At 38.3% G+C, this 72089-nt stretch overlaps 4 protein-coding genes across 9 annotated transcripts; 1 reads left to right on the top strand and 3 right to left on the bottom strand.

Annotated features, from left to right (window-relative positions):
• Positions 1-24931: 24931 nt before the first annotated feature.
• LOC136237888 (uncharacterized) lies at positions 24932-27602 on the top strand. 5 transcript variants are annotated; one of them, XR_010692628.1, is made up of 8 exons: positions 24932-25832; positions 25881-26043; positions 26170-26296; positions 26347-26614; positions 26675-26703; positions 26794-26886; positions 27332-27396; positions 27456-27602. XR_010692628.1 is itself a non-coding variant. In XM_066028140.1 (8 exons), the coding sequence occupies exons 3-8, from the start codon at positions 26253-26255 to the stop codon at positions 27529-27531; spliced, it is 372 nt and encodes a 123-aa protein (XP_065884212.1). In that variant the 5' UTR covers positions 24934-25832; positions 25881-26043; positions 26170-26252; the 3' UTR covers positions 27532-27602. The 5 variants fall into 5 exon arrangements, 4 of the variants coding, with proteins under 4 accessions (XP_065884212.1, XP_065884214.1, XP_065884211.1 ...); XM_066028140.1 differs by having other exon boundaries at positions 24934-25832; positions 26550-26614; XM_066028142.1 differs by having other exon boundaries at positions 24962-25832; positions 26550-26614; positions 26754-26886.
• Positions 27603-41550: 13948 nt separating this feature from the next.
• Positions 41551-47217, bottom strand: LOC136238883 (S-antigen protein-like). Its single transcript, XM_066029515.1, has 13 exons — positions 47103-47217; positions 46864-47000; positions 46745-46804; positions 46332-46605; positions 45783-46071; positions 45691-45727; positions 45503-45638; positions 44201-44471; positions 44115-44151; positions 42433-44059; positions 42046-42334; positions 41949-41985; positions 41551-41868 (listed from the first exon to the last, which is right to left on the bottom strand). Exons 4-13 carry the CDS (start codon positions 46477-46479, stop codon positions 41689-41691), a joined length of 3051 nt encoding a protein of 1016 aa, XP_065885587.1. The 5' UTR covers positions 46480-46605; positions 46745-46804; positions 46864-47000; positions 47103-47217; the 3' UTR covers positions 41551-41688.
• Positions 47218-52327: 5110 nt separating this feature from the next.
• On the bottom strand, positions 52328-57922 carry LOC136239072 (uncharacterized). Of its 2 annotated transcripts, none has more exons than XM_066029813.1 (11): positions 57787-57922; positions 56901-57055; positions 56189-56471; positions 55024-55133; positions 53478-53787; positions 53384-53420; positions 53158-53290; positions 52813-53095; positions 52723-52759; positions 52595-52663; positions 52328-52542 (listed from the first exon to the last, which is right to left on the bottom strand). In XM_066029813.1, the coding sequence occupies exons 2-11, from the start codon at positions 56980-56982 to the stop codon at positions 52537-52539; spliced, it is 1350 nt and encodes a 449-aa protein (XP_065885885.1). In that variant the 5' UTR covers positions 56983-57055; positions 57787-57922; the 3' UTR covers positions 52328-52536. The 2 variants fall into 2 exon arrangements, with proteins under 2 accessions (XP_065885885.1, XP_065885886.1); XM_066029814.1 differs by having other exon boundaries at positions 56901-57043; positions 57787-57846.
• Positions 57923-66302: 8380 nt separating this feature from the next.
• On the bottom strand, positions 66303-71882 carry LOC136237701 (uncharacterized). The gene has a single exon (XM_066027915.1). The coding sequence runs from the start codon at positions 71880-71882 to the stop codon at positions 66303-66305; it is 5580 nt and encodes a 1859-aa protein (XP_065883987.1).
• Positions 71883-72089: the final 207 nt, after the last annotated feature.

Below are 72089 nucleotides of genomic sequence, written 5' to 3'. Positions count from 1 at the left end.
GTTAGTCATTTTTGCACTTCAAGCAGCAGTCCGGCCATAGATAAACTCTTGAGCATCTATATGACTTGTAAATGTTAGCTAATTTTCTATTGACTGCTGGTTGAATTGAGTGTATGGTATTTGATATGTACAACAATACTCCATATGGAGGTCTGTACATTTTAAATATATAATTATTATTTATGCTGCCAAGGTCACGTATTGCATAAGATACACTAACTATTTCCTGCTGCAATTTCAGTTCATAGCTAAGTTAAAATTTCAGAGGGGTTTTCAGAACCCCAGGAAACTCCCCGAAATACACCCCCGTTTACTATGCAGATATTATTACACCAGCATTGTTTGCTTTCAGTTTTTTTGGTACATAAACTGTATGCTTACTATCAATCTGCTATACAATAGAATGTGAGAAAATTGTACTGGAGAAAAAATGAAGGAAGCAAGGATGTGTGCTTTGATAATTCACCATTTACGGTAGATAGAGAAGTTCTGCTGGATTGTCAGTATGGACCACAATATTGGAAGGAGAAGGAGAAAAAGAATAAGCAGCTACGCTTGCAAAGCTCAAGAAAAAAGGGATGTTGTGCTCATATTAAATTGCGGTATTACACAGTATATAAGGAATTTCAACTGTGTGACACTGTTACTTCTATGATGAATTCTAGACAGCTGCGAAATAAAAAGGAGAAAGCATTGAAGGACCTTAGAGGTCAAATAGTCGCTGGAAAAGTCAAAGGCGAAGAGTACTGTTATGTTTCTCTTCCTACATTAAAAGCTCATACTGATCACAGTTTCACAGAAGTATCTGGTTATAGCCAGAGAGTCCACCCCATTCTAATAACAAAGATAGCAGAGTTAGTTGCTGATGGAATCACAGATATACAGGAAATAAGAAAGATGCTAAGGAATTATGTGAAACACACAGTTTCTGCCCAACTAAACATAACACCCTGTCATACGGATAGATCATTTTATCCGATGGTATGTGACATTCGAAACCACGTATCCAAAGCTAAAAGAGCCCTGCAGTTGTCAATACTGGACCAAGAAAATCTGAAATTAAGAATTGAAGAATGGAAAAAGTCTTCTCCTTCTTCCAACCATTTTTTCAGGCCTTACATTAAAAAGTCTGGTGGGCAGGTTGATCAAGATGAATCAACAGGCAATGATAACATCCAGTCCAGCACAAGTTATGATGATGACCTTGATGATTGCTCCCAAACATTTTTGTGGGTACACCAAGAAAAGTGGCAACGAGATCTCCTAGTCAAATATGGCAATATCATAACGTTGATTGATGCCACTTACAAAACAACAAAATATGAAGTAGCTTTGTTTTTTCTATCTGTAAAAACTAATGTAGGCTATGTGGTGGTAGCTGAATTTGTTGTTTCCTCAGAATCAGCTGAAGAGATTGGAGAAGCAATTTCTATTTTGAAGAAGTGGAATCCTAAATGGAATCCAGCATATTTCATGAGTGATTTCTCAGATGCAGAGTATCTTGCAGTCAAAAATGTCTTTCCATCTACCCCAGTATATATTTGTGACTTTCACAGGGAGCAAGCGTGGGAGAGATGGACAAAGGACCATAAACATGGTCTTTCCAATGAAGAAAGGGAGAAGGTTCTTGACCTGCTACGTGAGTGTGCACATGCACCAGTGCCAAGTCAAGATGAAGAAGTACCGATAGACTACTATTACCAGTGTGCAGTGAAACGTCTAAAGGAGTCACGTGTATGGAAAGATCATACTGCTTTACAAGAGTGGCTCATTGGAACATGGCTGGGAATTCCTGAGGTAAGTTTTGAACATCCCCTTGTTGTTAGGGTAATTTATTGAAAATAACAATTGACTTGTTTACGCTCTATACAATGTCATGTATATAGTACATGTACTTTTAATGCAATTTCAGTCTACAATAGTAGTAGTCTGTATAACGCCTGATATTCTTTGTTAATTAATTGGTGTTATCTGCTTTTGTTACAGAGGTGGGCAAGAGTCTATCGTCAAACTTCTTTTCACGCAGCTGTTGAAACTAATAATGGTATAGAAGCTCAAAACAAAGTTTTGAAATATAGTTATTTGCCACACAGAAGAAACATTACACTTTCATGTCTAGTTGAGATACTGATTGACAGTTTTCTTCCAGATTCTCATGAGAAATACATATTTCAGAATTACAAAATGAGCTCCACTTACCGGTCATACAGTGATGATGTTCCAAAGTATCTGCATGGGCGGCCGCCAGCTTTGATCAAACACTGCTTAAATCGACTAGATAAAGCAAAGAGAAAATTTACTAAAGAATCTTTTCTAAGCTGTGACATTCAGAAAGGAAAGTTTAGTCTTGCTGGTGAAACAAGCACCCATCACATTGATTTTGGATTATCTGATGGTCAGCCTTCTTGTACGTGTGGTGACTGGTCTAAAACTCACTATCCTTGTAAGCACTTTTTTTGCGGTTTTTTTGTACCAGTCTGGTTGGAGGTGGGATTCACTGCCAGAAGCATATTTGAATAGTGCATATATGTGTACTGATACTCACGCACTGACAGAAGCAACAATGGTGAAAGGTATTATGCCTGATGCAGTGCCTATGCTGGAGAGTCAGACAGATCTAGATGCGGATGATTTCTGTGTGGAAATAGGGATTCCACCTAAGGAAGAAACTGGTGCCGGGTTACTGCCACACACGATCACAAAGAGTAGTCTTGAAGGCATCCCGAATGATGCGATGGCCTGCAGCTCAAATGATGCTACACCTACAATTAACACTGAAGTTAAGTCACAAGAATTAGAATTTTCCGATTTGAAGAAACGGGTATGCAACAGATTTGTAATTTAATGTATTGCACATACCATGCATTATTTACATTTTCTAGTTAGAGCAATGCTATATTAATATCTTTGTTAACTGCAGAAACCTCAAGAAGGGAAGCGGACACAACAACAAATAAGAATTGTTTTAAAGAAAGTTGAAACATTGTCTTTTAATATCATAGATAAGGATAAGCTTAAGGTTTTAAAAGGCAAATGTGATGAGCTGGAAGTATTGGCCAGAGATTTGGCACCCTCAACTGATGGCCTTATCTTAAGGCCTAGCTTATCCAGTACACTAACTGCACGCAGAGCAAAGCTTAAGTTTAAGTCTAGATTTTCGTCATTGACTACTATTCATTGTAAAAGAGGTAGAAAGAGGCAAGATTGGAGAATTAGAAACAGAGTTGGTGTGAAGGCAGCCAAATTGAGAAAGGTATATATACCTTATTGCTTGAGAGTATAATAGATAATGGATATTATACACAGGCATTGTTAGAAGATAACAGTTGCAGTGGCCCCAATGGAAAAGTAAGCATTTAATTTTTATATTTACTCTTAATGTGTTAATACATGCTTGGGGGGAAGACAAACCTCTAATATGACATCACCTGTTCAATTCGTAGCTATTATAGTATCAGAGATATCTTAATGATACAAGTACTACCCATGATATCAGTCATTGTGCGTCAGTTTAATGTGGCCATATTGTTCAAAACAAAATAATTAACAGGCATTATAACCAACACACATTTTGTGGGTTGGCAGTTTCAATAGATCTATGCTACCTATGTATAAAAGTAAATTTGACCTACTGTAAAGATTATATAGCTATTGTTGTGTAATTCGCTATGTATTTTACACTTTAATATCCTTTTATTCAGGATTGCGGAATTGATATCACTGAACCTTCAACATCTGGTGTTGACAACGCTATATCATCAACAGCAGCAACTGTACAGAGAGTGGAAAGAGCAGGTCTGATTATTGTATCCAATGATATTTAATATTAGTACTACACATGTACAATTTAGGCAAGAAGAGATCTTGGTGTAAATGTTCTGGATGTGTACAAGATGATTGCGGTGACTGTTGTAACTGCAAGGATATGAAACGGTTTGGTGGCCCAGGAAAGAAAAAGAAGAGATGCAAGCATCGTCAATGTTTAAACACTGGTACTTATCCAATGGTTAAATCCATGTACATGTGTCATCACTGTATGAATTTATAGGCAGGACATCACATCAAAAGTTACCAGCTGTAGTCATGCCTGGAGTACAACCAGCCAAGAAAACAGAAGTATTTATTTAATGTGTATTACTTGATAGCCACTTGATTAATTAAGAAATCAATTACCATAATAGTAGGAAGTGTTGTTTATGTATTATGCAAACTATTATTTTAAGTGATTTGTTAGAAGCAAGCATACTGTATGTAATACCATACGCAAGAAAATTTACTTTGACGTCAAAAAATTTGATGAATTCTGGCTTGTAAGGATTTGATGAAAAAAGGTGACGAATCACTTGGACCTGCTAAGCGCTTACATAATATGGCTGCCTTTTACATGCTTTTGCTTAGCACAAAGTGGAGAGGCACTTAATTGGTAAGCATTTTGACAAATTGCTGTGATTTGTCAAATCCATCAATGTTTTGATGTCAAAATTTCCTTGCATATAGTAATGCTGATACCAGCTTATTTGTTGTTGTAAATTAACTTTCTATTAAATAAAACTATCTGAATATATAGGGCTGAAAATATATGATCTGGCAACTAATGGATATTTATTTTTAGGTATCATGCACTTCCCTAGACCAGTTAGAGGATTCAACAGTATTAAATGTTGAAGGTATGTTGTATATAAACAAGGGAAAAAACACACACACACACTAACCACTGATACGATTACATTACAATAATTGTTGACACTTCATGTGATAACTTCACATGATAAATCAAATGAAGTTAAAATAATACTTGTATGAGGATGGATGCACTGTTAATTTACAATTAGTTTACTGGTTTATACAATTATTGTAGTGAGAGGCTATTATAGTGCAATCAGTATGCATGACTGTATGTAGTTGATTGATTGGTTTCTATAGAGGAGCTGCCACCTGAAAAAAGCATTGTCATCACGAAGATACCCCAAAGGTAATCACCATAATTTGGTTGATAGACAATATATAACCTCTCTGTTGAACGTAGGCTACTCCGAACAATGAAATGGTAGTACTGAATGAGATGAATCGTCTTGTTAAACCTATCATAGGCGATGGGAACTGCTTCTACCGCTCAGTGGCTCAAATTGTTTACGGTGATGAAATGTTACATGGAAAGATCAGGGAGTTGCTGGCTGATTTTATATCTAGGAACCGGACTCATTTTCAACCATACATTGATGGAGACATGGTTGAATACATAGCGAGAGTGCGGCTAACGAGGGTGTGGGGAACAGCTGTGGAGCTGTTAGCAGCAGCCTCACTTTTTGATATACCCGTGTATACATTAGTTCCTTACAAAGACACTTATCACTGGCTGTGCTACAAGCCCCTGGAGAATGCTAAGCTGATCTACCCAAAAGAGCCTCCTCCTTCACGGCTACATCACATAGATCACTTTGAACTCCTTAATGTGCATGGCTGTCATTATGATGTTATTGCTTCTGAAGATGGAGGAGTATACATGCTTGACAGACCCCTGCTTAGTAAAACTGAAGATTTCCTTAGCTTAGATTAATTGTACGTGCTGCATGCACAACACGTAGTGTGTAAATACTGTACCTGAATAAGACATCTTGTGCTGATGACAACTTTATTACATTATATTATTTCTCATGATGGTATAGACAATTCTGTTCTGGATATACAGCTGTGTACAGTATAGTTGAAGGTGTGCATGTGTTTGTGCAGTAATTATAAGGTATAATGATAAAGAGCTCTCTAATAGAACTGGAATGAGGGTTCGGAAGCTTTGTAACCTATAAGGCTTTGCAACCTTCAAAATCTGGTTTTAATGCCAAGTATGCCAATGCCGTGAATGCCAAGTAGACCAGACAGCTCAGCATATTATTAGCTTATTATAAAATTATTTCAAGGAGGAAAGTGGCTAACAATGAAATTTAGGCCTCCATGTACATGTGCATTGCTTACATGAAATAATTTAAGATTATACCAGCATTTGAACTCAAGCGTGACTAGTGATACAAGCATTCACAGTGACATAGATGGACATACACAAATAGACAAAAAAAAATTGGACTAGAATATTAACATTTAGGTGTTGACTGCTACAAAAAATCACTAACAAGATCATAATAACACAGGAAACTCTCCATACTCACACCATATAATATAGCTAAATGCAGCTGTTGTACTAGTCTGGGGGGACAGATTATGGGGGTACAACCGTAGCATCAGTGACAGCTCACACAGTGGGAAACAGAGTCAGACTCAATATGTCAATGCTATCAGGTAGGCTCCAGCCTGGTAGGCCCGGATGGTATACTTAATGATGGCACAGGACAAACTATAGACACAGTTAGTATCTCACCAGGGAATATAGCTAAGCTAGTGACTACTGGCCATGGACTGCCACTTCCAATTGAGTCCATCATAATATATACGAGATCATATATCCGATATACGGACTCGGATTTACTGTGAATAAGGCAACATTGCTCCACCGGAGTCCACCACGGGCTTCATGGCATACCAGACCAGGCGAATTATACCATGAACGTCTTCCCCGCCTGTACTGATAGAACCAGCAAACGTCTGCAAACTTCCTTCTGTATGATGTTAACCCTCCAGTGGTAAATTTGACGAAGTGATAGAGTCTAGGCTAATAAGCGCGTGTAAAACAACAATTATCTCACGTGCTGACATCAGGTTGGGTGAATAAATTGATTCCCAATTTTTAAAAGGCTGTGCCTATGGAGTCACGGCAATCACGTGAATAAAAAAACTTAGACAAAAAACCTAAGAAAACGAAAAAATTCAGCTAAAGCGAGGCTCGAACCCGGGACCTATCATACTCTAGCCCAACGTTCTACCACTATACCACTGTGGTGCTAGCTACCCCACTCCCTTAGTTTGTACCTTATACAGTATATGTCATTGATTTGATTTGATTTATATATTTAACCTCCAAGCAATCGGCTACATGCAGCCGTTCTTCCTTGCTTGGAGGGACACATTACAATACATAGATAATACACACAAAACTAAACAAAGTAAGGTATAACCGATACAAAGACAACCAAGGTAAACAACTTACAACACACACACACACACAAAAAACAAAAAAAAACATGCATATAGTTACAATCATATTAATGTTATCAAAGGAGTGAGTCACAGTGACATCCACATACTCATAAAATGGAGAATTAATTGGGTGACCTGCAGTTCGAATCCTGGGGTTGGAGGGATTTTTTCCTTACTTAGGCCCCTTTTCTGTTGCACCTTTTCAGTCAGTCAGTAAGTCATTAGGTCTAAGTCCCTGAAATTAGGTTAGGTAATCCTAAGGCTGCAGCATATGTTGCTGTCAGACCTTCAGTGCTGGTCACTGTAAAGTGCTAATAATAAAAATAATAATAAATAATAATATCATTCACGAAGAAGACTATCAAGACACACGGTAGTGTTTCGTGCGGCCCAAGAAGTACGAAAACGTCATTTTCACACCTTTGTATCTTGGTGATCACTTATCTGATTGGAACCAAATTTGCTATACAGTTGCCCGCCAGCCAGGGGAGTCTACATTCCAAATTTGAAGGAAATCGCTCCAGCCATTTCCGAGATACGAGCTGCCAAAGTTTCGTTTTTTCTTCTTCGTCTTTTCGCACACTTGCAAAAAGTGCTATAACAAGCAAACGCGTACTCCTATCGCCTAGAAATTTGGCGCACAGAAAGGGAGTCCAAAGGCTAATTCTAGCATCAAATTTGGTACAAATCCGATGAATGGTTCAGGAGTTATGACCGATTATTCGCGTAAAACAAGATCGATTTGTTGTCACGCCTACAGGGTAAACCGCTTCATGGAATGAGTTGAAAATTGCTATGTAGATGGAGTAACCATCGTAGGAGTGCCTTTTGGTGGTTTGAAAGGAATCGAGATAAAGACCATGGAGATATGACACAAAACCCAACCTGTGTCACAATTACGCGATCGATTTTTATGAATAAAAAAGTGTTAGTTTTCACGCCTACTATATATAGGCAAAACGCTTAGAGCAATGAGCTGAAAATCGGTGTATAGCTGGAATAATCTTCATAGAAAGTCCTTGCAGTAGTACAGAAGAATCGGGTTGCAAACCACTGAGTTATGATTCGAAAGCCAACTCCGTGTAGCAAATGCGAGATCGAGATACTCTAATAGAACAGTCACCCTATTAGAGCATTCGGCTAATTTATTTACTCCATTATAGAATTTTATTACATCACAAGTTATTCTGTAGGGAGTTCAGCTGCAAACAGTTAATCTTATAGACAGTTCAGCAAGAAGCAAGTCACCATGTGGAGAGTTAAGCAAATATATCACTATAGAGATTCAGAACATTACAAGTCACACTGAAGAAAGTTCAGTTATAAACAAGTCATGCACCCTGTAGAGAATTCAGCTACAATTAAGTCACTCTCTAGAGAATTCAGCTACACAGAATTCAGCTACACAGAATTCAGCTACACACAAGTCACTGTGGAGAGAGTTCAGCTACAAACAAAACACTTTGCAGTGTTCATGCAGCTACAGCAAATCAACCTTTAGAGCGATCAACAATGAACAAATCAACACAAATCTACCTGTAGAGAGATAAGCTAGAAACAAATCACCCTGTAGAGAGTTCAGCTACAAAAAATCACCCTGTAGAGACATCAGCTAGAAACTAGACACAATGTAAGGAGTTCAGCTACAAGCAAATCACCCTTTAGAGAGTTCAGCTACAAACAAATCAACCTGCAGAGAGATCAAATCACCTTATAGAGAGTTCAGCTACAAACAAATTGCCCTGTAGAGAGATTGGTTACAAACAAATCAACCTGCAGAGAGATCAGCTACACACAAATCAACTTGTAGAGAGATCAGCTACAAACAAATCACCCTGTGGAGATCAGCTAGAAACTAGACACAATGTAAGGAGTTCAGCTACAAGCAATCACCCTGTAGAGAGTTCAGCTAAAACAAATCAACCTGCAGAGAGATCAGCTACAAACAAATCACCTTATAGAGATTTCAGCTACAAACAAATTACCCTGTAGAGAGAATTACCCTGTAGAGAGATCGGCTACAAACAAATCAACCTGCAGAGAGATCAGCTACACACAGATCAACTTGTAGAGAGATCAGCTACAAACAAATCACCCTGTAGAGAGATCAGCTAGAAACTACACACAATGTAAGGAGTTCAGCTACAAATAAATCACCCTGTAGAGAGTTCAGCTAAAACAAATCAACCTGCAGAGAGATCAGCTACAAACAAATCATCTTATAGACAGTTCAGCTACAAACAAATTACCTTGTAGAGAGATCGGCTACAAACAAATCAACCTGCAGAGAGATCAGCTACACACAATTCAACTTGTAGAGAGATCAGCTACAAACAAATAACCCTGTAGAGAGATCAACTAGAAACTAGACACAATGTAAGGAGTTCAGTTACAAGCAAATCACCCTGTAGAGAGTTCAGCTACAAACAAACCAACCTGTAGAGCGATCAGCTAGAAACAAATCACCCTGAAGAGAGGTCAGCTACAAAAAATCACCCTGTAGAGATATCAGCTAGAAACAAATCACCCTGAAGAGAGGTCAGCTACAAAAATCACCTTGTAGAGAGATCAACTACAAACAAAACACTTTGCAGAGAGTTCAGCTACAAACAAATCAACCTTTAGAGCGATCAGCAACAAACAAATCAACCTGTAGAGAGATCATCTAGAAACAAATCAACCTGCAGAGAGATCAGCTACAAACAAATCAGCTTGTAGAGAGATCAGTTACACACAAATCAACCTGTAGAGAGATAAGCTAGAAACAAATCACCCTGTAGAGAGTTCAGCTAAAACAAATCAATCTGCAGAGAGATCAGCTACAAACAAATCACCTTATAGATAGTTCAACTACAAACAAATTACCTCGTAGAGAGATCGGCTACAAACAAATCACCCTGCAGATAGATCAGCTACACACAAATCAACTTGTGTAGAGATCAGCTACAAACAAACCACCCTGTAGAGAGATCAGCTACAAACTAGACACAATGTAAGGAGTTCAGCTACAAGCAAATTACCCTGTAGAGAGTTCATCTACAAACAAATCAACCTGTAGAGCAATCAGCTAGAAACAAATCATCCCGAAGAGAGGTCAGCTACAAAAAATCACCCTGTAGAGAGATCAGCTAGAAACAAATCATCCTGAAGAGAGGTCAGCTACAAAAAAAATCACCCTGTAGAGAGATCAGCTAGAAACAAATCACCCTGAAGAGAGGTCAGCTACAAACAAACACTTTGCAGAGAGTTCAGCTACAAACAAATCAACTTTTAGAGCGATCAGCAACAAACAAATCAACTTGTAGAGAAATCAGCTAGAAACAAATCAACCTGCAGAGAGATCAGCTACAAACAAATCAGCTTGTAGAGAGATCAGTTACACACAAATCAACCTGTAGAGAGATAAGACAGAAACAAATCACTCTGTAGAGAGTTCAGCTACAAGCAAAACACCCTGTAGAGAGTTCAGCAACAAAGAAACCACCATGTAGAGATCAGCTACACTCAAATCAACTTGTAGAGAGATTAGGTGCGAACAAATCACCCTGTAGAGAGATCAGCTAGAAACTAGACACAATGTAAGGAGTTCAGCTACAAGCAAATCATCCTTTAGTGAGTTCAGCTACAAACAAATCAACCTGCAGTGAGATCACCTACAAAAAAGCACCTTGTAGAGAGTTCAGCTACAAACAAATTACCCTGTAGAGAGATCAGCTACACACAAATCAACTTGTAGAAAGATCAGCTACACACAAATCAACTTGTATAGAGATCAGCTACAAACAAATTACCCTGTAGAGAGATCAACTAGAAACTAGACACAATGAAAGGAGTTCAGCTACAAGTAAATCACCCTGTAGAGAGTTCAGCTAAAACAAATCAACCTGCAGAGAGATCAGCTACAAACAAATTACCTTGTAGAGAGATGGGCTACAAACAAATCAACCTTCAGAGAGATCAGCTACACACAAATCAACTTGTAGAGAGATCAGCTACAAACAAATCACCCTGTAGAGAGATCAGCTAGAAACTAGACACAATGCAAGGAGTTCAGCTACAAGCAAATCACCCTTTAGTGAGTTTAGCTACAAAAAATCAACCTGCAGTGAGATCACCCACAAAAACGCACTTGTACAGAGTTCAGTTACAAACAAATTACCCTGTAGAGAGATCAGGTAGAAGAATTCACCTTGTAGATAGTTCAGCAACAAAGAAACCACCATGTAGAGAGTTCAGCTGCAAACAAATCACCCAGTAAAAAGATCAGCTAGAAGAAGTTACCTTGTAGAGAGTTCAGTTACAAAGAAACCATCATATAGAGAGTTCAGCTACAAAGACATTACCCCATAGAGAGTTCAGCTAGAAGAAGTCACCTTGTAAAGAGTTCAGCTACAAAGAAACCATCATGTACAGAGTTCAGCTACAAAGAAACCACCATGTAGACTGTTTAGCTGCAAAAAATCACCTGTAGAGAGTTCAGCTAGAAACAAATCACCCTGTAGAGAGATCAGCTAGAAGAGGTCACCTTGTAGAGAGTTCAGCTACAAAGAAACCACCACATAAAGAGTTCAGCTGCAAATAAATCACTTGTAGAGAGTTCAACTACAAATAAATCCCCCTGTAGAGGGATCAGCTAGAAGAAGTCACCTTGTAGAGAGTTCAGCTACAAAGAAACCATCATGCAAAGAGTTCAGTTACAAACAAATCACCCTGTAGAGAGATCAGCTAGAAGAAGTTACCTTGTAGATATATATAGTTCAGCTACAAACAATTCACCCTGTAGAAAGATCAGCTAGAAGAAGTCACCTTGTAGAGTGTTCAGTTACAAAGAAACCATCATTTAGAGAGTTCAGCTGCAAACAAATCACTCTGTAGAGAGTTCAGCTACAAAGAAACCGCCATGTAGAGAGTTCAGCCTCAAACAAACCACCTTGTAGAGAATTCAACTACAACAAATCACCCTGTAGAGAAGAAGTTACCTTGTAGAGAGTTCAGCTACAAAGAAACCATCATGTAGAGAGTTCAGCTGCAAACAAATCACCTTGTAGAGAGTTCAGCTACAAAAAAATCACCTTGTAGAGAGTTCAGCTAGATGAAGTCACCTTATAGAGAGTTCAGCTACAAAGAAACCATCATGTAGAGAGTTCAGCTACAAAGAAACCACCATGTAGAGAGTTTAGCTGCAAACAAATCACCTGTAGAGAGTTCAGTTAGAAACAAATCACCCTGTAGAGAGACCAGCTAGAAGAGGTCACCTTGTAGAGAGTTCAGCTACAAAGAAACCATCCTGTATATAGTTCAGCTATATTTTAAGTCACCCAGTAGAGAGATCAGCTGCAAAAAAATATCCTGTGGGGAATAATGGGCATGTAATAAATATAAGTATATAATTTGTATAATTACTAATAAAATCAAAAATAATTGAAGTATTAAAAATCTTCTTTAAGTTCTTTTCTTCTTCCTGTGCATGGTAAAGAAAAAAACACATGGGTTAAAAAAGCCCCAAAGCCAGCCATAGGCCGGTTTTGCAGTATACAAATACAAAAAGAAGTGATATCTAATCAAAAAACAGCCAAGCTGTAAAAAAAGTGTGGCCCCCAAAAAGGCCATGGTGAAAAAAGATGTGAAATCCAAGGTGGCGGCCAAGAAATGGCTGTGATGGTAGGTTAATGATTACATATTAATAACGACAATTCAGGTGAATTTTGTGCCGCTTGGTCTTGGCACCAAATTCACCTGAATTGTCGTTCTTGGCACAAAATTCACCTGAATTGTCGTTATTAATATGTAATCATTAACCTACCATCACAGTCATTTCTTGGCCACCACCTTGGATTTCACATCTTTTTTCACCATGACGGGCCGTACCTTTTTTTACAGCTTGGCTGTTTTTGATTAGATATAAATAACAACAGTAAAGAAGAAACCAAACCTGAACCCTGACCCTAATTCTAAAGTACAAGACGAGTCTCCTAAAGTCGAATGCTCGGGGCATACTACTGGGCGCGTGCCCTAAAGTCGAATACTTGGGGAATGCTAGACTCGTGCCAACCCTAGCTCGCCTCAGACTCAACAATTACCTTCATACAACTAGTGCGTGAATTCATGAGTGACTGCGCCGTGACTTTAGCAACAAAATGTCCAGTCACGGTGCCGTGACTCTAGGCACAGCGATTTTTAAACGGAAATGCGATCTGCTGTACAGAGGTTTTGAAGTTGCCTGATATTGGGATCGTATTACGTATGTGCAACAGATATAAGTTAGCCAATGAAATAGTTTACACTTTGTGAAATTCAAATACGCTGCTTAAATTTCATTGGCTAGTTGTACGAAAGATTGCGCATGCGTGTGTGCTAAAATGACTCTTACAATGAAATCGTAGTGTATACAGAAGCCTGAGGTCTGATTTGAGTACCCATCACTGTTATAGTACCAGATACATTGCCTATAAAAACACACATGCGTACGCAACCACTCGTTCGCAGCCTCTAAGTGATGAAAGATTTCAACAGAAGACAGCCAACACTCAGGATGGCACACGCTTGGACATTGCCATGAATGGATTTTGGGGTGGTCATTATGAAAAATGTTATACGGACGTCAGAGTTTTTAACCCACTTGCACCATCCAACAGTGGAACCACCCTTCAGTCATGTTACAGGAAACACGAAATAACAAAGAAGAGAGCTTATGAGTTGCGAATCCGTGAAGTGGAACACAGTTCTTTTACCCCTCTAGTGTTCTCTGCTTCCGGGGGAATGGGCCATGAAGCCAGTGTTTTTTACAAGCGATTGGCGAGTTTATTGTCTGACAAATGGAATGACCCTTATGCCACAGTACTAGGATGGATTAGATGTAGATTGTCATTTTGTTTACTGCGTTCAGCAATCCAATGCATTAGAGGAGCACGATCTTCACAAGGTCGTTACATCAAAAGTGCTCTTGCGGCCTTGGTGCAATCAGAGACTCAGTTTTTGATTTAATTGTTTAACTGTTATTTGTATGTTCTGCTTAAACCGCTGTGCAGCGGTTTGCGTGGACCTTGCAAAAAATGTGCCAGTCGAATGGTGCATGCGCTAGTAGAATTTATCAGTTTTAAATGTCAAAATTAGCTGCAAATGTTTAAGTGGTACCTGATGGCAATGGTTAAGGACAGGAATCACTTTTTACAGCCGAGTGTCATTCCATATGGTACAAAGTCTACAGTTCACTGCAGTATGAATACGCGCGTGCGTCTAACTCGAATAATTTTTGGGGTTCTGAAGAACCCCAAAAATTATTCGAGTTAGATGCACGCGAAAAATTATTCGACCTTTTTTCCAAGAGGGCGGTTCTTCAGAACCCCCCAAGAGGGGGGTTCTGAAGAGGGGGGTTCTGAAGAACCGCCCTCTTGGAAAAAAGGTCAACAATTTCAGTAAAAGGTCCACAATTTTAGCAAAAAGGTCCACAATTTTAGTATACAAGTCCAAATTTTTCAGGAGCAAAGTCCATTAGCTACAGTTTACCAGAGTTGGGGGCAACTAGTTACTTTTGTAACTAAGTTACATAACTGATTACTTTTAAAGTAACTAGTAATATAACTAGTTACTTGCTTTGTAACTAGTAACTTGTAACTAGGAGTAATTGTCTGAAAAGTAACTAAGTTATAATAGTAATTAATTACAATAGTTACATTGTAACTATAACTAATTGTGCTTTAAAAGCAAGAGCACTTCAATTTTTGTGCCATATATGCTACAGCCACATTAAGTAGACAGATTCTGCGTACTGTTCTCTATGATTCAGATTGAGTAACAGACGTAGCAATAATTAAAACTGACCTGAAATAGCCACAGAATTGTTATTTTAAGTGCACATATGCATTGCATCCCTTAATGATGCATATCTGAGCAAAATCTGTGTTACAAAAGCTAACAACAAGTCATAATTTATACTATGAAAGTAAAGTAACTAGAGTACTTAGTTACCTTTTAAGAAGTAACTGTAACTAAGTTACATGGAATAAAAGTAACGCGTAACTAGTAACTAGTTACTTTTCTGAAGTAACTACCCCAACTCTGCAGTTTACTGGATGCCACTAATTAGAAGCTAAATTAAGCGCTCCGAGTAACTCATTCAGTGCTTGTATTTAATGCAATGCGAGATCGAGATACTCTAATAGAGCAGTCAACCACTCTAACAGAACAATCACTCTAATAGAACACTCACAATTACATTTTCTTTTAAAAGCTACTTAATTTGCATGTAGATTGTCTAAACCAAACTTTCATTAAAATATAAGATTTTGGTGGACAAGCCCCTCCATACAGAGCCCACGAATAGCATCCATGTTTCAACTCCATGCAATTAATGTGTAAATTCATTGTTTAAGATACCCTTTGTTCTGCTCCACTGCCTCTGTTGATCACAACAGAGTGCTCAATCTTTCCCATTCTTATTCACTGTGACATTCCAATATATTATATTTAGACACATGCATGTGTAGATGGTATATAATTACAGTAGCACTATAGAGATGTTTTTCCAGATATCATCCATACAGCTGGTCTTCAGCTTACCTTAAAAATTATTTTATTAAATGCCACTAAATTCAACCTTTTATTATCTATTTTCAAAAAATTTCCTGGGGGGAATGCCCCCATGCAGACCCCCTAGTTTCAACATGCTTCACATGCTGGGTGCATACACCATAACATAATCTGAACCGTTTCATATAAAAAGGTCCACTTTTCTTCTAAAAGAACCTAACCAGATAAAAGTCTGGCTACGGCCCTGACATGCGTACGCATTCACACTACGCATTTCATACAAAATTGCAAGAAGTGTTAAATTCCCTGTACACCGATTTTCTTTGTTCCTGCAACACTGTTTCCTGAAACGTTTCCACGCATGCGTAAGTGTTATGCACCTATCAATGTAATCCCTGACTACCACTAATACGGGCTGAGGTGGGGATTTGCATCACTGAAAATTACAATTCCCCACCTATTGGGGGAAATACTGGCAATGCGAACCCCAACCAAGTATCGACCTACAAACCCCGGGGAATACTGGGACTAGGAGGGGATTTGTACGGTCATGTGGCATTGGTCTAGTGATGAGTTAGTTCGAGTGGATTCTAGTATGAACGTAATAGCTAGCACCCGAGACACTCTTTCCTAAACTGAAAGCACACACTTTTGCTGTCTCAGTGAATTTCTTTAATGAAGACAAATCCCCACTATGTCGGGGAAATTTAGCGATCAATTCCCCCACTTTTCCCCACGTATTAGTGGTACTCGGGCATTACATTGATAGATGCATTAACGCGTGTACAGGGCAAATAATATGGCGTCTGGTACAATTAACAACCCAAGGTAATGGAGCGAATAATCAAAAGGCTGCTGATAATCCAGCAACCACTTGCTCAGCTGGTAGTTGTATCAGATGCCATAGTATTTGCCCTGTACACTCACTAATACCATAATACGTACCATTAATTTTGTGTCACATTTAGATTAACTGTTGCAGTAGATTGACAAAGCGTGTGAGTTATGCATGCCATCTATCATTTGTAACTACATAGTATGCAGGGGCGGATCCAGGAGTTGGCAAGGGGAGGGGCACAAACAGGCTAAGTAGTAGGTGGTTGGGGAGAGCCAGATTCTCTTGTTAGTTGCTGCATTATTGAAACAGCAAATAATCACCTCTTAGTAGTGTGTCACTGTTGATTTCTGTTATTTTGGCCTTTGCAGGTGGTAGTGAAGTCTCAAAAGCTGTTTAAAAGGCTCTAAATGTCTTAACCAACACGATAATTATTTTTAGAGGCGCTTAGTATGCACGAAGGTGTTAGATGACAATTTCACAGCTAGTTTGACTTTGGTTTCAGGTGAATTTGTAATAAATGCTAGTAAAATGTGCATATTTTCATGAGTTTTATAAACTGATCTTGGCCTGACAAAGTTTAGTATTTTAATCAGGCTCAGAAGTATGGCTGGCTCCTCCAAAAGGTGAGGGGGGCATTTGCCCCATCCTGGATCCATCTTTGGTATGGACTAAAATAGGGGGATTATATTGGGAGATTTACCAATCAATGTGTGTGTAGCAGCCAACGGCAAATAAATTACAGGCGCATATAATTGATTGATCACAATACAAGCTACAAAAATGGGACTTGGCTCAATATTCAATAAAAATATCAGCGATTGCAAATGGCCTACACCTGCATGGGCACATGTCTAGCACTATATAACTCAAATACTGTTCAACATAAAAAGGTTAAAATTTTCAGTTGGCTGTATATATAGCTACTCCTTTGTTGCTAACAGTAAAGCAATAAAATGGAATTTCCAATTTTCCAGTTCAGGAATTGTGAAAACAACAGGTTTTTGCTCAGTCAGTCACATTTTAGTAACCATACCACAACAAAATAATGAGGTTTTCATTACCCTTTGTTAAAGTAGATTTATCTGCACAACTATACAGAAATTTCCCTGCTCAGAAGACAAGACACTACCACCATGAAGTTTTGAAACTCTCCAACTACCAGTTCACCTTTTACCTCACCTAGATTCCATGCAGTTTTCTCAGTTTGACACTCTATTTTTTATACTATGGAACTCTTGGTTGTATATATATAGTAGATTGATCTACAAAAGGAACTAGAGCAGGCACTCATCCAGGTGGATGGCTGGCCTAGATTTTACATTGAGAGTCCTGAATGTCTTAGTATTTACATAGGGGAAGAGTTGACAATGTTATTGCCTAGCTTGTACAGTGAAGCACACAGTAACATGATAGCTCTTGTGCACATATCATGTATTTTGTAATCCCAGTACAGGCTGACCATTAGTAGTTAACACCATTGGTTAAAACAAATAAATCACATGCAGTACACTTGTGTACATACTGCATATTTGTATGTGATATGTAGGAGATGATACAAGGCTTGCTCCATTGAATAAGTAAATGTAAATCATCATCTCCTACTAATCACGTGCCCCACAAGAAGAGACATTTCCTTAAAGGTTATACCTATACTAATATTTCCTGTATTTTTTCCACTACTTGCTATTAAATAGCCAACTTTTAACAATTTTGCAATTTTTGATGCAGCCACATTATGCCACAGCCCTAGGGTGACTTGCTGGAAATTATAAAAGAATGACTAGTTATAAAACTAAAATTGATCCTAAAACTGACCCCATATTTCCTTCAAGAACTTCTCTGCCTGGTGGTAGCTAATACTGCCCATTATTGTATAAGCAAAAAGGTAATCTGTCTGTCTGCATTCCTTTGGCATCCAATGATTTCCTTGCCAGCTGATACACATATTGAAGTGTTTTTTTTTTTGTTCTAAACGAAGCGCTCATCATCTAAGAATTACCTCGCATTAAATTGAAGCTTCTATAACTACTGTAATTCGTCATTTACAGCATGTTAAATGCAAGGTTGTAGAGCAAAACTTGCTTGAAAGAATTTTAGGAAGTTTTGCCAGTATTAGCTACCACCAGGCAGAGGAGTTCTTGAAGGAAAATTTGGGGTCTGCTTTAGGGCTGAGTCAGTTTTACTTTATATACCATTATTCTTTAATATAATTGCCATCTAGGACTGTGGCATAACTTGACTACATCAAAAATTAGTAAAATTGTTAATAAAGTTGGCTATTAATAGCAAGTATAGTGAAAATTATACAGGGAGTATTATAGCTATAACCTTTTAAAGTATAATGTTTCTTCTTGTGGGGCATGTGATTAGTAGGGGATGATAGTTATATTTAGTTATTCAATGAAGCAAACCTTGTATTATCTCTTACGTATCACATAGAAATATGCAGTATGTGCACAGGTGTTACACATGGACTGCATGTGATTTATTTGTTTTAACCACATGCAAACCACAAGTAAATACTTATTCCATTCAACTTTAAGCATGCCAGTTTTTAAAGACAATGTAACCACAAGTTACACTTATAGTCCATGTGATGATATTGCTGCTTATTTTTTCATTTTAGCCAAACCTTTTGGTTACAACTGTTTGTCCTTCAACAACCTTTTATGTTACAACTTTTTTTTTCCTTTTGGCAGCTTTTTTGGTAACAGCCTTTTCTGTTTAGAGGTGTACCGATATGGGTTTTTGGCATGTACTGATATCCGATATTGATGCAACCAAAAGAAGCCGATAACCAATACTCGATCCGATATTTGCATTAATATTTTTAGCAAACGAAACTGTACATTTACCTACCCTACAACAACATGTGCATGTATTCATTGCTATACTTTGCCTGTGGTGGTATACAGCTTGGTTTCTATTGTGCAATCCAGACAATTAGGCACCCACAAACATTTTTATGTATACTCCCATGAAGCCTTAAACGGATATTTCTGCATTACTCTGCATTCTAATGGCTTGTGAGAAAGCTGGTAGCCTGGTATAGCAAGTTTCCTTGGTTATCCTGTGATCCTTCTTTTTATTACAAAGGTACTCTATAACTGCTTTATTTGTAAAGACTGTGATAAGCTTTCCAACAACACCACTGTATAAATATCGGTAGCGATATCAGATCTTCTGCTGTTCTGTATCGATACCAATATTGGTAAAAAATACCATATCGGTGGCCGATATTGTAGCCGATCCGATTATCGGTACACCTCTATTTCTGTTATGTGTTCTTTTCATGCTATTTTTCTCTGATCTGTATAACTTTTCATGCCGTACCTTTATTCTCTCACTTGGTATAATAATAGCAACATTTTTCTTTATTAGCTCTTGATAATAGTTAGTAGTAACAAACTCTACTGTATAGGGGTGATGACAGTAGGTGATAATAGTCAGTAGTAGCTTGTTCTTCTGTACGAAGGTGATGACAATATTTATAGATTTTAGTGCCGGTGCAGAGGAGGTAACCTACTCTGGTTCTAACAATTATAAACACTGTACTGTACTCAGAATTGTCATGAACCCCTTTTAATTTGTGAATGTTACTGTAACAACTCTTTGGATAATTTACAATTTTCTTCTCTAGCCATCTATTTCATACTGGAGTTCTTCACGTGTGACAAGTCACAACACCTCCATTTTTCCAGTACACTAACATCTAACCATCAGGTTTCGATGAGATCCACTGCACCACTAAATTAAGCACAGGGAAATATTTTGATTGTTGATGTGCATGATGTATGCATGCATACTCTACTATATAGACAAGCAATATGATGTGGTGTGTGAAATAATTTGTTTGTGGGAAGCCATATGCACTCATGCATGTGCACAGCACAACAGAATTCTTCAGTGTGGTATATATATATACCAATACTTAATGACAAACTCTGCATAAACTATATTACGTATCTTTTTCTGATGTTGCTCTGCAAAACTCCATGTAATTCTTTTTATATAGTGTACAGTCTTGTGACTGTTGACTTATAATTAAGTTCCATGTCTTGTGACAGGTAGATAGCTCAGTATACATAGCATCTTGTGTGTGTGTTTCATTAGTTATTTGGAGTTTGTGGTATTGTTACTGAAGTATGACAACCATGCCCGGGCTGCTCATTACTAGGAATGTGTATAGCCTTGTGCCCATGCAGGCCAGCTGTGCTCATGCTATTAGCATGGACCCAGCTGGACACGAAGCTATGTAATATATACCTTAAGTACTATACTGTGTTTTTTTATTAATCCATACTGGATTTAGGTAAGTACATAAGACATAGACATATTAAAAGATTCATAGTTTTAAAATAAAGAATAGGATTGCTGAAAAACCTGTGAAACAAGAATGAATCACTGGAGTAAATGAACAAGGATTGTGGTTACATCATGCAAGTAAACCCACACAATCCCTATTATAACTTAGCTATATATGAAAACACTACCACATGAGTCATAGAAATTTGTGGGTTGGGTTTACTTGCATGCATGATGTAACCACAATCCTTGTCATCCTTTCTTGTTTCACAGGTTTTTCAGCAATATCCTATTCTGTGTTATAGAATTATTATGTGAACTACATACAATGGAGCATTTCAAGCCCTTTAAGTCTAACACTTAAATTTGTCATACACAAATCTCTGTTTGAATTAAATGGATATAGTATAGAGACTAAGGGAAATCAAGAGAAGAAAAAGTGCTGTGGATTAAGCATATTATTCTTTGTATTGAAATGTGTACTACACTTTAGGAATGGAAAAGGCAGCTATAATTCCTTAGCAAGTAACTAGCTGATGGCATTGTGTAGTAATTTCTACTTAATATCTTATGATATGCGTATCACCATCAGGCAGGGTACCAATGTACCATATCCATTAAGTCTGAAAAGAGATCTGTACATGACAATTTCAAGTGTTCGGCTTTGAAGGATTTGAAATGCTCCTTAGCAATTCTAGAATGATTTAACATACTGACCGTTTTCTTTGTGTTTTTCAGTGGTCTCTATATTTTTCACAAATGAGTCTGATTCTGTTGCATGTGCAAGCTTACTGAAGCAATTGACTCGCTACACTTGCAAACTGAATACTTTTGTATCAGAAAAGAGAAGCAGAATTTGCCATGCATATGTGAGGGGACATCTAAAGTGCTAATAATAAATACTTTAGGTTTAAGGAAGAAAATCCATCCCTCCTGGAGAAAGACTGAGTGTGGCCCCGACTAGACATTGGGTGACCTGCAGTTCGAATCCTGGGGCTGGAGGGATTTTTTCTTTACTTTGACCCCTTTTTCTGTTACACCTTTTCAGTCAGTCAGTAAGTGAAGTCATTAGGTCTAAGTCCCTGAAATTAGGTTAGGTAATCCTAAGGCTGCAGCACATGTTGCTGTCAGACCTTCAGTGCTGGTCACTGTAAAGTGCTAATAATAATAATAATAATAATCTCTTTGGTATCTTATGCATGCTGTGTACATACCTACATGTCCCATGAATTATGAAGGAAAATCCTATAATCCATACCTATCATCATTATTCATGCTTTATTTTATTCACAATATAACATTTAGAGAATTAAAACACAATCAATCCTTTCCTGTAGAATGCATAACAACAAATTTATGAATAGACTGTACATGTGGTGAGTAAAAACATAAAAAGTAAACCACTTAGGACCCCCTACTCAAGGGGGTGTCATATGAAGATCTGAAACTGTGATCAAAGTCTGACTAGCTAAAGTTTTGCTCGACTACATACAATGGAGCATTTTCAAACCCTTGTCAGACACAAATCTCTATTCAACCTAAATGGATATGGTAGAGACTAAGGGAAATATAACTTCTATAAATCAAGAGCAGAAAAGTGCTGTGGACTATATATATTATTCTGTGTATGAAATGTGTGCTACATATTAGGCATGGCAAAGTCAGCTATAAATTGTGACCAGATTTTACAGAACCGATCCAAATCGCACATCAGGCAAAATCAAACTAACACCACCAGTGGATAGCTACACCATCGTACTACAAGTTTTGACCCTCAGCACTACTCAAACTACACGAGGCTGGTTTTTACACACGTCTTTTCTGGGTGGTGTGGAGTGCTCAAATGGCAGTTTCAGGCCTTGTGAAGGACTTGGCTTGGCAAGAGTCAGTGGTTTACTGGTGGACAGCCTTATAATGTTGGCCAGACGTGTTCTCTGCTGATTTTGCTACATATCAGCCACTAAGGAGCCAGCACAGCCCTGTAATCTGGTGTCTGGACTCCAATCGTGGTCTGCCTCCATTTTGAGGTCTAACTTTTGCCCTCCCCACCACCCCCCAGCCTCCACCCCTTTGTGAGCACTCGTGATACTACTTCGCTCGTCCAACTGCTCAGATTTTCTATCTTATTTGGCGGGAAACTGTACAAGCAGCTACAAGTACTGGAAGTGGCTTGAAAGGTAACAGATTGATGCATCTTTTGTGTAAATTTCATACGCGTGCTTGCTATCCTTGGAGAGTTATGCTGGCTTGAATTCTTTAAAACTGTTTATCTCGGAACTTCTAATGTGCGATTTGGATCGTTTTTCCAAAATCCAGTCACAATTATCCTTAGCAAGTAATTAGCAATGTAGCCAGCATTGTATAGTAATCTCAGTACACTGTTCAAAGCTTTTAACTGCTTAATTAACATGTTATGATATACTTTTTATTTATTTATTAAGACTTTGCAGCACAAGTGCATGCTGAAGGTCTGTAAGACTCCTGGTCCTACCACAGCATGTATGAAGTTGCTACAGAAAGTATGTATCCACCCCAAAAACACCTTCGCTGTAAAAAAGGCGCGCCCAAGAAACTACAAGTACCTGGAACCCAATGTAAAAAACAAAAAGAAAAATCAGCTTAGCTGAAGTGAAAAGTAACTGGTAACTTAAAGAGCTGATATCTGAAGCGGCCAAGAATACAATTACTAAAGTTTAATCCATGCAAGAACACCTTGGCTATAAAACAGGTGTATACATGAAAGTAACTGGCAACTGAAATGGCTGATATCTGAAGCGGCCAAGAATGAATGGTCATATACAACTAATTCAAAAATTTAACACTGAACCTTTATAATTCAGCTGTGTTCTATATTCACTCTTGCTGCATCGTAAAGTAATTTCTTTTAACTCTAATTGGCTGGTAATTTGGCCGCCTTTTTTTGCTCTATTATACTGACTATTAAAAAAGGCGGCAAATTACCAGCCAATTAGAGTTAAAAGAAATTACTTTACGATGCAGCAAGAGTGAATATAGAACACAGCTGAATTATAAAGGTTCAGTGTTAAATTTTTGAATTAGTTGTATATGACCATTCATTCTTGGCCGCTTCAGATATCAGTCATTTCAGTTGCCAGTTACTTTCATGTATACACCTGTTTTATAGCCAAGGTGTTCTTGCATGGATTAAACTTTAGTAATTGTATTCTTGGCCGCTTCAGATATCAGCTCTTTAAGTTACCAGTTACTTTTCACTTCAGCTAAGCTGATTTTTCTTTTTGTTTTTTACATTGGGTTCCAGGTACTTGTAGTTTCTTGGGCGCGCCTTTTTTACAGCGAAGGTGTTTTTGGGGTGGATATCACTCATTTTTGTCAGTGATAGACTCTATATTTGGTTTAAAAGGTAATTTTTTTGGAAATGAGCAATTAACATTAATGCAGAATATTATCTTGGAGAGTCAGTAAAATCCATACATAATAATGATTGTTTCATAACACCGTAAATTCGGAAGTATGAATTTACGGTGTAGTATGACTGTTCTATTAGAGTAAATTTATCTTTACTGCCTGCACGTGATGAATATATCTCATATCTGTGCATGTTAAATGCTTCAGACACCTAATTAAACTTGCAAGTGCCTAATTAGTTCACAGTTGCTACACAGCTATAAATACATTTGTAATTGTTATCATCATAATCATTTAACCATTTTTTAATATTTTGGTCGCAACTTCAGGATTAGAGCAGCAAAGAAAGGAATAGAGGACTCAACCATCAAGACTTGTATATGGAGATGGAACAGTATTGCGATGGACAATGCCGGTACTAACCCTTCAAGGGTGTTGCAGTACAGTATAGATGCAAGACCAGAGCCTCGATCGTCACCTTTTGACTGTGGTCACAACTTCAGGATTGGAGCAGCAGAGAAAGGAATGAAGGACTCAATCATCAAGACTCGGGGAGATGGAATAGTATTGCCATGGACAATGCCAGCACTAACCCCTCAAGGATGTCACAGTGCAGTATCGATACAACCACTCCAACCAGTGCATAAGACCAGAGCTCGATCATCACCTTTTGACTGAAATTTTTATACTTGATGAGCAATTAAAACAAAAAAGTTGTAGTACTTCTACTTTCCTGAGGGAACATGTCCCCAGAGTCCCAGACTCCCTTGCCTGTTCAGCAGAATAATAGGATTGAGCCTTACTACCACTTTCACCTTTATTCTTGGCCTGAATGTACATATCAGCAACATAATACAGTAGCTGTAGACAGCAACATAATACAGTAGCTGTAGATAATGCTAGTTAATGCCCCTAGGCAGAGCTATAGGGGTGGGAATTTTTCCCTACTATCATACTATCATAGTAGTTCTTCTCGCAGTTCTTTGCCTGGCCATCATCAACTGCTGTCCATCAACTGCTGTCAAAACATTAGTCTCGTCCCCCAGACCCTTCCTCAAGCATGCTTATCACACAAAAATAACTTAGTTTAGTAGTGTACAAACAATTATTCATTGACAGCTTATACTACACTTACCGCATTGTTGAACCATGTATACCACCAGAATCCACCAGATTGACAACTAACACGTGATCTATTTAGGGGAAATCTCGTGGAGAGTCCCTAATTACCTTAAGCGGACACTCATGATACGTGGTTTTAAATTGAATGGTTTAAGAATGTAACTGGATGGTGAGGCGTACTTTAATCGGCTCGACTTTACTGAGAAACTCGAGCCCCTCGTGAGAAACTACATCGCTTGAGCAACGCTTGAAAAAGTAAGAGTCCGGCAAGAATACTGAGGGACTCTATGATATATGCTGGTCTTGAATGCTAACGAAACGAGGAGTGAAGTTTGTGCAACGTGTCACATCGCCACACACTGATTCACCGTGTTTGTGCGATAGGGTTTTTGGACCTGTCCACCAGATGTTGAAAGGAAATTCATTCCAACTTGTGAAGTTGTTGGTATACTCATTGTTGGGGTCCATGGGGACATCGATGATCATTTACCAGTCAGCTGTAAGTAATGTCACAACAGAAGGAAAGGAACCATTTCCATACCCCTATGGCATACTGATTTTCCAGGTCAGTTTATGTACACCCAACCACAGAAATGTAGAACTTTGGTTGCAGGTGGAAAATAAACACCTTTTTACTCAGTTACAAGAGATTCACCCAGCTGGGATAAAATGTTGAAGTGAATGTCATTAGTACCTACTTGCGGTTCATCAGGTATTGGACAATTCCAAGTGTCCAGATTATGCGGTTGTCCTCATGTTCAAGTTTACACGTTTAGGCAAGTTCCACAACATCCTATAATCTATTACTATATCAGTGTGGAATAATGCTTATATAATATTTTTCATATTCCAGGCTTTAGGTATGTGTATTGTATTTAACACCTGCTTGTTGGTTTTTGCAGGCCATCTGGTCATACTGGTTTATCCACTAGCAGTTGAATGTGATCATGGTACATATGTAAGTTGAGACCATGCAGGAACAAAGATGAGACCATGCAGAAACAAAGATACAGGTGTCATGAATTTCAGGTCAGTTGACATTCAGAGGAATTGTATTATTGCAATTGTTCTTTTTGTAGTTATCAATTATCAGTGACCAGTTTGTGATAGCGTACTTTTGTTTGACTAATGACCAAATGTTCTGGTTTACATGCTTACCCATCAGTTATGTTACTCACTTAACCTGCATATGGGATATATATTTTTAGTTCATTTTGATTATTCATCCTTTATTGGTACAGCCCAGCATATTGATTTTTTGCACATTCTCTTTTTAATTCAGTGCCTGCTGGATTGTTTTGTCAGATATCGAAACAGATGTCTTTGGTGTTGCGACCGATGTTCCAGGTCAGTTTGCATGTGTGTTTAATTTAAGGTTGACTTCAGTGCCTGCTTATTCTTTTACAGGTCTCGGTATTGAGTGTCATGAATTTCAGGTCAGTTGACGTGCAGAAGAATTGTATTATTGCAATTGTTGTTTTTGCAGTTATCAATTATCACTGTATACTAGTGATGTGAATTTGCAGGTCAATCTACTCAGATGTATCAGGCATAGTGTTGATGGGTTCGAACAAGTATCCAGTGTAGACTGTAGTGGCATCAAGGGTGTTAATTTCCAGGTCAGTTTACATGTTGTGATGTTAGTGATTTTTTCCTAGTACCCAGATATTAAGTGTATTGTATTTAATTCCCACCTGTTATGTTTTTAAATTATGGTATATCAGTGTAGACAGTGCAACAGTAAGCCTTCTGTGTTGTAGTAACTATTTGTTTCATAATATTATGCTGTTGTCCCAGAATGGCACAATTTTTGGGCAACCAGTGTGAAGTCCAGTGGTACAAACATTGTATTATGACCAAGTTGTGATAGCGTACTTTTGTTTGACTAATGTCCTAATGTTCTGGTTTGACTAATGTCCTAATGTTCTGGTTTAACATGCTTACCCAACAGTTATGTTATTCATTCACTTAGCCTGGGATATAATTTTTGTTCATTTTGATTATCCATGCTATTATTGACACAGCCCGGCATATTGATTTTTTGTACATTCTCTTTTAATTCAGTGCCTGCTAGATTGTGTCATCAGATATCGAAACAAGTGTTTTTGGTGTTGCGACCGATGTTCCAGGTCAGTTGCATGAGTGTTTAATTTAAGGTTAACTTCAGTGCCTGCTTATTCTTTTACAGGTCTCAGTATCGTCATGCTGACATACAAGAAATCATCACTATTGTTGGAACTATTTTTAGTCAAGTCTTGATGTGATGTTAATTAACGTTGTTACACATTGTTGTATGTTTACCATATGGCAAGAAATTATCATGGCCATCATGAAATTTGAATATTGTGTAAGTTGTGTGGACCAACCCCAACTCATACATGGTCACTGGCAAACCACGAACCACATTCGAGCCACAACACCACCAACCACATTCGAGCAATCCATTACAAAATTTTGTTGCACCATTTGTGTGTGCATAATACTTAATGAAAGCCACAACACAAGCTACATGGTACATACTACATAGAGGTGGTAACCCCTAAAGGCTTGTTACCTTTTGTATTCACCTTACCGGCCTTTGTGGTTAATCTATTAAAAATTACATGTAAATAGAGAATTGAAGAGTATGCTTAAAGCACCTTCGCTAGTGATTTTGTTCTTCAAACCATAAGACAACTGGCGATTTATAAACGCTCGCATGGGGTGTGGTACTAAATGGAATTTAAAAGATTTCTGCTTAAAACGCCATCCCTAGGGAACTTACGGTTCAGCACGCTGTCACAACTTGTTTATCAGGCATTAGAGTTTGTGTCCACGTCGTGTCTTTAAAAGTTATTGTAGGGATTAGAGATTGATTGAAGAAAATACGCGTATAGGCAAACCAGGATTGGATAATGTCAGTGCTAGATGGACTATACAAACACGACTATGTTGACTGGTATAACGTGACAGTAGTTGTAACATAAGGTAGAGAAATAAAGTGAAATAGGCCTATTTTTTATTTTGCGATGGTTACTTTTTTATTTTAGCGAGGTCGCAAGAAAACTATAACGACTCCTAAAGATTTTTTATCACGTAACGCAATACAAATCTATTGAGAGATGTTGCGTAATTTAGGACTAATATTGCGAAACTGGCCCTACACGTAAATAACTCACAGTAGTGGCCGCGCGTCTTTTAATTGGGCGTGCGCTTTGTAGTTTCTTGGCCGCGCGACTCACTACCGTGAGTCTTGATGAGAAGGTGAAAAGGTGGAGAAAGGAGAAAAATTCCATGACTGGACCTGCAGCCATCTGATTAATGCTCAAACGCTTTCAGGAGTCTGCCAGGTGGTCAGGATATCTTCTCCTTGTTAATTTCAAGTATATGAATACATCATCATCAGACAGGGGTCTCAATACAGATCTGTACATGACAATTTCAAGTGTTAGGCTTTAAAATGTTTACTTGTAATTCTAGAATAATCTAACTTGACATGCCGACTGTTTTCTCAGTGATCTCTGTTCATTTTTTACACATATTTCATTAGTCAGATTTTGTTGTACATGATAGCAAACTTACTGAAGCAATATACTCATTATACTTGCAAACTGATACCTTTGCATCAGAAGACAAAAACAGAATTTGCCATGCATACGTGAAAAGACATCTGTTTGATATCTTTGTAGGCATGCTGTGTACATACCTATATGTTCCATGAATTATGAAGGGATATCCTATATATATACTGAATCCATACCTCTTTATTCAGAGAATTAATACTTCATTTAGTTCACAATAACAGTTCAGGGAAATGGTAATTAAAATGCAATCAATCCTGAATGCATAACAGCAAATTTATAATAGTTGGCCTCTAATGTGAGGTAAGGATGTGTTCCTATTGGGTAAGCCTTTTGTGAGGCAAACAATTATAATTTTTATATTGTATGGAGTACTTTGCTAAATTCTTGTGGTTTGCACTGTAACTGAAAAGAAATTTGCAGAGACAGCACCCTGAAGAACACATCTCAGGCTAAAACGTGATGCCGATCCGATAGCATTTGTATGAATTTCATCATAATCATAAGGCAGATTAGCCAATGAGATCCACACTAATAATAATTATGCTAGAGTCCAGGGGCGGATCTAGGAGAGGGGCTATGGGGGCTGAAGCCCACCCCCCACTTCACTTTTAGACTTTACTTGATCAATGTAATGAAGATTACAATGAACTTTTGTCTTAGCATAATTATAATGATCACTAATAGTATAAACCCACCTTATAATGATATTTTCAAGGCATTATCACTGGATTTGTGTTTCCATCTCTGATGCGGTCCCCCACCAATGCTTGATTCAAAAACTGTCCTCCTTTTGGGGTAAATGGTAAGATACTACAGTGAATAACAATTTTCTTAGGAATAGAACACAACAAGTAGTGCTAAATGGACAGAAATCCAACTCCATTCCTGTTACAAGTGGAGTCCCTCAAGGACCAATGTTGGGTTCTGCCTTGTTCACGATGTTTGTTAATGACTTACCCTCAATTGTATCAAGCCTCATGTTTATGTTTATAGATGATACAAAGATTTTTCATGTTATAAGAAGTAATGAAGACTATACAGCACTTCAGTATGACTTGAACTTACTTTATGAATGGTCAGTGTATTGGCAATTGAAGTTTAACATCTCAAAGTGCAAGCAAATACACTTTGGACCAATACATCACTATGCAGGGCTGGAGCCCAGAGATTTTGAGTGGTCCGGCCATCCATGGACTGCAATGGAGGTCATAGTCATGTACACTACTTATTTATTGATTGGTTAGGTTATCTACTTTCATGTGATACTCAATTAGGGATGCGGGAATTATGCCTGAATAATTTTGGGAATAATGATGGGGTAATAGAATAGAGCATTATTCCAGCATTTTGATGCAGTTTTGGAGCATAATCGGCATAAAGATAAATTAAGATCGAGATACTCTAATAGAACAGTCACTTACTCTAATAGAACGATCAATTACTGTAATAGAACGATCAATGCGGAATAATTCATTACTAATACTACTGGTAAGTAAGCATCTTGCTAACAAAAAAGCTTTTCTGATGAATTGACACAGCTGGATTTAGTACTTTTTACTGTTTCAAAGTCTTGCTGTACAATTTAATTACTAAAATGAAGAAAAAGTTACAAAAATTAGGAATAATTTTGGGAATAATGAGTATTTTTGGGAATAATAAAAAGCATAATGATAAGGTTTTAAAAGAATTTCGGAATAGAATAATGATGAAAATTTTGAGCATAATTCCCACAAGCCTATACTCAATTTAACTGCATGTGATAAGTACACACACCATGCCAAGCTAGGGTGGTCTGGGGGCAGGCTCCCCAGGGAAATTTTGAAAATAGATGCTCTGAAATGGCATCTAGAAGTGCTATTTTACTTGCAAGGCCTCTTTCTCCTTTTTGTTAACATCAAGAATATATTCTGGTAATTTTGTACTACAATACCAATTAATTCAATTTCATATCTAAAATTTTGCTTTCTCAATATTAGTGAAAGCTTAGTTCTTTGAGATACAGAAGCCATTGAGATTGTAATTGCTAATGCATGCATGACCAATTAGCCCAATGCAATGCCATGCAGATGACTCATTGGAACTTTTGAGTGATTTGAAGACAATTAACACACGTGTATAATGGCTTAGACTAGTGGCTATATTGTATACTGAATGCTCTATTAGAGTATAGTGATGACTGTTCTATTAGAGTATATCATGATAACTGCTCTATTAGAGTATGTCGATCTTTACAATTCAAGTAGCTGAGTGGTCCGGCCAATGCCAGACCAGCCAGACCATGGGCTCCGGCCCTGTGCCACAGATCTACCTACAGTGAGTGCCTGTGTGTCACCCCCTTGCTTTAACATCCAGTCACGGTGCCGTGACTCTTGTCTAGGCACAGCGTTACTGAAACATTCCCCAGACCTCCCTATAGTTCAGCATTCTTTGCATGCTCAGCTATCATCTTATCCTAATATTGTCTGGCTCCCAACCATGAGGTGCTTGCTATGCCTATGTGTCATTAGCCCATATTATATGGGCTAATGATAGCTACGTAGGTCCATAGTCATAGAGTAACTCACCTAATATCGGATGGTCTTCAAAGTCGGATGCGATTACTCAAGCTATACAACAGGAATTTTTGAACAACTTATATGTCTTCAGATAGTTCAAGGCTGTGGGACTTTGGACACCAAGTATCAGTTTTCTCGGCTACTTTGTCTGGTGGCAGCAGCCCTGCAAAGTCATTTCTGATTAATACGTATATTCGGGAAAAAGTCATGGACACCCACATGCAGTTTACAAATCAGACTTACATCCAATCAACATTTTTATATATGTTCACATACGTTGTATATCAACTCATCTACTTTCTAAATATTCCCAGTTTATTTAATCAAATCACGAATTACAAATCAAATAAAATGAGACATCACTGGAGTGATAATCGCACCATGAATTTAAGTTTACGGAAGTATACGGTGTTTGTAAAAGTATACGGTACACATTTTCCGTAAACTTATCTCAAACAACATATACTTAATCAAGTTTCCGTATACTTAAATTTATTGTAGCGATTATTACTCCAGTGACATCACATTTTATTTGATTTGTAATTCGTGATTTAAAGGATTTGATTAAATAAACTGGGGATATTTAGAAAGTAGATGAGTTGATGTACAACCTGAACATATAAAACCAGGGGCAGATTTAGGGAGGGGGTTAAGGGGGCTGTAGCCCTCTTTCCTTTCTAAGTTAGTACTTGGCCAATAAAAAAACCCTAAATCTTCTATGTGTATCAAAAGCAGACTAATTTCAGGAACTATGCATCACTACCAACACAAATAATGTCTATGTAACTATACCTATTGTTCAACTCTGTTCCAGGAGAGTATAACTTCCTTTTCCTCAAAAGTTCTTCCTAAAACAGGTTTCGATTGTGGGTTGCATCTCCAGTTACAAAAGTTTAATTGTGGGTTTTGTTTTATTCAGATATTTAACAGTGTTTTCCTCTATGGCTATAAGAGGTGATTAGTGTGGTTTTTATGAATTATATGATTAGTTGGTTTAATTGGTTAGAGTTATCAGCTTCAGTATAATAAGTAGCTACCAACTGAGCCATTTTGCAAACTGCAGTCTCATAAGGCAGCTATAGTATATTCACCCACTTTTGTCTATGAATGTTAAATCTGTATTAGTTACCTTCTGATATGACCCCATGCTGTGGGCTATGGTGCTGGAATTTGTAGCTAGCTATAGCTATATAGATCAGTTTTCATAACCCAGCAGATCTAGAAATAAGTGTGACTATCACAACAAATTCAGAAAGCCCATAAATGCAAATATAGTTGCACTTTGCTAAGTAAGGATTGCCAGTGGACTAGCTAATAGCTACTGCTTTGTACTTCACTGTATTCTTCTGCTGTTCAGTACACTTTATTTGGTGTTACACTTTATTTGGTGTTACACTTTATTTGGTGGTACACTTTATTTGGTGTTAAGGTTGACAAAGTGTCACTAGGCTAAGGAGCATGCATACTAATTATGGTAATCTCATTTACGTTCAACACCACTACTACTTAGCTGTACATGTTTCTGCCTCACAGATTTAGCTGATTAGAGCATGGCTAAGAGGAGCTGATGCATTATGGTATATAGCTAGTTATATCTAAATGCTTGGTGGCTAAGATTATCATGTGTGCATGATAGCTATACTCAATGCATATTGCAATCAGTCTTGATTTAATGGAAAAGTAAAATTTAAAGATATAAACTGAAAGTCCACTATTTTCTGCTAAAAGCACTCTCAGATTCACCTTTAGAGGGCCTAATTTTCAAACATTTTTCTGGGGGCATGCTCTCAGACCCCCTACATTGGCATGCTTTGCATACTACATTGTGTGCTTCACACACTAATGTAGTCATTATTCCAAATAGCTAATATAACTTGACCATGGATAAGCCACATGAATCTTACCACTAGGGCCTTGTGAGAAAGCTTGGTATCTTCTAATATCTGGCTAGTTACCTAGTACATCCCTGTCAATCTTAGCCCCTCCCCTTTTAAAAATCCTAGATTTGCCCCTGAAAACTGTTGATTGGATGTAAGTCTGATTTGTAAACTGCATGTGTGTGTCCGTGAATTGACTTTTATCCCAGAATATACGTAAATGACTTTGCAGGGCTGCTGCCACCAGACAAAGAAGCCGAGAAAGCTGATACTTGGTGTCCAAAGTCCCACAGCCTTGAACTATCTGAAGACATATAAGTTGTTCAAAAATTCCTGTTGTAGCTTGAGTAATCGCATCCGATTTTGGAGCCTGGTGAGTTACTCTATATATAAATAGACATGTCATTGACCTTGAAAAAGTGCCTTGTCAGGTTTTTATTTTTTACGTATTTACTTTTCTTAAATTTAATTTAATTTTTTTACATTTGTAGGGTTGTCATAAGGACAGATTATCTGCAAACTGCATGCTGATCATTTTCAGCTATGGCTGTCATCACCTCTATTGAAGTGCAGGACAATAATAGTATATATATACAGCGTAGGGATTCATTTTCATTGTATAACATCTTGCAGTGTCATCACAGCAACACCACTTAGCTATTAAACAGGGCTAATGGTCATTTGGAAGTTTTGGTAAGAACATGCATAAGATGAAACATAAACCACTTGTATCGTTTGAGATGATGTAAATCATGGTTTGTGTACACCTCCCTGCACTAGCTATTGCAATCTCAGCAAAAAACATCAAAAGCTTCAGTTTGAATGAACCAACCTTTTCATATAGGTTTTTCACTCTTATCCAATGTTGCATGCTTTCTCATTTATTCAGTACCACTTGTCAGTGCCCACTGCCCAGTTGTCCTGTCTTATAGCTCCAGGAAATACAGATCCTTAACAAATATATTCCATGAACTAACTCACTTTCTCAATTACAAACAGCAAGCACTTATTCCTGGATAATCAATGAATTTCATCCTTTGGTAGAAAGCATAAAATTAATAGTGAAAATGATATTGCTCCCATGAAAAATCATCTATTCAGCCAGTGACCACCATGCTGGGGTGTATGTGCATGAAACTTAGATATACTAGTGGACAATAAATCTGATTGAAATAGGGATTTAAATGTCCACTATGGTCTGGCTCTTTTTGTGTGCTAAACTTTAGTTCAATCAGATAATGTGTTTGTATTTTATAATGGTTTTTGTAAAGTTTGTAAACAAGAAGAAAGATGCAAGAAATATCTAAATTTGGTTGCTCATATTTTAGTGAAATTTCACTCAAACTTGATATTTTGACTCCCTACCTGGCAGACAATTCCACACTGTAAAAATAATTGTTTTAGTCAGATAAGGGAGTACAGAGTTGCATGTAAATCTCATGTTGCTTTACTGTTCTCCCAGTTAAGTACACACTTGTGCGGTGGACCAGCTTCACATGCACTGACTACCATGTGCTTTTATTAGTATGTATAATCAAATAAAATATGCAAAACAGTATAATTTCTATAACCATCATTGTGCCTGTAGATGCAAAATATAAATAAAAGCTAGCCTAAAGTTAATCTTAGGCTTCCTTTGGGGTAAAATACATAAAAGATGTCATATCCAAGCCAAACAGTCAAGGTACCAGTGTGAATAAAAAAGGTGCAGTCTGGGGCTGTCATCATTAAAAATTGCATTAACATTATTGCAGCTATATTTCTTGGTTGTCATCATTGATTTCATGATTTTTAAAATCCATGCAGTGTTTTTGTAAACCACATCCTTTTCTCAGCTAGCCTGAGCTAGGCTGTCTTGGCATGTATGCAGTGTAGTAATGGGAGTTGGCATGTGTGTGTGTGTGTGTGTGTGTGTGTGTGTGTGTGTGTGTGTGTGTGTGTGTGTGTGTGTGTGTGTGTGTGTGTGTGTGTGTGTGTGTGTGTGTGTGTGTGTGTGTGTGTGTGTGTGTGTGTGTGTGTGTGTGTGATACACAGGTATGTGTTTGTGTGACATGTTCATGTACACAAATATATATATAAGCAAATTTAAAAAGCAATACGTTTGCTGCTGTATACACATCATGCCTACACATGCAATGAAACAGGTCAGTGCCGACAAATTGTAGCACCCACAGGAGACTGTATCATGCCTCACTAGTGTAGATGTGGGCACTTGAAGTCCCACTTAAACCTCAGCCATTATGTCAGACATGAATGGCAGGTATTTGTCTCCCCAGGTACCCATTGACGACACAGCTGGGTAAGCTGTTTCCACCAGTTAACACATTGAATGCACACACACAAACAGCATGGACACTTGTCAGTCTTCCCAGTATCAGCCGCAGTATGTATAACTCTCAGGCCAGCTTTTGCACAAGGAACAAGTACTCGAGTAGTAGAGCCAAATGATTAAAAGAATATATATATATATATATCTCTACAAAATTTTCTTCACCAGCAAGCACATACCTTACATTATGGTTTACCTGGGTAGAATGGTTTTTTTTTACCTCCTTTAGTTTATACTGTGCAACAGATTTCTTTGGTAGGTGTATATTATTTTGGTGTTACTGCTGTTGCATTGTGTGTGACTCACGTAGTTAGCTGTGCCTCCTAAATAACATGCATAACTTGAAGCAGAAAATTGCCAAATAGTTTGTGCAAGAAGTGAAAAGGTATACGACATATTCCAAATATATGGCATGGGTGGAGAAAATAAAAATGTTTAATCTATATGCATACCTTGAAAATTACAGTAAGTTACATACACGTGGGTTTCCTGTCATGAATAGTTAACTGAGAGCAAAGCTATATATGTGTTCGATTAGGCCAGCACTATAAACATTTTCTCTCAGTTACTTCAATATCATATGTGAGTGCTTATTATTGGTAATAACTATGATCTCATATATTTGTGCTTGGAGGGAAAAACTGCATAATTTTTGAATGACAGAGTTAACCAGTTGGTTTCAACAGTTAGTGTAATAGTTTTCAAAAAACCAGTGTAAGTTGCAAGTTAGACTGCTTGTGTTTGCTTTAGCAGTGGAGCAGGCCAAAGAATTAAAGGTAACATGGGTGAAGTTTGAAGCACATATATAACAGCCATGTCGGATGCCACTCTAGACATACCTATGTGACTACTTACAGCTTTTAAGATATATAAATGTGACTGTTCTATTGGGGTGGCTGACTGCTCAATTAGAGTATCTTGATCTGAACTATTTGTACTTCTGCAAAATATATTAATCACCCTGAAAATACCAGATAGAGCAGTTCTGGTAACCTTAGAAACCTGCCACAGGCCCATTACTCTTCACTGCTACAATGCTATGACAGGACAGTGGGTAGTAGTATCTGGAAATGATAGTACCTAGCCAACCAGGAAAGGAATGGAATGCTTAAGTTCAAACATTAATGTTGGGTTTACTGTAGCTGTGTGTTTATTTATTTACATTGACCAATTTAGAAGAACACAGAAATACAGTTTACCAACTTAAATGTCAACTTAAAATGAACAGTTAGTGCATGGGAGGAAATTTATTTGTTGATTCTCATTATGTTGCTAAGCCAATATGAGTATGCTACTAATAAAATGACAAACAAAGGCGTGGGACAAAATGAATGATAAACCCATGTGACTGTTTCACACTGCGCCTATAACAGTTTTGTTTTAAAGTAAATGATTAGATTTTGCCTAAACTTCCTTATTATGTGTGGCTGATAGGAAATAAAGAAAATGACAACACTTTTAAGTGTTTATCATACAGTACTATTGTACTGTATATATTATGTAGCTGACTCATATATATTGCAAACAGGTTATTTTGACACATAGTTACATGTAGCCTAAATGTTTTGAAATCATGAATACCATTTGCACCATCACAAACCTTGTATTGTAAAAATGTTACTATTGGATATATACAATCAAAATGACACACTGAGAAGTTATAACATTCAGTTAGTCAACTACTGTAATATAATAGTTGCTATCTATATACACACTTACAGCTATAAAATGTGGTTACTATCACTGTGAAAAAGGTGGGATATAAGATGGTATTTCCAGTGGCTTATTGAATACAAATAAGCCTTAATATAAATCCTGTATTATACTCATCTTATACTTTAGTATAATGCATACTATACTATTGCATGTATGGTTTCAGTTTAATTACCACAATACTTGGAATAGCTTATATCTGATATAATGCCCACACTATACTATCACATATATGGTTTCAGTATGTTTAACACATTAACTAAAGCCTTATAGGGATTGTTAGTATAATACAGGTTATACCAAGCTTTTTTGTATTCAATAAGCCACTGGAAATACCATCTTATATCCCTCTTTTTTCACAGTGTATGTTTCTAACTATTAACAGTTAGCTATATAAGAATAGTTACAGACAAACAAGTTAATAACACAGCAGCAATGCAACTATTGTTGCAATCAGAACTTGAAGTATGAAAGTAATCTTGTTTCCATCATGGTTGCCAGCAGCACTGCCATTAGCTGAACACATAAGAAAAATGTAAACAAAATTTCTTAACAATTGCACACAGTCAGAACATCTCTATTCCATGGTAAAGCTCAGGGGTATATACATTTTAGAAGAGATGCATGCATGGTTAGGGTATAGCTATAATTATTTCCAAGACAGTACTGCAACAAACTAATATTATTTGCATGATGTATTTAATAAATGTACATCACACGCACGCGCATGCGCACACACACACACAAACACACACACACACACACACATGTACTACTGCACTAATTGCACAAACATAAATGCTGTATTCTGTCATGGTATACTGATAAGAAAAGTGCATGGATCATCTCTTCATTGACTAAGCAGGCTTAACCACTACTAATGCATGCAGCTAGAATCTTCTTTCTACAGTGATAAACTACAAATACTTTACAAGCCATGAAGCAAAATACACCTTGGTAATGTTTACAGTGTGAGCATTAGAATACCTTGCATGAGGTGGTCACATTAATGAGGTAATGAAACTAACTTGCACAGTCACTATAATGTGTGTATACTATTATTATTTTATATTATTGAAGTTTTACAGTGGCCAGCACAGAAGGTCTAACAGCAACATGTGCTGCAGCCTTTTGGATTGTGCTTTCTTACCAAACAAATCAACCAGAAAAAATTTGTTTCCTCCAGCCTTTGAATTCACCATAAATTTACCTTCGTACAAATAGTGCAATTGATATTTGCATGGTTAGTATAGCGGCACAACCAAAAAATTGTGCACTTTTTCATAAAGCCATGAAACTTTCTACATAAACGGTAGTCCTCAATACATATATTTTTAGATATAGTGCCATCACTGATTTGATCTTTGATGACTTTTACAGCCATTTTTGTACAGAAAATTGATCATTTTTGTCTTTAACTCCCTGAGGCAGTAATTAACATGTTAAAACATGGTACCAAACAAAAGATCTTGCTGATAGAAACAAATTGGTTTTTATTTGATGTCAATAAGTGATTTTATTACAAGTTATGATCATTTTACTAGCTGCAAAATTTGATAAATTTACCTGCCCTCGAGGTGTGAATTACCTGTGGGCAGATAATTATGCATAAATTCATCATCATCAAATTTTACAGCTAATAAAAATACTCATAACTTAAGAATGAAATCACCTATTGACTTCAAATAAAAACCAAGTTGTTTCTATCAGCAAGATCTTTTGTTTGGTACCATGTTTTAACATGTTAATTACTGCCTCAGGGAGTTAAAGACAAAAATGATCAATTTTCTGTACAAAATGGCCGTAAAAGTCACCAAAGGTCAACTCAGTGATGGCACTATATCTAAAAGCACATGCCATGAGGAGTACTATTTATGTGGAAAGTTTCATGGTTTTATGAAAAAGTGCACAATATTGCCAATTTTGGGGGCTACGCCGCTATACTAGGTTGCGTTACCAGAACTTTAATGCATGTAATAAAATGATCACTATGGACAATACATTGGATGTAGTCCCCTGCAATAATATGTTAATGTAAGCATAAACATCTGTAAATCATAGCCTACATATGGCCATGCCCCTCCCCCATGCCAGTGGTTCAGTGTTTATGCTCCATTTCACAGTGGTGAAATACTCATGAATGCATGGTGTCTGTGTCTGAATGGAAGCAACAAGTGCTTTTTTATTTGATACATCCACCACACATAGGTGGTGGAGACAGGGGGGTCATGCCCCCCCCCCCCCCCCCCACACACACACACACACTTTTATGGAACAATATTTGCAAGAAAAGATCGAGCTACTCTAATAGAGCAGCCACAGTATTCAGAGAAGCAATGTAGCAAGCTGCTTAGCTACGTATGTGTAGTTATAAATAAAGAGATATAGTTGGTAGAGGGCAGCTATATTGTCAGCAGGTAATTACCTTCTTTTTTTTCAGTCTTCACTTACAGCTGGCCTGGCCCCCTCACTCTTTGGCCTGCTCCACCACCCCTGCATGATCACCATCACAAAAGAGAACCATGCTGTTATCACATGTGTAATCATGCTGTTATCACATGTGTAATCATGCTGTTATCACATGTGTAATCACGCTGTTATCACATGTGTAATGAGTGTGCATGTGCATAACAAAATTTGACATGGGTAAAGGTAAGTAGTGGTGTAGCATTGTGCTTTATGCTATTGAGTCTATCACATGCATAATTGATGCAAGCCTACTTATTTTTAGACTGTCTGATTAATTGCTTCCTTATTAGTTTGAATCATAAAACGATGGCAGTTTTGTTTACGTGTTGATTGCCTAGTGTAAAATACAAAATAAAAGTAGCTAGCCATCGACAGTTTAGATTGATGGCCCACAACAGAATCCCTAGATAATGGGATGTCATTACTCCCCAGTTCCATCAGTGGGACTTAGAGTGGTTCACATTTGATACTGCTGTATGCAGTTAGCTACTATGCTTCCTCTATTCAGTATTGGTATGCAGATGATTCTATGGCAGAGCAACATACTATGATGGTTCGCCAGGTTATAGCTATAATATGCAGATCTAGAAGAAAATTAATGTTTAGTCACATTATCATCAAACAGAAGTACATGAGTACAGGGAGTACACTTTGCTCTGAACTTGATTGTAGCTGATCTCTCTACATGGTGACTTATAACATTGCTGATCTCTCTTCATGGTGATTTGTTTGGAGCTGAACTACATGGTTACTTGATTGGAACTGATCTCTCTAGACGGTGACCTGTACACCTGCCAAAGTGATCAACATCAGTTGATCCACATCAATGTGGTAGATTTAGAAGATTCACAGGGCACCCTCTTTCAGTTTAACCAGGTAGTTACAAAAAAGGGTTTCATAAGCAATTGAGATACTCCTAACCTATAGAGTAGTCCATAACTCTAATAATACAGTCACTATAATACCAAGCATGCATGTCAGAAGTTGTTGAGTTATCAATTGTCACTTAGAAAATAGGATAAGGTCAATTATTGTTCTTATTGATTTGTTATTAAATTCCATTTATTATATACTGGCATACATGATGCACAGGTATAGATATACACATAATGTCTGCAAAACTATTGTGCATGGTAAACTCTATTTCTTTTGGTGAGCAGTGAGGTGCAAACTGAATGCCTGTAGCCTCTAAACCTAAACTACATAATATACATGTTTTATTCATGTTCATTTTAATTTGTTTGTACAATTTCTAAAGCAATCTCAGTTTGTTTAGTTTTCAGCTACAAATTATATCAAGTTCTGCCTGTTACACAGCTTTATGTATGGAGAGCAGTATATATGCAATGTAAGTCTACATTTAATCTGCTCATTGTGACTGTGGCAGGTACAGTGTATTATGAACCACAGTAATAGTGGTTCATAATAGAGATTGCCTATCAATTTTAGTCAAAATCCTAATAAAACACTCACCTAAACACCACCTTAGAAAACTCAAAAGAAGCCTTAGAAATTATTTCAAGAAATGTTGGAACACTAGTGAATAGCAAGTCACAAGATCTAATTTAAAATTTTAATTGAGAAATATTCCATTTTGTTCATCTTATTATTTTCTGCAGGCCTATATTATACAAGAAAATCTGTGTAGCTACGCTGCTTTGAATAACACTGTACATTTATTCTGCATGGATGTACATATTTACTTCTGTGCTCAATTGTATGCTAAAGCCTCATCAGCATGCTAATTTATAATGAAAGTCATCCGAATTCACACTGGTGAACAATACAAAGAGCACATTGCATAAAGTATAATATAAGTATACATAATTGTGTGATGTGTGAAGTTTATTTCTTAGAAAAGACACATGTAGCCATAGCAACAAAAGTTGACAAATCTACACAACAATTGCTCCATTTAATCACTGTAGTTATAAGTTGTGGAGTCTAGAATGGCTGATTCCTGATCCTGTTGTCCTTGGCTGGCTTGATTAGCTTTATCATCTTCTACATATTCACAATCAACAGAATCTGACTTACTGTCAGATACATTTCTTTCATCTTCAGATTCCTGTTGTTCACTGTCTTTATCCGTAAACTGTACAAGGAAATACATGTATGCAATATTAACACAAATCAATATGTATGTAAGCATAACACATGCATCTAAATATTGACCTTTTCTTTAGCAGTATGAATACTTTCCAGCCATTTGCTATTGAAATGGAATAAAGTTAATATTTTAGTCTGTTATTAACTGACTGATTATGCTTACTTCTTTTCTTCCTCTGTATCTGCTACAAAATAGTACCAGTTTCCTGGAGTACCTACCACAAAGCATCTGTTGTCATCTGCACTACCAGGCCAGTAAGAAAATGGCACACTTTCCTCATTCCGGGATATAGCAAATGCCAGGAAATTAATAAAAAAGCTAACTCGTGTGAATGGTTTCTTGCCAAACTCTTGTGGCTGATCTGAGTACACTCGAAACATTTTGCCCATTTTGTCTAATGATACCCATACACGTTGCCATGACTGAAATAGTGGAATGCCACCAAAACCACCTATCAGAAAAGTTACAACTATTAAATATCAAGAAGACACAACATCAAAATTTATTATGATATCTATAATGTACATTTTATCAGTGCAATTCACATACCATATTTGGAAAGCCAGCCAGCATAAAGAGGTTGAGTGGCTTCATTAGAATTATCATCTTCATCATCATTTTCTCCTGGTTTTAGCTTGTCATCTTCTCCTGATTTTGGCTTGCCATCTTCTCCTGGTTTTGGCTTGTTGTCTTCTCCTGGTTTTGGCTTGTCCTCTTCTCCAGGTTTTGGCTTGTCGCCTTCTCCTGGTTTTGGCTTGTCCTCTTCTCCAGGTTTTGGCTTGTTGTCTTCTCCTGGTTTTGGCTTGTCCTCTTCTCCAGGTTTTGGCTTGTTGTCTTCTCCTGGTTTTGGCTTGTCCTCTTCTCCAGGTTTTGGCTTGTCGCCTTCTCCTGGTTTTGGCTTGTACTCTTCTCCCGATTGTGGTTTGTCATCCTCTCCTGGTTTTGGTTTGTCGTCTTCACCTGGTTTGGGCTTGTCGTCTTCACTTTGTTTGGGCTTGTCATCTTCTTGTTTTGGCTTGCCATCTTCTCCTGGTTTTGGCTTGCCGTCTTCTCCTGGTTTTGGCTTGCCGTCTTCTCCTGGTTTTGGCTTGTCATCTTCTCCTGTTTGTGGTTTGTCATCTTCTCCAGGTTTTGGCTTGCCATCTTCTCCTGATTGTGGTTTGTCATCTTCTCCAGGTTTTGGCTTGCCTGGTTTTGACTTGCTGTCTTCTCCTGGTTTTGGCTTGTCATCTTCTCCTGATTGTGGCTTGTCATCTTCTCCTGATTGTGGTTTGTCATCTTCTCCAGGTTTTGGCTTGCTGTCTTCTCCTGGTTTTGGCTTGTCATCTTCTCTTGATTGTGGTTTGTCTTCTTCTCCAGGTTTTGGCTTGCTGTCTTCTCCTGGTTTTGGCTTGTACTCTTCTCCTGATTGTGGTTTATCATCCTCTCCTGGTTTTGGCTTGTCGTCTTCTCCTGGTTTGGGCTTGTCATCTTCTCCTGGTTTTGGCTTGTCATCTTCTCCTGGTTTGGGCTTTTCATCTTCTCCTGGTTTTGGCTTGTTGTCTTCTCCTGGTTTTGGCTTGTCATCTTCTCCAGGTTTTGGTTTGCTGTCTTCTCCTGGTTTTGGCTTGTCCTCTTCTTCTGATTGTGGTTTGTCTTCTTCTCCTGGTTTTGGCTTGTCATCTTCTCTTGGGTTTGGCTTGTTGTCTTCTCCAGGTTTTGGTTTGCCGTCTTCTCCTGGTATTGGCTTGTCCTCTTCTCCTGGTTTGGGCTTGTCATCTTGTCCTGGTTTTGGTTTGTCATCTTCTCCTGGTTTTGGCTTGCCGTCTTCTTCAGGTTTTGGCTTGTCATCTTCTGGTTTTAGTTTGCAGTCTTCTCCAGGTTTTAGCTTGCCGTCTTCTCCTGGTTTTGGCTCTGATTGTGGTTTGTCATCTTCTCTGGGTTTTGGCTTGCCGTCTTCTCCTGGTTTTGGCTTGTTGTCTTTTCCTGGTTTTGACTTGCCATCTTCTCCTGGTTTTGGCTTGTCATCTTCTCCGGGTTTTGGCTTGTTGTCTTCTCCTGGTTTTGGTATTTTGTCATCTCCTGGTTTTGGCTTGTTGTCTTCTTCATGTATTGACTTGTTATCTTCCTGTGATGGCTTATTCTTATCTAGTGCAAACTCCAAAACAGTTGTCAATGGATGTTGACTGTCACTATACTGTAAAAGCCCAGATATATGCATAGTTAGCAATATGCAACCTACTGATCCATACCTTTTTTGTGGCCTTGCTAATTTTAGTGAGCCATATACTGTTGAAATTCAGTAATCAATTTGTCTTACTAATAAACACTTACGTACTTCTTTTCATTTTCTGTTTTAGCTTCAAAATAGTATGAATTATCTGGAGTAGTTACCACAAAGCATCTTTGCAAACCAATGTCCGCTGGCAAAGGAGGTAATGGTTTGTCTACAATACTTAGATCCTCCACAGACACTAGATAATTGATTAAAAATCTTCCACTTGTGAATGGTAACTTGGATGCTGAAAGTTCATCTGGGTATATCCTCAGCATTTCCCATGCACTGTTCAGTGATACCCACACACGGTGCCATGTTTCACCAATTCCACCTAATTGATAATGAAAAATATTTTGTGATAGTAATGTGGCTTCATACAACTTACAAAAAACTGTGCCAGTAAATGTGTGCGTGCGTGCGTGTGTGTATGCGTGTGCATGTGTGTGTGTGTGTGTGTGTGTGTGTGTGTGTGTGTGTGTGTGTGTGTGTGTGTGTGTGTGTGTGTGTGTGTGTGTGTGTGTGCATGTGTGTGTGTGTGTGTGTGTGTGTGTGTGTGTGTGTGTGTACTTCCAGCGAATATACATGATTGTAAGGTAAACTGTGGTTTATTCTGTGATACTTTCTGTCAGATAGTCAGTATAATACTACTTATAGACTATTTTGTCATAACTCTTTGTCATCCTATTGAAATTAAACAATGCACATGTCCAGATCATAATGATATATAGCTGGAGTGCATGAGAATGACATATAACTGACAGATCCACAATGGGACACATTCTCCTTCTCACAGCTGTTTAAGTGATCTGTGTATGCATGATCTATAATACAGAACATGTACAGAGAAGCTGTATTAAATTTTATGTTTTATCATGGCAGCATCTTTGCCACAGCCTTTTCTGATTTAGCCAAATAAATTTCACAAGTAATCTAGATATTTTAATAGAGCAATCACCAATTCTAATAATACAGCCATTATAACAGCGTGTATTGTAATTTGATCAAAATACTCATGCTCAACAAGATCTGTATAATCAACTTATTGGCACTTTTGTATATACATGTAACACCCCATTTAGACCACTCGGATTCGACGACTACATTCATTTAACACTGGATGTAAGTAGATTAACTACAACTAGAGAACTTTTTTGTGTGCCTCTCTCCTCATCAGCTCCTGGATATATATATATTCTTGTAATATGAGTTACAAAAGTCTAGAGTTTTTTTTATTTTAAGCTTTTTTGAAATTGATTTCAAATTTTTAATATACAAACAATGGCATGTCAGATTGTTTGGTATATGTTTTAACATTAATATGGATAACAGATAAAACATAAACTAAAATTAACTGTTACCTACCATGCTTGTTAAGCCATCCAGAGTGAAGGATTTGATTATCTTCTGCATAGTCAATATAGCTAGTGGAATCTGATCTATCATCTCTTGTTGCATTGCTGTGTGCTTCATCATGTTTATCTGTGGTCTGGTCGGTAAACTGCATGAAAGGATGCAGGTTGCCTTTACTGTGTACATATACAGTAAACCACCTTCATTTTAGCAGCACAGATACTCTCCAGCCATTTGCTAATCAAAAACCAGATTTTTAATAATTAGTACTAAACAATCGAAACATTCTTACGTCTTTTCTTCCTCAGTTTCTGCTATAAAGTAGTACTGGTTTTTACATGTAGCTACCACAAAACAGCTCTTCCCATCTGCATCAACTGGCCAGTCAGAAAACAGCATGGTTTCATCATTCCTGCTCTTAGCAAACGCTAGACAATTACTAAAGAAGCTAACTCTAGTGAATGGTCTCTTGCCAAATTTTGGTGGTTCGCCTGAGTACACCCGAAACATTTTCCCCATTTTGTCTAGTGATACCCAAACATGGTTCCATGTTTGGAAGAATGGAGTACTACCAATCCCACCTATCAAATAGATACTTACAATGACCACAACAACTTTAATCCATCACATACACATGTAAATGAAATGTACATAACATTATTTGAAAAATAGTGCAGATTTGTTATATAGGCTGGTATCTATTAACATTTTTACTATATTTTCCGGTTTGCAAATTGTACTGACTGATTATTCAGCACAAATTTCCTGCTACAGCTGTCAAATCAATTCATAGAGGTAGCTACTATATATTCAGTAAGATACATATTACTAGACAACCAACCATATTTTTTAATCCAGCCAGCATGAAGAGGTTGCTCTTCTTCCTTTTCTGATGGTGGCTCATCACTCTGCGTTGACAGCTTGTCATCTGTGTATCCATGCAGTAGAGGACTTGTCATCACTTTCTGCAGCTGGTGATTCACAGTCATTCTCTTCTGTTAGCGGCTTATCATTGACATAATCTATTTGTGACTCATCTTTTGTTTCTCCATTAAGTAAGCTGTTAATATTTTTATTATCCATGTCTGCAGTTGATAGTTTGTCATCAGTCTCTCCTACAACATTCACATATACAAACATATGCACATCACTAAATTCTGCAACACACAAGGCATCCCTCCAATTCATGATCAACACTTGATGAAAACTAGTTATCTACTGCTAGCTGTCATGTTTGCTTATCCATTCACTCACCATTAAGGGGTTGTAATTTATCAAGAAGAAGTTGTGGATCATTCTTCATTTCTTTTGTTCCTGCAATTTTAACCATATAATTTTTAGCATTATTTTGTTTGCCTTTCTAGCTACTTCACCTATTACAGACAGATGGCTTGTTTTTGGTTTCAACCTGTCTTCTATTATTTCTCCATCTGTTAGCAGGGAGTCCTCAAAGTCTCTTGGTTTAGTGTTGCTTTCCATTTTATCAGTTTTCTCTGTCTGCAAGGTTTAGCTACGTACATTACATAACAGTAGCAAGCTACAAACGTCAGTACATTTGACATATACAGTAACTATCTGTGGTAGCTAGCTAACAAAACATACGATACCGTACCTCCAAAACTCTGAACCAGTGAGCACTGTTTCAGTTAATTGAGTTGACAATTCAGTTACAGTGACTGAGACGATTCAGCGCACTATAGCTATAGCTATAGGTCACACAGCTGCAGTAGTCTATAGCTAGACTATAGCTTGCACTGCGTACCCCGATTTTATAGCTTTGAGAGCTCATGGGTGTGGACGTGTCATTACGTCACAGTTTAGTATTTCTCATGTGATCACCAAGTAACGTGAGATGCAGTACTTGTCACGGTAAGGCCATACCTATTTGAAAAATTGTTGCTCGGATTTCTTAAGGAAAAGTTAGGGTCGGTAGGTCGGGAAAAAAAGAAAAAAAACCCATCCCAAACGTGTCATTCCATTGTTGACAACGAATTGTACGAGGGTACACATGCAACAACAGCTCCTTTCTTCGCTATAACAGATAACCACGCATTAGCCGCCATTTCGGCTACAAGTCCGCCAACATAACAATCACGTGAGTTTGTTTTTTTGGTCTTTTATGAAAAGAGGATCGGTCGGGTCCGAGCAACAACTTTTCAAATAGGTATGGCCTAACCGAGACAAATATAGCACCGGTAAACTGAGTGTGCACGTGAGTTTGAATATATGCCAGTAGCTATGTGAATATGTGAGAAATAATTGCTGCTATTCCACAAGGGGGACACTTTTAACACAGAGTAGCTATCAAATGTCTTCACATCAAAACTCAATGCAGAAAAATCCAGACCAGGGTGATTTAGCTAACGCATCTATTACAACATGCAGTCTAGGTACATATGCATGTAGCTATTAAGGAGCTGCAAGTCACTAGCTGGGATTTGTAACCACATATGCTGACATACCCCACAGAGTATATATAGCATTACACAAGTTTTTGATGAATTTATATGTGGGTCCCCAGTGAAATTAGCTATATAACAACTTTCTGAATCATCTCTACACCAAATGAAGCATTATTGTGCACGCCTTTTTTAGACATAGTGCTTCTAATGGCTGAAATATGAGGAAATTTCTAGAGAACTGTACAAATTTTTGTAACTGAAAGTAAACTTTGAGCTTTTGAAATACAATACATGTACATAGCAAGGATATTGAATTACTTAACTGTCACTCTCCTTTGCAACATGCATTAAACAGCAATAGTAAATAGTAATTAAAAACAAGTAATGGTGTATAATACTATGCCAACCAATTAACATTCCATGATAATCAATCACACACTATACAATTTGATTTATCTGATCAGTTGTGCATAACAATATACCATGGCCAATTTAAATTTCAAGACTAGCTGTATACTATTGAGCAAAATACAAAATATTGGGAGTAGCTATGATACGATTACCTCTTAGCAACACTTACAACATATTTTATTTGCATGCATATATCCTAACGATAAAGAGCTTGTGGAGAAAATATGTAACTGCATGGATTTGCAAAAAGGTACCTTTCCACACATTTTATATGTGAACAAATAAAATGTTATAACAGTAGACTTCTTATGCTGAGTAGGCTGCTTTTGTATCAAAACATAGCCAGATATACTGTAGCTTCACTCATGAAAATTTCAGACAGTTACATGCAGTGATAAAAAAGTAATGAAGTTTCAAAACTCAAACTATGGGTCTAAATTTTGTGTGTGAAAATGGTACATTTAGTCACATGCATGTGCATATAACATTATTAAACTGTTCGCTATTGCATACGATCAATCATACCTGGCAGTATATGCTGGGATTGCCTATATCTTGCACTGCAAAGATGATTATATTGTTATTATGTTGTGCGTATGACACACAATATGCATGTACTGGCGATAGTAAAGATGTTCTTGCACCCAATGTACATCTTAGTACAGTCTGCTCAGAAATACACTGTGATGACGTACCTGACCATAATATGTTATATCATGTGAGTGTGCATGTGATGCACAAGAGCAGAATTAATTTGTAATTTATTAAGGCTTTACAACACAAGTGCGAAGGTCTGTAGGACACCTGGTCCTACAGCCTGTTTAAAGTTGTTACATAAAGTATGTTTGAAAAGGTCACAGGAGAAAGGAGAGAAAAAATCCATGACTGGACCTGGGAATTTGTGGTTCATGTAGCTAAGTAACTTGTAAATAGACAATTTTATAGTTGCTGTGCACTACAGTTGTATGCATACTTAATTACTCAATGTCTAGTTCAAGGATGGTTTCAGGAAAAGGTAATTTTTACAACTTTCCTTAAGAAAGCCTGGTGTGCATGTTCATACCAACATGCTTGCAATAACAGACATGTTTAAAACACAAACATGCACATAGCAGGATTCAGACATTATATCAACAATGGCTTTGCTTATGTACATCATGATGCAATCTCAGTTTGATGCTAAGATAACAGTGCTATATATATATACCTCTCTCCTGACATTAACTGTGTCTACTCTTTAGGACTACTTCTTTGGTTTTCTTGTATATTTCTGCTGATTATTGTTCTCTTTTGTGATTGTTAATAATTACAGTGTATGATGTGTGCATGTGCTGTGTATCTATACACAATGTTGCTCTATATAACACTTACTATTCTATACATTCTGTGAATGGTACCCCACTAGGTACCTGTAAGATGAATACAGGGAGTCTTGTCAGTCTGTTATGTATACTGCTACATGCATGTGTAGAATTGACTACACTTGTGTACGTACTCCAGTCTATAGCTAAGTCTAGTCTCTTCACCTTTACTGTAATCAATAAGTACTACCATGGAAGAAAAGCTCTACCAAAATGTGCTAAATCTGTACACCCTCATATCTTTTATATATAGCAGATGTGAATATTGTACTTATTGGTCATGGTAAAGGTGAAAAGCAAGAAGGAGTAAGCCTAAGTGTGCATTGTACACTTAGGCTGGAGTACACAAGTGTGGTGACTTGTCTATTCTATAAAGTGGTCAAGATGGCAACCCAGGAAAGCTATGCCTAGAACATGTATGGCGCACTAACAACTGTTTGCTCTCAGATTATGATGAGTGTTTAACTCACACACTTTATACTTATGGATATTTTAATAGTGTGGGCTAGATAGCTACATGTTTAGGCCATTCATATGAGAGGATTCTACTATGACCAGAACATGCTATTAACCTTGTTATCATTTCTGCATACTGATGTAGTATATAAAGCCCAGTGTTATGCTTTGTGGTCTAAAAATTAAATGCACCACCATATCTGCATTCCAATTACCAATCCATAGTACAAATCCTGTACATGTAATTTGATAATACTGTAGGATTTATTCTGGTGAGACAAAATGTGCATCACATTACCTAATGAGACTATAGCACTGTACATGAATAACATGCTGTATGGTGTTGATGGGCACTGACCTGAATAGAGTTCTACCAATATTTGGATTGGTAGCTGATAACTGCTTTACCATAATCAGAAATTTGGCTGTGCATGGTTAGCTGAATATTAGTCTATTCAGCTCCAGCAGCTGCAGTACTGCTGAAGGGCTGGTGACAAAGGCTCTGGCATGTACCACCATCATCATCATCATCGTTCGGTTCAAGCCTCTAGGGACCTGCAGGGAGGCAACAAATTAGCCTGTGGCACAGGGAGTTAGAAACCTGAACCTGAAAACTATGCTGAATGCACAGACCAGGTGGTGACTTGATCCACAGACAGCTTGCAGTCTAGGCAAGTGTCTGAGGAGCCACACAGCCCGGGATCCAGGATCTCCTCTGCGTACTTAACAATTGTGACTTCACGTTATAGGGTTTATCATTGTTCAACTATCTATGTACATGGATAATGTTGATGGTTTGTGGTAACCACAAGCTATAGACAACGACTGCATGTTTGAACCCTATTCCATTTGCCTGATCTGCAGCATATGGCATGTGCACATGCAATCTCATAGCATTAACATCACAAGCATTACTTTAATGCACAAGTAAACCTTGTAGAGTCCTACAATCAGGCATCGGTTAACTATTGGTAAAACAGAATAACAAAATATTGGATATCAGCTCAGCCTTAAAGTGCATCAGTACAATTTTAAAGCCAAAAGCATCAACCCAGAAATGGGTTAGAAACTCAACAGTATCCCATCCATCCATTGTTCATACATACACAGCTCAAACAATACAACGTGTACAGTAGTGACTACTACTAGCAATAAATTCTGACCATTTGAACAGTTGATTAGCATTTCAAAAGTAAGCTTGAGTCCTCTGCAAACTTCAAATGTTGTACATACTGTACTATACTGTATACTGTACTGTGCCCATGCACAATACATAGCTAGATAGTGGCTACAATGCAATTAATTTATTTAGAAAGAAAAAGTACTATAGTTATACATTGCTCCCTCAATTATCTGACCCTCTTGGAGCAAGGCATGTTCAGATAATCAATCAAAGCCCATTCAATTATATACCAGACCCCTGTTCAAATACTGTAATAGTTAGACAAAATACTCTAATAGAGCATTTATTTCTACTGTTTGGATAACTGAGGTTTCGAGATTCAGATAATTAGCCTAAACTGTAACAAAATAGCCCTCACTGCTTGAAGTATCTAGTTTACTACAGTGGTATATCCCCAGTACATGGAACAGTTAATTGTTTGTTATTTTAGTAGTTTTTCAGTAAACCCGCATTCACTGATGTTTTACTGAGAGTTTAAAACTTAGTAAAATAATTATGTTCCATATACTTAAGTCTACTGACACTTTACTATCAGTATATCTACAGTAAGACATCTTAACAAATTAGTAAACTAAGAACCTTCAAGCAGTGCCTGTTGCTTCATCATTTGTAACAAACAGTACATGCAAATATAACTTACCTATATACAATAGACCTAGTTCTCAATTTGCATTGTGCATAGATACACTCCAAGGTTCATGTATGTTCATACATGCATACCATTTTCTCAGTGTTTGATGCGCAGCAAGAGTTTACATTCTTGTGGTATTTATTACATATTGCTAGCATGATACAAATCTATAGTATGCCTGGAAAGTCAGTCAATTTTTGAGTGAGCACTTTAAACCAGTATGGAGATCAAGTTCAGTTCTTCGGATTTTTACAAATAAATTTAAACCATAATAGTTTGTACATATGTATATACAGCAATAGCTACAGAGTCTCTGTATTTCAATGTGTCTGCAGCCTTAACAGCAATGCATGTTCATTAGGGTTCTGTATACATTAACTATGTATATTATGCTTCACAGCACAAATATATGTACTTCTATATAAACTAATAGCATGTAACATATAGGCAGTATAGCTATGCTATAAAACAATGAAGTTACATATATGTATATATGTTTAAAGTTTTAAAGGGATAAATATATAAGTTGCATTATAAAGTACAACTGTTAACTGCTTTAGTTAATCACTGTAAGTTATACTAGTTGCTGGCGTTGCTGGCTCCTAATCCTATTTTTTGTTATAACATGAGAGGTAAAGTGTACAATAGTAATTGGCTAACCTCTGATGATACACTGCTGTCCAAGTCACTGTGTTCTTCATCCTCTGCAGTGGGTTGGCTATTCACAAACTGCATGTATAAAGGCATGCTATATAACTGTATACTGAAGCTATTATCAAAATGCTGACCGTTGTTTTAGCTGTGCTGATGCTCATGAGCCATTTGCTATTGAAATGAATTATATTCAGTTCACTACCAAACCAACAAAATATATTTACTTCTTTTCTTCCTCAGTTTTTGCTATGAAGTAATATGTACTTCCATGAGTGGCTACTACAAAGCACCTCCTCTCATCCACATCAACTGGCCAGTCAGAAAATGAGATGGTTTCATCATCACGATCTTTAACAAATGCCAGACGATTGATGAAAAAGCTGGTCTTAGGTCTTGTGCCAGGTTCTGTTGGTTCATCTGAGTATACTTGAAACATTTTCCCCATTTTGTCTAAGGATACCCACACTTTACGCCATTTTTGAAAGAGTGGTATACCTAATCTTCCACCTATCAGGCATATAGTTGTATAAAACAAATAGAAACTCAATGCATAACAAAATTCTACATACCAAGTTTTTTAAGCCAGCCAGCATACAAAGGTTTCTCTGGATCCAGTGGTTGATCTGTTTGTGTACATATGGTGTCTGTCAGTGGTGGCTCATGCAGTATGAATTCCAAGATGGTTGGTTGCATATCTGGAAACTGCACATGTACATATATAATATATAGGAGTTAACAATAATATTTCTATGTTATTTAATCTATAGATTCTGTACTTGTAATATGTCTACATACCTTTTCTATACCTTGACTAATTTTTTCCACCCATGTACTATTAAAATGAGCAAGTACATCATGCAGTGTAATACAATGATTTATTTGCCCTTACTGTTTATCTTCTTCTGTTTCTGCTATAAAATAGAATGAATTCTCAAGTGCAGTGACCACAAAGCATCTGTTTGTATCAACACCATCTGGCCATGAGAATGATGCATCTTCATCACTTCTTTCCTTCACAGACAACATATAATTCATGAAAAATCTTCCACTTGTGAATGTCAGCTTGTTGGATTCAGTTAATGACAACTTGCTGGATTCTGGAGGCTTGTCTGGGTATATTTTTAACATTTCCCATGAATTGTTTAATGATACCCACACGTGATGCCATGTTCTACCAGGTTGAATACCACCAATTCCACCTATATAATTATAATTTGTTGACTTGACCACTGCAGACAACAATCACTTACAGCTTTATAGTATTTGGGCCAGCCAACATGCACTCTGTAAGCATACAAACATGTATAGGGGCGGATCCAGGGGGGTTCAAAGGGTTGCATGGAACCCCCCTTTTGAAGGAGCCTCTCTTACTCGAGATACTCTAATAGAGCAGTCAAATCGAGATACTCTAATAGAGCAGTCACCTTAGTCTTTTGAGAAGCAGTGTAGCAAGCTATGTATACAGTTATAAATAAGGAAATGTAGCTGGTGAGGGCATCTATGGTGAGGGGCAGCTATTGCAGGTGATGACCTTTGTTTTTTTTTTGGTCTTCAACTTACAGCTAGGCTGAAGTTGCAATTCCAAAATGGAACCCCCCTTTTTAAAAGTCTGGATCCGCCCCTGATGTATATATGCACACCACAGCAAGAACCTATATATTTCCTATATGCTGTAGTGTTGGAGATTCTATATTAGTCAGATTAAGAGGTTTTAGTCCATACTGGGAAAAATAGTGACAAACTTTAAGTGTTTCAATAGACTTTTGTGGAAAAGATAACTGTAGCTATATATTTTTTCGTTTTATTTATTATTGCTTTACAACACCAAAAATGCATCAAGATTACAACAGAATTGTTGGGTACAAAAATATGGGTGGTGGTGAGGATCAGTGCCATCTGCCCAAACTAATCACCTACAATTACTGATTACTTAATTACTTAACTACTGTATGGGTGTATATGTAACAACATACAAAGACACTTATGTAGCTATATACAATGACATTAAAACATTAAATTAACAGGACAGGAGAGTTAAGAGCACTTGAAACAGGGACACAAATAATGGAGGGTACAATTATTGTTTGAGTACATCAAAGTTTGTAACAAAATGATTCCAAAGATATGTTTTTAGCTTTTTCTTGATTTGATAAATAGGGAGGGAGATGTTAATCACTGGGAGAGAGTTCCATAATCTGGGTAATCTGTGAAAGCAAGAATTATTGAGAGAGTTAGTACAAGAAAACTTGTGATAAAGTTTGGAACCTGATGATCTGGTATTATAAATGGTATGAAACTGAGGATGGTAAAGCTACTATCAAAGGACTTTAAGTAATTTGATAAAAAAACAGGATATTGGCAAGTTCATACACATACATTAAAGGCAACATTGTGCTTTACAATAACACATTTACAACAACATTTTAATAACTAACCACATTTGTTCAGCCAGCCGCCATGGAAGATTTGATCTTTCTCTCCTGGATCAGTTTCATCATCTGGTGCAAATATTCCCTTAGCAGCATTGATCTTCTTTAGCCATTCACTATATAATAATACATAAAGTACAGACATATTCAGTAGTAAAGAACAGAACACAAAGTTATGAAATGGAACTACACAGGCATATAGCTATACAACATGAGTAATATAGTAAGCCATGCACTGAAGGCTAGCCATTAGGGAATGATTGAACAGGAGGTGTAGAATGATGGAGTATTAACATACGGACGTAAAACAAAACTGAGGCATCACTTTTCTCACTCGGGCCGAAACCCTCTTGCAAATCACATACAACTTGCTTTACAATTTTAATTAGTTATAAGAAATTTTCCAACTGCTATAATTTGATAAAATCTCACAAATTTCCAAACACTATATAAAAATTCTATGCTGGTGATCTAGTTACATTCAGTAGATATGCACAGTGACAGCACTATAGTGTGGTGTAAACACCTCAAAATTATTTTTAAGAGCTTAATAGAATGACTCCTAACACTAAGATACAAACCAATCTCATAACCTAACAATTTATCTGAGTTATGACACTAGTTAAATAGCCAAATATGATGAAAGCCTTCAAAATATAATTATAATGCATGCAGGTGCTGGGTGACAGGAACAAGCAATATAGTAATTATCAATGCATGGCCTGACTATTATAATGGCTTAGTTGTAAATCTGGTTTCTGTATCCAGTTGAAAATATTTATACAGAACTTTTACAAGTGCTTTGACTTGGCCCCTCCCTTTAGCAGTGTATATTGTTTATCAAAAAGTAGCTAATCCCACTGGCATAGCTTGTGCATAATATTCATATAGCTAATGGAAGCAAGGAGTCAGCATTTCATTGTGCAAAAAGAATATTTTGTGAACATATCAGCTGTGCTGCATATACACTCAGTATAATAATTTATAGTACATGACATAATTATGTAGTCTGTATAATAATATCATGAACACTGTGCAACTTATACATCATGGATATATAGTTGTAATCAAAGAATATTTGAATGCCACCATGCAGTGTCTAGCTACGTATTTGATAGTGCAATAATAAGTGAACATATATATATACCTATATATATGGTATAATACTCACATCTTTTCTTCTTCAGTTTTTGCTATGAAGTAGTATGCACTTCCATGAGTGGCTACTACAAAGCACCTGCTCTTGTCCACATCAACTGGCCAGTCAGAAAATGGGATGGCTTCATCATCACGATCTTTAGCAAATGCCAGACGATTGATAAAAAAGCTGGTTGTAGGTCTTGTGCCAGATTCTGTTGGTTCATCTGAGTATACTCGAAATATTTCCCCCATTTTGTCTAATGATACCCACACATCACGCCATGACTGAAAGAGTGGAATACCATAAAATCCACCTAACCAAAATTTATACACAACTTCAGTACATAATAAGAGATGCTACATTGATTCAGCTAGCTATAGTTAGTATGCATGCATTGCACAAGGTTGTAATTTCTGTAAGGATCACCTATTTTGTAGACATTGTACTTAAGGTTCACTGAAATAGAAAATTCACTTGCCATTTTATTGAATATATAGGTAGTTTATATAATGCAATGCACAAAAACACCCTTTTAATTAATAATTTAATTTTTTCTGCATTCTTCACGTTTTACTTACACGTTTCTGACTCCCTGTATTCACAGGCTTTAAACCTTTGGCCCTTAGTGGGCTATATAGCATTCACAGAACAGAATAATCGTTCATTATACACTTATTCAATTATTCATCGATCAGTTCAACAATTCAATATGCACTAACAGCTGCCTGTATGATTGACTGACCATAATTTTCAAGCCAGCCAGTATGAAGTGGCTGCTCCTGTGATTGTATTAATGCAGTATCTTCTGCTGGTTGTTCAGTCATCCTATGCCAAAGATCCTGAGTTCATCAAGTCCTTTTTGAATTGGTATCTAATATTAGCTGGCTATGTAGATAGCTACGTATATCAAACAGAAAGTATGCGTTAAATAGATATGTATGTCAAATTCTATGCCAAACCAACCATGCAAGCTGTGAAAAAGGGTGTGCATGGCTCTGCTCATGATGAAAAGTTGTGAAATCAAAGGTGCATGGTGGCCAATCAATGGCTGTGATGATGTATATCAATCAATTTTAAATGCTGTCATGATTGGCACTAGCTAATATCATTGCAGCCATTTCTTGTAATTTTTATAGCTTTTCGCCTGGATTTTTCGGGGGTCACACCCTTTTTCACAGCCGGCTTTGCTGTTTTTTTTTTCTTTCTTTGAGGGAAAGACTGCATCATTAGAAAAGCTACTTTTCCAGCAGTGCCTTAATTTTGGCTTAGATATCACTTCTTTCTGTATTTAGAACTTAGAAGCTCCAAAGATAGTTTACAAAGTGCGCCCACTGCACTTATAATTAGCACTTATAATTAGTCATCAATCAACACAATTGAATCACCGAGTCCGGTTTGAACGATGCCATAGGACTTTACGGGCTCATTTTTCACAGCATATAGCGTAGTTCGATACTCTCCCTCCCCATTATAGTACTCTTGGTAGCATTGATTACTGAGAGCTAAAAACAATGCATGACTCGTTTTGTGCATCCAAGCCTGGCGCAAACATGTATCACAGTCTCGCACAGTTTAGCTTAATAAGTATTATAGCTAGGCTAGCTACCTAACTTAGTATGGTCACTTACAAAACTCAGAAGAGTGCCAGTGATGCAGGGTTGTTTCTATGACGTGTAGCTATACGGCTAGTACAAAGTTGTATACGCAGATAGCTAATAGACACTACTTATATACTATTGCAGTGCGTGTTTGGCCTTGTGAAGTCATATAGCTACTGTGACGTATACATACCGAGACACTGCATGAATAACTGGAGTGTACATTTTCTTACTGTCGCCTATATATACGAGGTAAACTGTGACTAGCTGCGTATTATATAGTTATAGCTACGTTCAATCAATCAGTTACACAGTAGCTATAACTCACTGTAAAAAACAGGTATTGAAAATTTGAATTTATGACAAGATTATGCATGCATGATGTTACTACAAAATTTAGTGACCGTACAGTGACGGGACCTGTCATGCGACAATTGGTCCCCCCAAAATCAGTCCCCCCGGACTAGTTAAAGCCGCGCTATATGGTCCCCCCGGACCACTTGAGACACTTCAACTTGTCCCCCCCGGACAACCTAGAGCGCCACGGTTGGTCCCCCTCTGCTACAAGTGGTCCCCCACGCTGAATATGATCCAGGCGCGGCAAGCAACACGGCCGGATCAGTTTCTTCGTACAGCTTGTTTTTAAACTATAAAGCTACAGTGCCAGTGATCGGGTATGAGGCTACAGGCTGTGCCTTGTATGCTCGGCTAGGCCTGTGCTTCGTGGATTCTCAGCCATGATGCCGGTGATCAGTCTATGTTGTCAATTCACTACTAATGTATTCACTGACATGCGTCATGCCAGGCTATATAGCTAGCCATAAAAGCGATGCAGCTAGCATAATTAATGTATGCCATGAAATAGCTAACCAGTTAGCAAAGTTTGCCAATATACATCAACAATTGTTACAGTCATTAGCTAATGTGTAAAGTCTTTACGTTGTTTGACACAATCAATACAGTTAAATTCATAAGAGGGTGCTGAAGGGTCATCCACAGTTACTCCTGAGCAGATTACATGCACTCACGCATTACAGTTACCACACTGGATCTACATACACAATAAATATACATAAAGTTCTCACATGAATAATATATGTGTATAGCATACCCAGCGATCAGTATAATCTTCATGCTGAAAACTTTCTTCAGATCGTCCACACATGATGCAGCGCTCAGTCATGTCAACTGAATTTGAAACACACGTATATATGCACACTTTAACGCAGAGCAAATTACTTGAATTGGTGAGGAGTGCTGTGCCTATATCTATTCTGGCTTTCTTCATATTCATTTGCAAAATGGCGTCTTCGTCGATACGGTTAAAATTTAACAATTGTTCAGCAATCTGTGTATAATACACAAACTTTATAGCCTTAGCTACAAAAGCGAGATGTTATACCTTTAAACTCAAAACACCACAGTTGAAGCTGTCTCCTGGCTTTTGCACACCTTTCTTGAGCTGAATGAGCTCAAAATTGTCCAATGAGATGTTGTCTTGACCAACGCAGTTATATCTCATAGCAAAGAACCTTCTATGGAGCATATAAAACTAGGTGTAAAAGTGCATTGCATCAATTTAGTTCACAATGATGCACTGTATAATTGTGTTAACAGTCAATGTTACAGTATTGAACATACTTCAAACCTGTGTATGCTCCACGTATGGCTCGCAATGGTCCAAGAGGATCGATGTAGTAAAACTTTTTTTCTTCCATGTTGATTGCCTACAGAGCAGCACAACAAGTGTATTGGTATCACCCTATGCAAATTGCTTACAATCAATATCCAGTGTTTTTCTCCACGATTGTACATTCCAACAATAAACACTTTGGTGCTTAGCGTCTCCTATAGTATGAATAAACTAACTCCTCCACGTAGCATTTGTGATCTTACCTTGCTTAAAAGGTGCGATGATTTCCCAGATTTTGAGCGATTAACCCAGGCAGTGATGGTTTGTGACAAGACAGCAAAACTGTCATTTCTCAATTCAACTAGCATGCGTAAATATCCATTCACTATCTATAACATTAATTTTAGTGCATCAAATTTAGAGGTATATAATACAATGCACTGACCTCATCATTTAACCAGTTATTTCCTTTCAAGTTGTGAAAGCTACCTTGATGTATAGCCAAATGTCCAAACCTAGCTTTAATTACATAGCACGGCTTTCTTTTCCAGATAGCTTTTAGCTGATCCTGTATGTATATATATGAGTCATATGTACCACAGCACAAAAACATACATAGGCTGTAAGTGGTATGATGCTTCCATTGTTGGCTCCGGCTGTATTAATCATTCCTGTTACTGCTGTAGACATTGTAGCTGTTACGTTAGGTGTGGCTGTTATCTTGGATTCCACTGTCTCTGTTGTTGTCGCAATCATAGGTGATACCACTGATGGTTCCGCTATTGTAGGAGGCTTTGTTACGGTGTTTTTCTGAAACTCCTCACATCTCTGTGTAATGGTAAGCACACAATAATTACAATAGCTGTCAAGGAATTATCACAACAAAATACAACCTTTATAAGCTTGCGACGTCGTCTCAATGGCTTAACTGAATTCGTATCAGGACTATCAGAGAAATTCAGCTTTCTCTTGGTAACAATGTGCTTTGGTGGTGAGAATATCATATCAACAACCCTCTTTCCTATTGGAACTGTTGTGATGTTTTTCCAGCTATCACAATTTACCTTTATCAGATGTAGGCTTTATTTTAAATTCATTGTGTTCCAGTTTTTGGCTGTAAATAGGTGATAGCGCAGGTGCACTAAAACTGCCAAACTCTGGGAAGTAGCCTCCTGCTTGTTTGGGGGAACTGTAAACCAATGGGCAATTCTGAAAATAGACATTAGTAAGATATGTGAAGAACGAATTGGAGGAACCTCTAACCACATTAATAGCAACTGATACATTGTGCCCTTGCTCCTTATTCATTCATACTAGATCTTTACAGTGAGTGATATCTTCCTCATCCCATCGTGATATCAAACTGGGATAGCTGGGTTCCTATTACATGTACTCATATAGAATTCCACGTGGGTGTATATAGTATGCTACAGTAGCTATGTAACCAGCAAATCAGTGAGCTTATTAAAACTACTCAAAGTATGTATGCTGGCTGTACTACAACCATAGTTACCATGCTTGGCAATAAGCCTATACATTACTTACTTTGTCACTCATGATGCTGCTAGGATCATAAGAAATGGACGTTCTAGAAGAAGAGTCACTCTGATCATGAGATGTACGAGCATGTAGGAGCACTGATATGTTGCCATCATCCATTTGGTCCAAAATTTTGGTCTTAGTATCTTCATCACACTGAGATGTCAAGATGGGATCCTATAACATGTACATGATATAAATATTACAGTATAGTATCAAATAATCTTACTTTATCACTTTTGGTGGCACTAGGTTCATGTGAGATAATGGACACTGTTGGGTTGTGAGATTTTGAAGTATGTGAACAAGTATTGTGAGTAACAACTGATGTGTTGTCCTCCTCTATTTGGTCAGTCTTGATATTGTCATCATACTGGGATATCGAGTTGCATGGTTCCTATGTATTGCAAGATAATATTACATCAATTAACATGCAGTTATAAGTTCTTACTTTGTCGCTCACACTGGCACTAGGATCATGTGAAATGGATCCTTTTCCACTTCTGACAGATGTGTTGCCACTATTATCACTTTCGTCATGAGATGTTGAGATACAACCAGTTGCCTATACAATTATAACTTACATAAACACACACCTGTGTGCCGCACATACATGCATGTACCTTCTTGGGTGGATAGAACAATTTCAAATGTGTACCATGGACTTTTAAAGTCTGTTTAATGTCATTGGTATTTAGGATCTGAAAAATTCCTTTACCAACAGACTTCACAACTTTATAAGGGCCCTGCCACTTATAATCCATTTTTCCACCAGCCCGCTTTTTCCTCTTCATATATTTTCTACGAACCAATGCTCCAACTTTGAATGTAGCTGGGTTATGGTGCTTCCTGTCATACACTTGTTTTTGACGCTTTTGAGCGGTGAGTATGTTCTCCTTCACAATTTGTGCTACTTTTGTTTGATGAATGAAATGTTGTTCTATAACTTCATCATTATGATCCAAGTGCTGTACGATATCTTCTTTTTTGGGAGATTGAATTTCAACAGGTAACAGAGCTTGTCGTCCAAACATCACAGCAAAAGGGCAATATTTTGATGATTCGTGTTTAGAAGTATTGTAAGCAAAAACACAGGTGTCTAAATAATCTTCCCAGAGTTCCTTTTTCTCATTAACAAACTTTACCAGCATATTCTGGATGGTCTGGTTAAAACGCTCAACCAAGCCGTTTGCCTACAACAGACACATAATACAGTTGTATCTACTTAAAGTGCATAAGGTAAATATGCATATTATAGCACTATGCATTTCTTTACCATGCAACTATTAATGTTGATTAGTTACAACATAGCATATAATATAGGATAGTAGAGTAGTAGTTACCTGAGGATGGTAAGGGGTAGTCAAACGGTGGTCAATTTTCATCATCTTCATCAATTTCTTGTCAAGGCGATTGTTAAATTCACTTCCTTGATCAGAAGTAATTACTCTTGGTAATCCAAACTGCATGAATAACTGTAAAGTATGTAATATGCAAGTAAATAACATGGTACACTTTGAATTGCATGGTTCTGGTGGCTGCTTGGGTTATAATGACTACTTCATTCTGTTAGTATTTAATTACATTTTTGCAGCACACTATAATACATTGCTTTGTCTTGGGTGTGTGTGTGTGTGTGTGTGCGTGTGTGTGTTCATGTATATGAGTGAACTTTTCCGAATGTATTAGTAGATTTTATTTTGCATTGTTTTATTGTTACTGCATGAAAACAGAATTAGATGCAACATACAAAAGTATTCTTTAAGTCAATTTGGACACCTGTGGATGTTATTAACTGCATGCACAGTTTCACATTAATGACAGACATTCAAAGTACATGTATTACTTCTGCACGGTTATTCTGTATTCCGTAATCTCCCAAATATTGTGCAGTTGTTTTACATACTCCTACATACAATAAGCAATCAAGTTGAAATTTTCAGCACCTAGCTGCTTCTCTACCATCTTTATCTAGCTACTTTTCTACCATCCAGTAACCAAGTCAAAATATTTTGGTGATCATAGCATAGGATTGTGATAGGCTTAATTATAAAGGATCCTTTATGATGAAGCTATGACAAAATTAATAAGTTTCAGCAGCCGCGTGAAAGGATAGGAATACTAAAGCTAATCTATTGACATCCAAGTAAGCAAGATTCACATCTTGCTAAGATAAGTGATTTAGCCAAAGGTTTTCATACAGCTATACAAAATGTTTCAATTAGATGTAGAAAATGAATACTGGAATTGGTATGCTGGGAGAATACAGGTTAAACGGCCCACATAACTGGCTATACAACTCTTTTCCGACCCATATTATATAGCTGCTTTAACAAACATATACTGTAGTTCTGTATTAGTCTATACGTCCAAGTGTTTGCAAACTTTAAGTAAATATGTGCATTATACACACAACATATATATATATATACCTTAAACAAAGCACTAAACACGGTTGAGGATTCCTTATTGCTGCAAGCAAATGCCTGCACAAACTTGCTAAAGTAGTCTGCTACTGTCAGAATATAGCAATTTCCTTGAGTGGACTTGTGCTTTAGTGGTCCGACAAAGTCTATTCCAATGTGGTACCAAGTTGCTACAACTGGAATAGGGTTAAGTTCTGGTACCCCTGTGTCCATTTTCTTTGTCATCCGTTGGCACACATCACATTCCTTCACCTTAGATGTATAGAAAAATGTGATGATGCAAGTTTATTACTGATGAAATATTTTGCATCTTGTGCAAAGGCATTATGTATACGTGCATGGTAAACCATTGTTCTTTACAACCTGAAAGCATATAAAATTAATAGAGTTTTGCAGTACAGTTCTATAGCAACTCCAACATGTTGATTGATATAATTGGGTCATTTTTCATTTATGTAGCTATTTAGAAAACAGAATACTGCAGTTGCAAGTGGTATAGAAGCATGCAAGCAGGATAAATTTTCAACATAATCATAATTATTATATATGTCTACAACATTATCATAAAGTAAAACTGACAAGACCAAAAAGATGTAACAGGGCATCATACTGTAATAAGCAACCAAATTACATAGCTGTTTGGTATACGTATTGTGAAAGCTGAGTATTAGTCTGCTATTCTAAATTGCAAGGCATCAACTGCATGATATACTTCCGCATATATGTATACCCCCAAGGTATAGCTGTATAGGTATGTACTTACAAATGCTTTTACATCCTTTCCTACTCCTTGCCACATGTAGCGTTCTGTAATCCTTGCCTGTGTCTTCTTTGTCCCCATGTGACCTGATGTAGGGTGTACATGACAACCTCGCAATATCCGCTCTTTCTCTTTCGGGTCTAGTATGTATCTGACCTATACAAACCATACACTTGTATTACCAGTCACATACACTGCATTATAGTATGCTGAGTCAGCAGCTATATATGGCCCTACAGCTCTATACAACTTAGAATTAGAGAGTCAATAGGGTCTTGAACTAAAAGAGAAATTATCACACCAAGCAATTTGTCCATGTAGACAACAGCAGGCCATGCAAACTAGGTGGCTACCAAGTACCGGAACCATAACATCCTGAACGAAAAGAACTTCTTATTTCAGTGGAAACTGAATCAGTTCTGTTTCATTTACCAGAGGTTGCACTATATGTATGTTTTGCATTGATTTTGCAAAAGTTCAGAAATACTCTATAGCAGCCAGCCACTCCAACAGAACAGTGACAATTTTGTTTATTCAGCTGTGCATAGCAATTCACTAAAATGGTCCAAAACTTTATTTCAGTTGACCCACCCTGTTTAAGTGAAAAGTTTGGAAGCCATATAGTCACTGCTGCAAAAGTTTATTCTTGACTCATAGGTTTGCTTTCTGTACTCAGGGTTACTGTGATTAAACAAATAATAAATATGGCAGGAAGACAGAAACATAACTATATGTTTCAGTTTTCATAGTTGGCAGCTGCATTCGCAGTTTCTAAGTGTGACTGCTTTATTAGAGCAACTGACTGTTCTATTAGAGTAAGTGGCTGAGCCACTTTCTTTCTACAATTATAGAAAGTAAGCCCGACTCGGGGAGTCTATGCCACGGCCTCCTAATGCTGGCTTCTCCACCTCCATCCTATGCATACATGATGCATTATAATAGTAAATCTTTACCTTGGTCTTGTCCTGTTTGGTGTACAGAAGCGCTCCATCTTCTAAAGTGTACCTCATTGCCTTTCTTCTAATACACCTCTTCTCGTTCTTTGTACACTCTTGTCTGTACCTCTGCTCTTGAAGATACAGTAAAACATCCTCGTGCAGTTGTCTCTCAATCTCTCCACGACTATCTTCCGACTCCGGACATTGGCTGCTGCTACTGTGACCAGCAGGGTTAGCGGAGCCATCCGCCATCATCCTTAAACTGAACTGTTACAAATACTGCTCTAAGCGTCCTTAAAGTGCGAGTTAAAGTGACGAGCCCTCAGCCGAATCAGTACAGCTATAAACTTGAATCAAGTAAAGTCACGCCAACAGTCGAGGCCAACAGTCGCTGTTCAGCAACTGACACGTGTTTAGACTGTAGATCAACCGTATCAATATAAAATATGGCTGAGTCGACAGCTGCCAGTCACCTTTGAACTCCTTTCGACACGATCATCAAAGGCAGCGGTGTGCCGGAAAGCTACTGATAACATCCACATAACTGAGTTTTCCGGTAACGAACAAGTAACCCATATCTAACCGGCCTCTATACAGCTGTTTCATTGGGGGGACCAATTGAAGCAGGGCGGACCACTTGACGCAACTTCACATGGTCCGGCCGGACAGCCTGAAGTGCGCTAGTTGGTCCGGCCGAACCACTTGGGGCGGGGGACCATCTGTAGCGTGACAGACCACGTGTATTACCCCATATCAGGTGTCTAAACAAAGCGAGATTTTGCAGGAAGCTTACTGCCAAGTTCAAAACAGAATGGGATTACAACAAGATAGACAGAAGGAGCACAGTAAAAACAAACTAGTGAACGTCACTACTAAATATAGTGAACGTCACTACTAATGTCTGCCACAATACTCACTATTTTTGTGTAGTGACGTTCACTACTAATTTTGTAGTGAACGTCACTACATTGACCACCAAGTAGTGACGTTCACTACAAAAAGTAGTGACGTTTGCTACGGATGTACGATAATCTTCTATACCGGTCGTAACAGCTACCAGGTTCTGCAGGTCGGAACGCCCGATGAAAGCCACTTCACTCTTGTAACCTTGCAACACGAGGCGGGGAGAACTCTATCTAACGCACACACAATAGCTCACGTGTACAAGCACACAAGGGGAAATACCTAAGTTTATGACCTAACCTAATACAATAAATAAATGAATGTACACTAGCTACGAATAGAGTTATTCAGTCATCAATCTCGACATCCTCCGGGGGGCGGCGTAGAGTTTCAGTCCATTCACTCAACTGTTTCCTTGCTCTTACAGCAGCGGCTCTAGGGTGTCTGGGTGAAACTTGATCAGTATTCTGTTGGACAGTTGACTCAGTTTCCTGTTGAACTGGCTCAACATCTGTCGAGGGATCTTCCACTTCCAGGGGGTATAGACGGGCAATGGGACGGTTGGTACGTCCACTTGCTGTGCGTACCGTCACTGATCGGATATACCCATCATTCCCCTTCACAAGTTCCTCAATTACTCCAAGTTTCCAACGGCTTCTGGGTATGTCATCATGAATTTGTACCACATCACCTGTCTTCACTGTCTGTTCCATAGAGCCCGCTGTACGGTGTCTTTCTCGTAGGGAGGTCAAGTACTCCTTTTTCCAACGAGATACAAAGTGTTGTAACAGCAGCCCCTGCCGGTCCACCTTACTTCGCAGTTGTTCAGCTGAAGGATAATCTGGGTCTGCAATCTCTTCTTCCTGTACATCAGGGTGTGGTAGGGCAATGATTCGGCGACCATACAGTAAGTGAGATGGTGTTAATGGCACCAGGTCTCCTGTGGAGGATGGAAGGTAGGTCAGTGGTCGATCATTAAGTACTGCCTCTACTTCCACAATAGTAGTCTGTAAGGTGTTCAGAGTGATGAAGGCTCGGCCCAAAGTCTTCTTCAAAGACATCTTCACCATCCCGACTAACCTTTCCCAAAAGCCCCCATACCAAGGGGCTCTCTTGGGAATGAACTTCCATGTTGTGCCCCTGCATGTGAGAGCAGACTGCAGTGTTCGTGACTGGAAAAGCTCATTTAATTCCTTTGCTGCTGATGCGTAGGTCGAAGCATTGTCAGATATAATTAACCGAGGTAATGACCTGCGTGCTGTAAATCTACGGAAGGCTTGTAGGAAGGTTTCCTCAGTAAGATTAGTCACCACTTCAAGGTGCACTGCCCTGGTACTGGCGCAGGTGAACAGGCAGACATATACCTTGTACTCACCAGTTGCTCCTTCACTCTTCACATACATGGCTCCTGTGAAGTCAACTCCAGTTACACTGAAGGGAGGCCCATCTTGGACTCTGGCCAGCGGCAGTGGTGGGGGATCAGGGGTAGGGAATGGTTTACCAGTGACTCTGCGACAGATCACACACTTCCTTAGTAACTTGGCTACCACTCTTCGTGCTGCTGGAATCCAGAAGCATTGTCTTAGGGCTGTGACAGTAGCATGAGTGCCTCCATGTAATTGAGTGGCATGAGTGGCGTACACAATCAATGTGGTCAGTCTGTGATTCTCAGGGAGGAGGTAAGGAAACTTGGTGTTGTGGTCAACAGGAGCATTATGTATCCTCCCGCCACAGCGGAGAAAATTGGAGGAGTCTAAAAACAATCGAAGCTGTCTGACTAGTGGCAAACGTCTAGTAGATGTCTGGCTTCTGTGTAAGGAGTTGATTTCCTTCAAGTATGTTGAGTGTTGGCAGCTTTGTATCCACATGTTCTGAGCTTTGCTTAGTTCACCAGCTGTAATTGGTCCTGTAGGCTTGGACCCATGTGATTTAATACACTCAATGAATCGTAGCACATATGCAGTGACATATAACAGTTTAGACAGTGTACTGTACCTTTCTATGTCAATGATGGTTGCTACAGAGGATAATTGATTGTCTTCACTTGTTTCCTCAACTGGGTTGGGGGATAGCACTTCAGTCTCTGCAACAGTGAGTTGAACATGCTGTATGTCAGTCGTACTCCATTGTGGCCGTAACTCTTCACGGACAATCCACTCTGGACCATGTGTCCACATACTGGAAGCTCGTAGTGCTGAAAGTGAAATGCCTCTGGTTAACAAGTCTGCAGGATTGTCTGCAGATGGACAGTAACCCCACCATTGAGCAGGGCAGGCCTCGGTAATTGATGACACACGGTTTGAAACAAACTGTTTCAGTCTCTTGTCACTGTTGAGCCAATGGAGTACGATTTGGCTATCACACCACATGTGAACTACGTCAATCTTGTAATTGATTGAGGAACTGATCCAAGTGTACATCTGTGCAGCAACGGTGGCACCCATCAATTCCAGTCTGGGGAGTGTATGCTGCTTCAGTGGAGCTACTCTAGTTTTGGAAATGACAAATGATGATTCACAGTGTTGATGGAAGTATGCCACTGCGCCATAAGCCTTAGTGCTTGCGTCACAAAATATGTGTAATTCAATTGGTGCAGCTGTACTCAATCCATTCTTTAAATAACATCGAGGAATAGAGATAATGTGCAATTGTTCAAGATCTTGAAGTAGTGTCTGCCATTGTTGTTGATGCTCTGGTGGGAGTGGGTCATCCCATGATAACTTCTTCTGCCATAGCTGTTGTAGTAGTAACTTAGTACTAATTGTAACTGGGGAGGTAAAACCCAGTGGATCAAAGATCTTTGATGATTGTTGCAACACCTCACGTTTCGTAACTGGAGAATCACATGATGGAAAGGCCTTCTGAGTAAGTGACAAACTATCATTACTTGTGTTCCACACTAGTCCAAGAGTGTTGACTTGTTCACTATTGTCTGCGACATGATCCCTCTCTGCTGCTGCACAAACTTGCTTGCTGTTAGATGCCCAGCTCCGTAAATTGAAATTGGCTTCAGAAAGTGTTGTTCGGGCTTCAGTGTAGTATAGAATGGCTTCTTCTTCAGTTGAGCACCCTGACAAAATGTTGTCCACATACAAATTGTGAAGAAGATCCTTTGCTGTGGTTGAACTGCATTGTGTTAGATGGCAGTGAAGAGCAGCATACAACATAAACGGAGAGCTGGCTGACCCAAACAAAACAACTTTGAAGCGGTAGGTCTGAAGTGGGCTCTCAGGATCATCAGGGTTGCATGGCCACAGGAAACGGGTGAAATCACGGTCCTTGGGGTGTAACTGCACATGCAGAAACGCCTTCTCAATGTCAGCACTGACACCAAACTTGCGGGAACGGAAACGGAGGAGGATAGCTGGTAGCTCTTGTAAAAATGGAGGCCCTGTTTCTAGACAATCATTGAGACTGGCCAAGTGCTTAGCTTCACAGCTGCTGCAGTCATAGACTATCCTCAAGGGGGTTGTGGTCGAGTCCTTGTGTACCCCATGGTGTGGTATGTAGTGGCACGGCTTCGATAAATCAGAGTCTGGCACCTTCTCAATGAAATCACGTCTCAATTGTTCTTCAATTATTCCGTTGTAAACTTTGAGCAGCTCAGGTGTTTTACTCAGTTTACGGGTGAGTGACTGCACTCGTCGTTCACAAGTAGACTTGTTGGTAGGCAATACGGGGTGGTTAGATTTCCACGGAAAGTTCACAAGATAGGTACCATCACTCTGACGAGTTACTGAGTCACGTAGGTACTCCTGTAAGAATGTGGACAAGTGGCTAATTTGCTCAGAATCAGTTTCCCACACGTTGCCACTGTTGGTAAAATCAGTTGAGTCATACAGTGATACAGAACTGAGGTGGAACATGCCAGATGTTAGAGCAGGGGTGTAGTTGTACAGTGGTCCTGAAAGTAAGAATCCAAGCTTGCTTTCCACAGCAGTGGGACCTGGTCCTCTAATTACAGCTTCTTTCACAATTGACCAGTAGGCGTCAGCTCCAATAAGCATGGATATGTTAATGTCACCACTATCTGACACTGCATGATTGAGCTGTAACCCTTTCAAATATGACAATTGCTTAACATAGGAAAATGGAAGGTTACGGAGTGGCTGAGCAATTCTTGGAGTGACAAGGACTGATATTGGAATCTCTGTGCCCTCAGTAGTCTGTAATTGGATTGTGGCAATTGGAAGGGTTTGGTTGGAGGCTTCTGATGTTCCAAATGCAGCAATAGCAATACGTTCTGTTCTTTGAGTGTTAAGATGTAGAGAATTTGCAAGAGTTTGTGTGATAAATGAGCGTTGTGCTCCCTCATCCAGAAGAATGTTTGCTTGTGCAGAATAGTTGTTAGCTCTAACTGTGGCAACGGCTGTCTTCAGGAAGCACACCTTAGCTAGCTGGGGTTGTGACATTGCAGAGTTGATCAGATTCTGTGAAGCTTGCGTAGGAGGGACAGATGGCTGTTCGGAAGCTGGTTTCTGTGTGTTACTGGGAGTCTGGGGATTGTGTGTTCCTCGGCACAAACTGGTATGATGCCGTTCCTTACAATGTTTGCAGCGACCCTTAGACTGGCACTGACTGACTCTGTGGTGTCCAAGACAATTAAAACACAACTTATCCCTTTTGACAATGTCAATACGTTTGGATTGGTCTGAGACGGAGTCACACTGTGTGGCTGGATGTGATCCCTTACAAAACACACACTTCGGCAGCTTCCTGGGTTCATGTCTACTTAAGGCTCCTGTGTGAAATGATGCGGTAGAGTGATGATCTTCAAACTGAGATGGAGGAACAAAGGCACCAGCTTCAAGGACTCGTATTTCCTTTGTGATTGCCTCTCTAAGTTTGTCAAGTGTCCACTCAAGACTGCTGTGTTCTCTGGCCAAGTTCTTTCTAATGTCCACTGGAAGTTTCCCTAGTATCATGGGAACTAGTAGGGCTCCGTACGATGTTGTTGCTTGCCCTAATGCTGACAGTCCCCTCACGTGGCTCTCAATTGCATCATGAAAACCCCTTAAACTTGTGATGTTGTTCTTAGCTAGTGGCAAGTTCATCAAAGCATGCATGTGGGCATTGACAATCCTTTGTTGATCACCAAATCTACCCTTTAAAAGGTCTACTGACTGTTGGTAATTGACACTAGTTAAAGGAAACCCAGCAATGGTTCTTGCAGCTTCACCCTCAAGGTGTGCCCTTAGATAATTAAGCTTCTGAACATTTGTTAACACATTATTGGAGTGCACAGCAGAGTCAAAGGAGTCCCAGAATGTTTGCCACTTCAATGGGTCACCTCCAAATGTTGGTAATGTTAGCTTAGGGAGGCGGCTAACATTCTGGGGGACACCAGCAAATGTATTAACATACCCCTGAGCCTGATTAGGTTGTGATCCTTCATTGGTTTCTCTTGGTTGTTGTTGAGTGGTATTAGTTACCAGCGTGGCCTCACTAGACTGTTGATCACTAGCCGGATGGCTACCTGGTTGATCACTGACTGAATCACTTCCTTGTTGATCACTAACTGAATCACTTCCTTGTTGATCACTAACTGAATCACTTGCTGGTGTTGGTGGTGGGCTTTGGACACTCAGTGGTTGAAAAGGTGGAGCTTGAACATTGAGTGGTTTCGGTCTTGACTGCACTGCCTTAATGAAGGAAATCTTCTCTGCCAATGTGAAAATTATCTCCTCTGAGTCCAGTATTTCTGTCTCTAATTCTGTTGCATCACTGATGGTGGCTAGGATTTTAGCATCCAACTCTGTTAGTGTGGCTTTCTTAGCCTCAATTTGTTCTAATGATGTTTGAAGGGTGGCAGCATCTCTCTCGTTGGGAGCCTCATCACTCTCCAGGATGGAAGCAATCTTTCCAAATACACGTGTCAGGTGAGCGCGGTGAGCCCTTCTTGATGCTCGGAGGTGTGAAACTTCCATCGAACAAATTCCGATCGCCAACTGAAATAACAAGCAAGAACAACAGTGTCACTAACGAAATCGCTTGCCTTACTGGGTACCGTTATCCTTTATGCCACGGTACCACGACTTTTCAATGGCGGGTTAGAAGTGTAAGGCTCGCGATTCAACTGCGTCACAGCACCAATGCTACGGATGTACGATAATCTTCTATACCGGTCGTAACAG

This window comes from Dysidea avara, chromosome 11, assembly GCF_963678975.1.
Source record: "Dysidea avara chromosome 11, odDysAvar1.4, whole genome shotgun sequence".
Taxonomy (NCBI): Eukaryota; Metazoa; Porifera; class Demospongiae; order Dictyoceratida; family Dysideidae; genus Dysidea; species Dysidea avara.
The sequence above is the reverse complement of the archived record's forward strand: the minus strand, read 5'-3'. Positions and strand labels throughout refer to the sequence as shown.

What these genes read in the sequence shown, in the direction of transcription:
- LOC136239072 (XM_066029813.1), bottom strand. Translation starts at nt 56,982, where the DNA reads ATGACTGAACAACCAGCAGAAGATACTGCATTAATACAATCACAGGAG. An exon ending in GAAACAGAAGAAGATAAACA is followed by an intron (nt 53,421 to 53,477) that starts GTAAGGGCAAAT and finishes TCATTTTAATAG; the next exon opens with TACATGGGTGGAAAAAATTA. An exon ending in TTAGTCAAGGTATAGAAAAG is followed by an intron (nt 53,291 to 53,383) that starts GTATGTAGACAT and finishes GTACATGTGCAG; the next exon opens with TTTCCAGATATGCAACCAAC.
- LOC136238883 (XM_066029515.1), bottom strand. Translation starts at nt 46,479, where the DNA reads ATGACTGTGAATCACCAGCTGCAGAAAGTGATGACAAGTCCTCTACTG. An exon ending in TGGCTGGATTAAAAAATATG is followed by an intron (nt 46,072 to 46,331) that starts GTTGGTTGTCTA and finishes TCTATTTGATAG; the next exon opens with GTGGGATTGGTAGTACTCCA. An exon ending in GATACAGAGGAAGAAAAGAA is followed by an intron (nt 41,986 to 42,045) that starts GTAAGCATAATC and finishes CCATTTCAATAG; the next exon opens with CAAATGGCTGGAAAGTATTC.
- LOC136237701 (XM_066027915.1), bottom strand. Translation starts at nt 71,882, where the DNA reads ATGGAAGTTTCACACCTCCGAGCATCAAGAAGGGCTCACCGCGCTCAC.
- LOC136237888 (XM_066028139.1), top strand. Translation starts at nt 26,418, where the DNA reads ATGCTTACCCATCAGTTATGTTACTCACTTAACCTGCATATGGGATAT. An exon ending in TGATTATTCATCCTTTATTG is followed by an intron (nt 26,503 to 26,549) that starts GTACAGCCCAGC and finishes TTTTTAATTCAG; the next exon opens with TGCCTGCTGGATTGTTTTGT. An exon ending in TTGAGTGTCATGAATTTCAG is followed by an intron (nt 26,704 to 26,753) that starts GTCAGTTGACGT and finishes TTGTTTTTGCAG; the next exon opens with TTATCAATTATCACTGTATA.